At 43.9% G+C, this 72089-nt stretch overlaps 3 protein-coding genes across 4 annotated transcripts; all 3 read right to left on the bottom strand.

Moving 5' to 3' along the window:
* Positions 1-24801: 24801 nt before the first annotated feature.
* Positions 24802-33088, bottom strand: LOC142184289 (ficolin-2-like). Its single transcript, XM_075259071.1, has 8 exons — positions 32984-33088; positions 32609-32722; positions 31554-31607; positions 31227-31265; positions 30554-30681; positions 30146-30275; positions 28208-28342; positions 24802-26942 (listed from the first exon to the last, which is right to left on the bottom strand). The coding sequence occupies exons 1-8, from the start codon at positions 33051-33053 to the stop codon at positions 26695-26697; spliced, it is 918 nt and encodes a 305-aa protein (XP_075115172.1). The 5' UTR covers positions 33054-33088; the 3' UTR covers positions 24802-26694.
* Positions 33089-35263: 2175 nt separating this feature from the next.
* On the bottom strand, positions 35264-43990 carry LOC142184287 (ficolin-2-like). Of its 2 annotated transcripts, XM_075259068.1 has the most exons (8): positions 43269-43990; positions 42884-42997; positions 40132-40185; positions 39806-39844; positions 39043-39170; positions 38647-38776; positions 36439-36573; positions 35264-35551 (listed from the first exon to the last, which is right to left on the bottom strand). In XM_075259068.1, the coding sequence occupies exons 1-8, from the start codon at positions 43336-43338 to the stop codon at positions 35304-35306; spliced, it is 918 nt and encodes a 305-aa protein (XP_075115169.1). In that variant the 5' UTR covers positions 43339-43990; the 3' UTR covers positions 35264-35303. The 2 variants fall into 2 exon arrangements, with proteins under 2 accessions (XP_075115169.1, XP_075115170.1); XM_075259069.1 differs by lacking the exon at positions 39806-39844 and having other exon boundaries at positions 35299-35551.
* An 8856-nt stretch (positions 43991-52846) lies between these two features.
* On the bottom strand, positions 52847-61838 carry LOC142184288 (ficolin-1-like). The gene is made up of 8 exons (XM_075259070.1): positions 61746-61838; positions 60092-60205; positions 58702-58755; positions 57746-57784; positions 56056-56183; positions 55458-55587; positions 54682-54816; positions 52847-54500 (listed from the first exon to the last, which is right to left on the bottom strand). Exons 1-8 carry the CDS (start codon positions 61813-61815, stop codon positions 54253-54255), a joined length of 918 nt encoding a protein of 305 aa, XP_075115171.1. The 5' UTR covers positions 61816-61838; the 3' UTR covers positions 52847-54252.
* Between the last annotated feature and the right edge of the window lie 10251 nt (positions 61839-72089).

Genomic DNA, 72089 nt, shown 5'->3' on the forward strand with positions numbered 1-72089 from the left:
GGGAAAATATATATCGGAGGACACGTGTGCAGCTTCAGCATCAGCGATAATGGCTGCTCGTAATCCTCTCACTGACCTGCTGCAGCTATGTACAAGCGGTATCCGGCACCAACATGACGTTTTTCTTAAAACTTAGCTTTTATTTTCAATGGTTAAAACCATACATCATCATGACCTTCTATTAGCATAAATCATATCAGGAGTTGTTCACTGACGCGTTTCGAGGATATATGATCCTCTTAGTCGTAGCCTGACATAATACCACACAAAGCTCCAATATAAAGGTTTCAACTGATCTGAGTTAAGTCAGAACACCTGGAGCTCTGGATCAGTAGAACCAGAGCCACACACCAAACACAACTAAAAACATACTGAATTCAAACAAATAAAAACCACAACTTTAAAGCAATATTACACCTGAATGAAAAGATCTATAAGTTTTCAATTATGTATTTCATGTTTAAAGAAACCTTATTATAATACACTGAGTGCCTCCTTTAAAAGGAGAAGTAAGACGGCATAAATGGTATTAATTTAAGGAACATTGATTAAAGAAATTTTGTAAATATAGGCTGCTGCTGCAGCTATGGCTGCTTTCCTGTGAGGACCTGCTGTGCTGCCCAGACTTCCTCCCTCCCCCTCCTCCTCCTCCTCACAGTGAGTCATCTCTCACATCGGAGCGTGTGGGGAAGACTGGAAGCAGTCTGCTGTGATGGGTCACTGCTGCAAAATGTGAGTATATTCTTTTGGTAATATCTGTATATTTAATATGTATGTATGTGTATATTTGTTTAAAGTATATATCTTGTATATTGTGTGAGTACTGTATGTTTGTATACAGGTATGTATATACAGTATACTATAATGTGTAGGAGTGAGTGTATGTGTATATATGTGAGTATATATACAGTGGCATAACTAGGAATGGCGGGGCCCGAAGACCTCGACCGACCCCCCCTCCTACGCATTTCTGCACGTTCTATTATGCCCCATAGTGGCCCCTGCACACAGTATTTTGTCCCTTAGTGGCCCCTACACACAGTATTATCCCTCATAGTGGCCCCTGCACACAGTATTATCCCTCATAGTGGCCCCTGCACACAGTATTATCCCTCATAGTGGCCCCTGCACACAGTATTATCCCTCATAGTGGCCCCTGCACACAGTATTATCCCTCATAGTGGCTCCTGAACACAGTATTATCCCTCATAGTGGCCCCTGCACACAGTATTATCCCACATAGCGGCCCTTGCACACAGTATTATCCCCCATAGTGGCCCCTGCACACAGTATTATCCCCCATAGTGGCCCCTGCACACAGTATTATGTCCCATAGTGGCTCCTGCACCCAGTATTATGCCCCACTGTGGACACCCATAAACAATTAATATACTCTGGGATCTTTTCAGACCCAAGAGTATAATAATCGGAGACCCGGGGGAATAAAAACATAAAAAACTACTGTTACTTACCTGTCCCCCGGCATCTATGCGGTCTTCTCCGCTGCCTTCTGCGCTGCTGTCCTTGTTCAATGACGTCGGACGTCACATGACCTAGGACGCAGACCGGGTTCATGTGATGTCAGAGACGTCAGGAAGGAGGCCTGGCAGGATCGTGGAGAGGTAAATAACATGTTTTTTATGTTTCTTACCTCTCCCGGTCCGCCAATCATTATACTCGGGGGTCCGAAAAGACCCCCGAGTATAATGATAGCAGCGGTAGCTGCTGTCACCGGGCCCCCAATGTCCCGGGCCCTGTGGCAGCTGCCTCTGCTGCTATGGCGGTAGTTACGCCACTGTATATATAGTATTCATAAATTCATATAAGTATATATAGGACATATATGGTATATGAATGTATATAAATGTATATGTGTGAGTATATATGCTATAATAATGTAGATATGGTATATGTATAAGGCCTGGTTCACATCTGCATCTGGTAATCCGTTTGGGGAGTCCCGAATGAACTACGAAAGCATTAGCAAATGGTGTGCAGTGAAAGCACATGGACCCCATAGACTATAATGGAGTCCGTGTGCTTTCCGCGCAGTCTCTGTATGTAACATGCGGACAGGAAAGTAGATCATGAAGTACTTTTCTGTCCGCATGTTCCGTGTGGACACCGCACGGAAAGCACAAGGACTCCATTATAATTTATGGGGTCCATGTGCTTTCACTGCACACAACTTGCTAATGGGTTCAGTAGTCTGTTCGGGGGGTCACCATGCGGACTCCCCAAATGGATTACCGAATGCAGATGTGAACCAGGCCTGAATGTGTAGGTATATAGTGTGTGCAGTCCCATCCACACATTGCAGAAAAATACACTGGTGGTTTCCCTATAGGTATAAAGGAAGCAGAAAATCCTCAGAGGAAACCTCTGCGGAGTTTCTGCAATAAGTGCTGTGGGAAAAACTGATGCGTTGCCGCCGGGATTTTTTCACAGCATTTTTTTCTACGGGATGCTACATGGGACCTTAGCGTTATAGTGTAGTACACAGTGTGTGTATATATATATATATATATATATATATATTTTAACGTAATGTACATTTTTTTCCCCTATCAGTACGTCTTTTTGGAATATGGGAGGAAATCCACGCAAACACGGGGAAAACATACAAATTCCTTGCAGATGTTGTTCCTGGCAGGATTCGAAACCAGGACTCCAGCGCTGCAAGGCTGCAGTGCTAACCACTGAGCCAACGTGCTGCCCCTAGGACACAGTATATTGAGATGATCAGGATGAGGCCCAACACAGCTATTTATGTGCGCGCCTATTTATGTGCGCGCATATATATGGTAGTTATATATATGGTAGTTATGTGCGCACATATTTATGGTAGCTATGTGCCCGCATATTTATGTGCCCGCATATTTATGTGCCCGCATATATATGGTAGTTATATATATGGTAGTTATGTGCGCGCATATTTATGTGCGCGCATATTTCTGGTAGTTATGTGCGTGCATATATATGTGCGCGCATATATATGGTAGCTATATATATGTTATGTGCGCGCATATTTATGTGCACGCATATTTATGTGCGCGCATATTTATGGTAGTTATATATAGGGTAGTTATATGCGTGCATATATATGGTAGTTATCTGCGTGCATATTTATGTGCGCGCATATTTATGTGCGTGCATATATATGGTAGTTATATATATGGCAGTTATGTGCGCGCATATTTGTGTGCGCGCATATGGTACTTATCTGCGTGCATATTTATGTGCGCGCATATATATGGCAGTTATATATATGGTAGTTATCTGCGTGCATATTTATGTGCGTGCATATTTATGTGCGCGCATATATATGGTAGTTATATATATGGTAGTTATGTGCGCGCATATTTGTGTGCGCGCATATGGTACTTATCTGCGTGCATATTTATGTGCGCGCATATATATGGCAGTTATATATATGGTAGTTATATGCGCGCATATATATGGTAGTTATCTATATGGTAGTTATCTGCGTGCATATTTATGTGCGCGCATATTTATGTGCGCGCATATTTATGAGCGTACATATATATGGTAGTTATATATATGGTAGTTATATGCGCGCATATATATGGTAGTTATCTATATGGTAGTTATCTGCGTGCATATTTATGTGCGCGCATATTTATGAGCGTGCATATATATGGTAGTTATATATGGTAGTTATATGCGCGCATATATATGGTAGTTATCTATATGGTAGTTATCTGCGTGCATATTTATGTGCGCGCATATTTATGTGCGCGCATATTTATGAGCGTGCATATATATGGTAGTTATGTGCGCGCATATTTATGTGAGCGCATATTTATGTGCACGCATATTTATGGTAGTTATGTGCGCGCATATATATGTGCGTGAATATATATGTGCGCGCATATTTATGTGCGTGCATATATATGGTAGTTATATATATGGTAGTTATATATTCGCGCACATATATATGCGCGCATATATGTGCACGCATATTTATGTGCGCGCATATTTATGGTAGTTATATATATGGTAGTTATATGCGCGCATATATATGTGCGCGCATATATATGTGCGCGTATAAATATGTGCGCGCATATTTATGTGCGCGCATATATATGGTAGTTATATATATGGTAGTTATCTGCGTGCATATTTATGTGCGTGCATATTTATGTGCGCGCACATATATGGTAGCTATATATATGGTAGTTATGTGCCCGCATATTTATGTGCGCGCATATTTATGGTAGTTATATATATGGTAGTTATGTGCCCGCATATTTATGTGCGCGCATATTTATGGTAGTTATATATATGGTAGTTATGTGCGCGCATATTTATGTGCGCGCATATTTATGTGCGCGCATATTTATGTGCGCGCATATTTATGTGCGTGCATATTTATGTGCGTGCATATATATGTGCGCGCATATATATGGTAGCTATATATGGTAGTTATGTGCGCGCATATTTATGTGCGCGCATATGGTAGTTTTCTGCGTGCATATTTATGTGCGCGCATATATATGGTAGTTATATATATGGTAGTTATATGCGCGCATATATATGGTAGTTATCTATATGGTAGTTATCTGCATGCATATTTATGTGCGCGCATATTTATGTGCGCGCATATTTATGAGCGTGCATATATATGGTAGTTATATATATGGTAGTTATATGCGCGCATATATATGGTAGTTATCTATATGGTAGTTATCTTCGTGCATATTTATGTGCGCGCATATTTATGTGCGCGCATATTTATGAGCGTGCATATATATGGTAGTTATATATATGGTAGTTATATGCGCGCATATATATGGTAGTTATCTATATGGTAGTTATCTGCGTGCATATTTATGTGCGCGCATATTTATGTGCGCGCATATTTATGAGCGTGCATATATATGGTAGTTATATATATGGTAGTTATATGCGCGCATATATATGGTAGTTATCTATATGGTAGTTATCTTCGTGCATATTTATGTGCGCGCATATTTATGTGCGCGCATATTTATGAGCGTGCATATATATGGTAGTTATATATATGGTAGTTATATGCGCGCATATATATGGTAGTTATCTATATGGTAGTTATCTGCGTGCATATTTATGTGCGCGCATATTTATGTGCGCGCATATTTATGAGCGTGCATATATATGGTAGTTATGTGCGCGCATATTTATGTGCGTGCATATTTATGGTAGTTATATATATGGTAGTTATATGCGCGCATATATATGGTAGTTATCTATATGGTAGTTATCTGCGTGCATATTTATGTGCGCGCATATTTATGTGCGCGCATATTTATGAGCGTGCATATATATGGTAGTTATGTGCGCGCATATTTATGTGCGCGCATATTTATGGTAGTTATGTGCGCGCATATATATGTGCGCGAATATATATGTGCGCGCATATTTATGTGCGTGCATATATATGGTAGTTATATATATGGTAGTTATATGCGCGCATATATATGTGCGCGAATATATATGTGCACGCATATTTATGTGCGCGCATATTTATGGTAGTTATATATATGGTAGTTATATGCGCGCATATATATGTGCGCGCATATATATGTGCGCGTATAAATATGTGCGCGCATATTTATGTGCGCGCATATATATGGTAGTTATCTATATGGTTATCTGCGTGCATATTTATGTGCGCGCATATTTATGTGCGCGCATATTTATGAGCGTGCATATATATGGTAGTTATGTGCGCGCATATTTATGTGCGCGCATATTTGTGCGCACATATATATGGTAGTTATATATATGGTAGTTATCTGCGTGCATATTTATGTGCGCGCATATTTATGCGCACATATATATGGTAGTTATATATATGGTAGTTATCTGCGTGCATATTTATGTGCGTGCATATTTATGGTAGTTATATATATGGTAGTTATGTGCGTGCATATTTATGTGCGCGCATATTTATGGTAGTTATATATATGGTAGTTATGTGCGCGCATATTTATGTGCGCGCACATATATGGTAGTTATATGCGTGCATATTTATGTGCGCGCATATTTATGTGCGCGCATATGGTAGTTATCTGCATGCATATTTATGTGCGCGCATATTTATGTGCCGCGCATATATATGGTAGTTATATATATGGTAGTTATATGCGCGCATATATATGGTAGTTATCTATATGGTAGTTATCTGCGTGCATATTTGTGCGCACATATATATGGTAGTTATATATATGGTAGTTATGTGCGCGCATATTTATGTGCGCGCATATTTATGGTAGTTATATATATGGTAGTTATGTGCTCGCATATTTATGTGCGCGCATATTTATGTGCGCGCATATTTATGGTAGTTATATATATGGTAGTTATGTGCGCGCATATTTATTTGCGCGCATATTTATGGTAGCTACAGTCCTATGAAAAAGTTTGGGCACCCCTATTAATCTTAATCATTTTTAGTTCTAAATATTTTGGTGTTTGCAACAGCCATTTCAGTTTGATATATCTAATAACTGATGGACACAGTAATATTTCAGGATTGAAATGAGGTTTATTGTACTAACAGAAAATGCGCAATATGCATTAAACCAAAATTTGACCGGTGCAAAAATATGGGCACCTCAACAGAAAAGTGACATTAATATTTAGTACATCCTCCTTTTGCAAAGATAACAGCCTCTAGTCGCTTCCTGTAGCTTTTAATCAGTTCCTGGATCCTGGATAAAGGTATTTTGGACCATTTCTTTCTACAAAACAATTCAAGTTTAGTTAAGTTTGATGGTCGCCGAACATGGACAGCCCGCTCTCAAATGATCTGAAAACAAAGATTGTTCAACATAGTTGTTCAGGGGAAGGATAAAAACGTTGTCTCAGAGATTTAACCTGTCAGTTTCCACTGTGAGGAACATAGTAAGGAAATGGAAGACCACAGGGACAGTTCTTGTTAAGCCCAGAAGTGGCAGGCCAAGAAAAATATCAGAAAGGCAGAGAAGAAGAATGGTGAGAACAGTCAAGGACAATCCACAGACCACCTCCAAAGAGCTGCAGCATCATCTTGCTGCAGATGGTGTCACTGTGCATCGGTCAACTATACAGCGCACTTTGCACAAATAGAAGCTGTATGGGAGAGTGATGAGAAAGAAGCCGTTTCTGCACGTACGCCACAAATAGAGTTGCCTGAGGTATGAAAAAGCACATTTGGACAAGGCAGCTTCATTTTGGAAACAAAAATTGAGTTGTTTGGTTATAAAAAAAAAAAGGCGTTATCCATGGCATCCAAAAAGAAACAGCATTCCAAGAAAAACACATGCTACCCACTGTAAAATTTGGTGGAGGTTCCATCATGCTTTGGGGCTGTGTGGCCAATGCCGGCATCGGGAATCTTGTTAAAGTTGAGAGTCGCATGGATTCCACTCAGTATCAGCAGATTCTTGAGAATAATGTTCAAGAATCAGTGACGAAGTTGAAGTTACGCCGGGGATGGATATTTCAGCAAGACAATGATCCAAAACACTGCTCCAAATCAACTCAGGCATTCATGCAGAGGAACAATTACAATGTTCTGGAATGGCCATCCCAGTCCCCAGACCTGAATATCATTGAACATCTGTGGGATGATTTGAAGCGGGCTGTCCATGCTCGGCGACCATCTAACTTAACTGAACTTGAATTGTTTGTCCAAAATACCTTTATCCAGGATCCAGGAACTGATTAAAAGCTACAGGAAGCGACTAGAGGCTGTTATCTTTGCAAAAGGAGGATCTACTAAATATTAATGTCACTTTTCTGTTGAGGTGCCCATACTTTTGCACCGGTCAAATTTTGGTTTAATGCATATTGCACATTTTCTGTTAGTACAATAAACCTCATTTCAATCCTGAAATATTACTGTGTCCATCAGTTATTAGATATATCAAACTGAAATGGCTGTTATAAACACCAAAATATTTAGAACTAAAAATGATTAAGATTAATAGGGGTGCCCAAACTTTTTCATAGGACTGTATATATAGGGTAGTTATATGCGCGCATACAGTCCTATGAAAAAGTTTGGGCACCCCTATTAATCTTAATCATTTTTAGTTCTAAATATTTTGGTATTTGCAACAGCCATTTCAGTTTGATATATCTAATAACTGATGGACACAGTAATATTTCAGGATTGAAATGAGGTTTATTGTACTAACAGAAAATGTGCAATATGCATTAAACCAAAATTTGACCGGTGCAAAAGTATGGGCACCTCAACAGAAAAGTGACATTAATATTTAGTAGATCCTCCTTTTGCAAAGATAACAGCCTCTAGTCGCTTCCTGTAGCTTTTAATCAGTTCCTGGATCCTGGATAAAGGTATTTTGGACAAACAATTCAAGTTCAGTTAAGTTAGATGGTCGCCGAGCATGGACAGCCCGCTTCAAATCATCCCACAGATGTTCAATGATATTCAGGTCTGGGGACTGGGATGGCCATTCCAGAACATTGTAATTGTTCCTCTGCATGAATGCCTGAGGATTTGGAGCGGTGTTTTGGATCATTGTCTTGCTGAAATATCCATCCCCGGCGTAACTTCAACTTCGTTACTGATTCTTGAACATTATTCTCAAGAATCTGCTGATACTGAGTGGAATCCATGCGACTCTCAACTTTAACAAGATTCCCGATGCCGGCATTGGCCACACAGCCCCAAAGCATGATGGAACCTCCACCAAATTTTACAGTGGGTAGCATGTGTTTTTCTTGGAATGCTGTTTCTTTTTGGACGCCATGCATAACGCCTTTTTTTATAACCAAACAACTCAATTTTTGTTTCCAAAATGAAGCTGCCTTGTCCAAATGTGCTTTTTCATACCTCAGGCAACTCTATTTGTGGCGTACGTGCAGAAACGGCTTCTTTCTCATCACTCTCCCATACAGCTCCTCCTTGTGCAAAGTGCGCTGTATTGTTACCAATGCACAGTGACACCATCTGCAGCAAGATGATGCTGCAGCTCTTTGGAGGTGGTCTGTGGATTGTCCTTGACTGTTCTCACCATTCTTCTTCTCTGCCTTTCTGATATTTTTCTTGGCCTGCCACTTCTGGGCTTAACAAGAACTGTCCCTGTGGTCTTCCATTTCCTTACTATGTTCCTCACAGTGGAAACTGACAGGTTAAATCTCTGAGACAACGTTTTGTATCCTTCCCCTGAACAACTATGTTGAACAATCTTTGTTTTCAGATCATTTGAGAGCGGGCTGTCCATGTTCGGCGACCATCAAACTTAACTGAACTTGAATTGTTTTGTAGAAAGAAATGGTCCAAAATACCTTCATCCAGGATCCAGGAACTGATTAAAAGCTACAGGAAGCGACTAGAGGCTGTTATCTTTGCAAAAGGAGGATGTACTAAATATTAATGTCACTTTTCTGTTGAGGTGCCCATATTTTTGCACCGGTCAAATTTTGGTTTAATGCATATTGCGCATTTTCTGTTAGTACAATAAACCTCATTTCAATCCTGAAATATTACTGTGTCCATCAGTTATTAGATATATCAAACTGAAATGGCTGTTGCAAACACCAAAATATTTAGAACTAAAAATGATTAAGATTAATAGGGGTGCCCAAACTTTTTCATAGGACTGTATATATGGTAGTTATCTGCGTGCATATTTATGTGCGCGCATATTTATGTGCGCGCATATATATGTGCACGCATATTTATGTGCGTGCATATATATGGTAGTTATATATATGGTAGTTATCTGCGTGCATATTTATGTGCGCGCATATTTATGTGCGCGCATATTTATGTGCGCGCATATTTATGTGTGCGCATATTTATGTGCGCGCATATTTATGGTAGTTATGTGCGTGCATATTTCTGCGCGCGCATATTTATGTGCGCGCACAAATATGGTAGCTATATATATGGTAGTTTTGTGCGCGCATATGGTAGTTATCTGCGTGCATATTTATGTGGGCGCATATTTATGTGCCACGCATATATATGGTAGTTATATATATGGTAGTTATCTGCGTGCATATTTATGTGCGTGCATATTTATGTGCGAGCACATATATGGTAGCTATATATATGGTAGTTATGTGCGCGCATATTTATGTGCGCGCATATTTATGGTAGTTATATATATGGTAGTTATGTGCGCGCATATTTATGTGCGCGCATATTTATGTGCGCGTATATTTATGGTAGTTATATATATCGTAGTTATGTGCGCGCATATTCATGTGCGCGCATATTTATGGTAGCTATATATATGGTAGTTATGTGCGCGCATATTTATATGCGCGCATATGGTAGTTATCTGCGTGCATATTTATGTGGGCGCATATTTATGTGCCACGCATATTTATGGTAGTTATATATATGGTAGTTATATGCGCGCATATATATGGTAGTTATCTATATGGTAGTTATCTGCGTGCATATTTATGTGCGCGCATATTTATGTGCACGCATATTTATGTGCACGCATATTTATGTGCACGCATATATATGTGCGCGCATATATATGTGCGCATATATATATGTGCGCGCATATTTGTGCGCACATATATGTGGTAGTTATATATATATGGTTATCTGCGTGCATATTTATGTGCGCGCACATATATGGTAGCTATATAAATGGTAGTTATGTGCGCGCATATTTATGTGCGCGCATATTTATGTGCGCGCATATATATGGTAGTTATATATATGGTAGTTATGTGCGCGCATATTTATGTGCGCGCATATTTATGGTAGTTATATATATGGTAGTTATATGCGCGCATATTTATGTGCGCGCATATTTATGGTAGTTATATATATGGTAGTTATGTGCGCGCATATTTATGTGCGCGCATATTTATGTGCGCGCATATTTATGTGCGCGCATATTTATGGTAGTTATGTGCGCGCATATATATGTGCGCGCATATTTATGTGCGTGCATATATATGGTAGTTATATATATGGTAGTTATGTGCGCGCATATATTTATGTGCGCACATATATATGGTAGTTATATATATGGTAGTTATCTGCGTGCATATTTATGTGCATGCATATTTATGTGCGTGCATATTTATGTGCGCGCATATTTATGTGCGCGCATATATATGGTAGTTATATATATGGTAGTTATGTGTGCGCATATTTATGTGCGCGCATATTTATGGTAGTTATATATATGGTAGTTATGTGTGCGCATATTTATGTGTGCGCATATTTATGTGCGCGCATATTTATGGTAGTTATGTGCGTGCATATTTGTGTGCGCGCATATTTATGTGCGCGCACAAATATGGTAGCTATATATATGGTAGTTTTGTGCGCGCATATGGTAGTTATCTGCGTGCATATTTATGTGGGCGCATATTTATGTGCCACGCATATATATGGTAGTTATATATATGGTAGTTATGTGCGCGCATATTTATGTGCGCGCATATTTATGGTAGTTATATATATGGTAGTTATGTGCGCGCATATTTATGTGCGCGCATATTTATGGTAGTTATATATATGGTAGTTATGTGCGCGCATGTTCATGTGCGCGCATATTTATGGTAGCTATATATATGGTAGTTATGTGCGCGCATATTTATGTGCGCGCATATGGTAGTTATCTGCGTGCATATTTATGTGGGCGCATATTTATGTGCCACGCATATTTATGGTAGTTATATATATGGTAGTTATATGCGCGCATATATATGGTAGTTATCTATATGGTAGTTATCTGCATGCATATTTATGTGTGCGCATATTTATGTGCACGCATATTTATGTGCACGCATATATATGTGCGCGTATATATATATGTGCGCATATATATATGTGCGCGCATATTTATGTGCGTGCATATATATGGTAGTTATATATATATGGTAGTTATGTGCGCGCATATTTGTGCGCACATATATGTGGTAGTTATATATATATGGTTATCTGCGTGCATATTTATGTGCGCGCACATATATGGTAGCTATATAAATGGTAGTTATGTGCGCGCATAGTTATGTGCGCGCATAGTTATGTGCGTGCATAGTTATGTGCGCGCATATATATGGTAGTTATATATATGGTAGTTATAAATATGGTAGTTATGTGCGCGCATATTTATGTGCGCGCATATTTATGTGCGCGCATATTTATGTGCGCGCATATATATGGTAGTTATATATGGTAGTTATCTGCGTGCATATTTATGTGCGTGCATATTTATGTGCGAGCACATATATGGTAGCTATATATATGGTAGTTATGTGCGCGCATATTTATGTGCGCGCATATTTATGGTAGTTATATATATGGTAGTTATATGCGTGCATAAATATGGTAGTTATCTATATGGTAGTTATCTGCGTGCATATTTATGTGCGCGCATATTTATGTGCGCGCATATTTATGTGCGCGCATATATATGGTAGTTATATATATGGTAGTTATGTGCGCGCATATTTATGTGCGCGCATATTTATGGTAGTTATATATATGGTAGTTATGTGCGCGCATATTTATGGTAGTTATATATATGGTAGTTATGTGCGCGCATATTTATGAGCGTGCATATATATGGTAGTTATGTGCGCGCATATTTATGTGCACGCATATTTATGTGCGCGCATATTTATGGTAGTTATGTGCGCGCATATTTATGTGCGTGCATATATATGGTAGTTATATATATGGTAGTTATGTGCGCGCATATATTTTTGTGCGCGGACATATATGGTAGCTATATATATGGTAGTTATGTGCGTTCATATTTATGTGCGCGCATATTTATGTGCGCGCACATATATGGTAGCTATATATATGGTAGTTATGTGCGTGCATATTTATGTGCGTGCATATTTATGTGCGCGCATATTTATGGTAGTTATATATATGGTAGTTATGTGCGTGCATATTTATGTGCGCGCATATTTATGTGCGCGCACATATATGGTAGCTATATATATGGTAGTTATGTGCGTGCATATTTATGTGCGTGCATATTTATGTGCGCGCATATATATGTGCGCGCATATTTATGTGCGTGCATATATATGGTAGTTATATATATGAATAAATATACCAAAAGTATAGCACGTCTATTGGAGGAATAGGTATAACCCATCATAATTCAATCCTACCTCCCTCCCTCATTAAGCCCTTCAAACCTAGCATGTCTTAAACCACAAACATAGATATACAAACACAAAACTGGAACAGGCCAGATGGTTATCGACACTCAACTTCCCCGGAAGAAGGCTTAGCGTGCCGAAACGTACGTCGGGCTGACAAACAGACACTAGGTGTTCTTGCCTTACATCACAGTGATTCTATATGGGTAAGATGGCATATTTCCTCTTGATGTAGACCTATCCTTATTGTATTTTACATTATGTGTGCATTATACCTGCGGCTCTGCCTCCCTGATGACAATATGTTGTAAACATGGGTTTATCCCTGTTCCTGCTTCGGAAATACATATTATTGGTCATTTTCTGACTTTATGTGGAATTAAGGAGAGTGTTCTTTCTGCAATCAGGATATTATGACTATATACATGCTTAGTAGAGATGAGCGAACACTAAAATGTTCGAGGTTCGAAATTCGATTCGAACAGCCGCTCACTGTTCGAGTGTTCGAATGGGTTTCGAACCCCATTATAGTCTATGGGGAACATAAACTCGTTAAGGGGGAAACCCAAATTCGTGTCTGGAGGGTCACCAAGTCCACTATGACACCCCAGGAAATGATACCAACACCCTGGAATGACACTGGGACAGCAGGGGAAGCATGTCTGGGGGCATAAAAGTCACTTTATTTCATGGAAATCCCTGTCAGTTTGCGATTTTCGCAAGCTAACTTTTCCCCATAGAAATGCATTGGCCAGTGCTGATTGGCCAGAGTACGGAACTCGACCAATCAGCGCTGGCTCTGCTGGAGGAGGCGGAGTCTAAGATCGCTCCACACCAGTCTCCATTCAGGTCCGACCTTAGACTCCGCCTCCTCCGGCAGAGCCAGCGCTGATTGGCCGAAGGCTGGCCAATGCATTCCTATGCGAATGCAGACTTAGCAGTGCTGAGTCAGTTTTGCTCAACTACACATCTGATGCACACTCGGCACTGCTACATCAGATGTAGCAATCTGATGTAGCAGAGCCGAGGGTGCACTAGAACCCCTGTGCAAACTCAGTTCACGCTAATAGAATGCATTGGCCAGCGCTGATTGGCCAATGCATTCTATTAGCCCAATGAAGTAGAGCTGAATGTGTGTGCTAAGCACACACATTCAGCACTGCTTCATCAAGCCAATACAATGCATTAGCCAGTGCTGATTGGCCAGAGTACGGAATTCGGCCAATCAGCGCTGGCCAATGCATTCTATTAGCCCGATGAAGTAGAGCTGAATGTGTGTGCTAAGCACACACATTCAGCACTGCTTCATCAAGCCAATACAATGCATTAGCCAGTGCTGATTGGCCAGAGTACGGAATTCGGCCAATCAGCGCTGGCTCTGCTGGAGGAGGCGGAGTCTAAGGTCGGACCTGAATGGAGACTGGTGTGGAGCGATCTTAGACTCCGCCTCCTCCAGCAGAGCCAGCGCTGATTGGCCGAATTCCGTACTCTGGCCAATCAGCACTGGCTAATGCATTGTATTGGCGTGATGAAGCAGTGATGAATGTGTGTGCTTAGCACACACATTCAGCTCTACTTCATCGGGCTAATAGAATGCATTGGCCAATCAGCGCTGGCCAATGCATTCTATTAGCGTGAACTGAGTTTGCACAGGGGTTCTAGTGCACCCTCGGCTCTGCTACATCAGATTGCTACATCTGATGTAGCAGTGCCGAGTGTGCATCAGATGTGTAGTTGAGCAAAACTGACTCAGCACTGCTAAGTCTCTGCATTCGCATAGGAATGCATTGGCCAGCCTTCGGCCAATCAGCGCTGGCTCTGCCGGAGGAGGCGGAGTCTAAGGTCGGACCTGAATGGAGACTGGTGTGGAGCGATCTTAGACTCCGCCTCCTCCAGCAGAGCCAGCGCTGATTGGTCGAGTTCCGTACTCTGGCCAATCAGCGCTGGCCAATGCATTCTATTAGCCCGATGAAGTAGAGCTGAATGTGTGTGCTTAGCACACACATTCAGCTCTACTTCATCAGGCTAATAGAATACATTGGCCAATCAGCGCTGGCCAATGCATTCTATTAGCTTGATGAAGCAGAGTGTGCACAAGGGTTCAAGCGCACCCTCGGCTCTGATGTAGCAGAGCTGAGGGTGCACAAGGGTTCAAGTGCACCCTCGGCTCTCCTACATCAGAGCCGAGGGTGCGCTTGAACCCTTGTGCAGCCTCGGCTCTGCTACATCAGAGCCGAGGGTGCGCTTGAACCCTTGTGCACACTCTGCTTCATCAAGCTAATAGAATGCATTGGCCAGCACTGATTGGCCAGAGTACGGAATTCGGCCAATCAGCGCTGGCCAATGCATCCCTATGGGAAAAAGTTTATCTCACAAAAATCACAATTACACACCCGATAGAGCCACAAAAAGTTATTTTTAATAACATTCCCCCCTAAATAAAGGTTATCCCTAGCTATCCCTGCCTGTACAGCTATCCCTGTCTCATAGTCACAAAGTTCACATTCTCATATGACCCGGATTTGAAATCCACTATTCGTCTAAAATGGAGGTCACCTGATTTCGGCAGCCAATGACTTTTTCCAATTTTTTTCAATGCCCCCAGTGTCGTAGTTCCTGTCCCACCTCCCCTGCGCTGTTATTGGTGCAAAAAAGGCGCCAGGGAAGGTGGGAGGGGAATCGAATTTTGGCGCACTTTACCACGTGGTGTTCGATTCGATTCGAACATGGCGAACACCCTGATATCCGATCGAACATGTGTTCGATAGAACACTGTTCGCTCATCTCTAGTTATTAGTGTTAATGGGAATGGACTCAGAATCAGTCTCTGTCAATTTCTCTGCTCCAGTAAATGTTTGTTGCTGTCATCCATCAAGGACATTAACAAGGGTAGCCTGAACCCGCCATGGCGCTGCTATTACACCTGTATGTTTTTGATCAGAGTAGAAACAACAGCATGTATGTTAATGTGGATAAAGACCACATGTGTAATGGCAACCTAAGGCCAGCTTCACATGGACACATTTGTTTGTCAGCTGAGGTTCCCAGACCAGGACCCGGACTCCGAGCAGCATAGTTGTTTATGATGCTAGGAGTTCCTACTTCCTCACAGCTTCAGTGGCCCATACAGTGGCCCATACTGTAATGTCCGTGTTAATCTGGCCTAAGGATTACTAATATGTGAGGTGTCTGAGGCCGTAATCAAGTAGCTCCACTATGGGGGTCCTTAAAGGGGTATTCTATGAATATGCTATTGAGCTCCATTTCTACTCAGGCAGAGATATCACGTCATACATCAACTGTCCATGCTGCAGTTCAATCCAATTGAAATGAATGGGGATGAGCTGCAATACTAAGCACAGCCTCTGTACAGTGTATGGCACTGTGCTTGGTAAGTAGAGAAGAGACCGCAGCAATCAATATCGTAGTCCCAATAATCCCGTTTAATTAGTATCTTCATGTAATTCTAGGCTGAGGCCACACAAAATAGGACTGTGAAGGTAAACCATGTCCATTCTTATTTTTATACATGCTTTATACTGCTTAAGAAATTATATTTTTCTTTGTGCAACGTTTATTACACCTTATATACATTAAGATGGCGTCTGTATCCGGTACCGCACCCAGAGGCTGACGCACACGATCGTCATGTGGTTTACAAGAAAGACAGTATCATTTCTCTGGAAATCGAAACCTAAGAGATGTTGAAACTTAAGAGCCAATGACTGATCGCCAGTGTATTCGGATACAAGACGTATATGCTTACAGCCTGCCTACTACCTTATCTCTTGCATTCCTGTATAAAAACTGTAACTTCCTCAATAAACCTCAGTACTGTGTGAGCAGGCACAGCGCCTTGTTGCATGGACTGAGATGGAAACTGCATCCTGTGTCAGAATTTATCTTAGTCAGCGCGCACATGCATGATTGATTTGGAGCAGGTGACTGACCACTGAAAGTGACCCGTATTCTGGCGGAGGTCACTACCTCAGCAGGACTGATCTAGAATGTATCTTTTTCTTTATTGAAGTGTTCACTAACCCAATCTATTATTTCTTAGTGATCGGCCTTGATTTGCCTTATCCGCATATTGCGCTGTATATAGAATTATGATGACATAACAAACCAAGACTGACTTCTCCCTCTGAATATGCAAATTTGATGACCGTTTGGCTTTGTGACATCACAATAGCCAGTTACATCATGCAGTTCTTTTTCAGGTTCCGAGAGCCATGATGATCAGTCTTCCGAGATACGTTAAACTAGCGTGACACATTGTGTTATTTGCAAGTTTGGCAATATATTTCAGAATTTTTTTCTTTATTTTTTTTAACAACTCTTAAGTGCTATCATGATAGTACTCATTTGGACTCTTTACATAGTGAGATCCTGGATTAGAAACAGAGGGATGGAGAAGGTCTTCAAACCAGATCCACCTTGTGAGAAACTGAGGAGAGGACCTGATGCAGATGGCACTGATCAAGGGTACTCTAGATCTAAAGCCAGTGAAGAAGACCTCGCATCCAATAAAAAACTGGAAATGGAGAAACCTGTGACAGGTCTAAGACTGCCCTCCACCAGCCAAAGGAAAGATCCCATCCCTTTAACTGTAGACAGGTTTAAGTGCTACAGTGTACTTGGAAAGGGCACCTTTGGCACAGTCATGCTGGCAACAGATGTTTTACGTAAAGAGCAGGTGGCCTTAAAGGTCTCGTCCAATTCAATGCCACTAAGACACCTCTGTGCTGAAACGGAAATCCTAGCACTGTCCAATCAGTGCCCCTTCCTCATCCATGGGTATGGAGAGTTCCATACAAGCAGCAAGGTATTCCATGTGATGGAGCTGGCCAGAGGTGGAACCCTTGCTGAATACATTAGGAAGACCGCCAACTATAAGATCTCTGCTATGAAGTTCCTGGCTGCCCAAATAGTGTGCGCTCTCCAATTCTTACATTCAAAGAGGATTGTCCACCGTGATATAAAACCAAGCAACATCCTCCTGACCCAGGATGGGAATGTAAAAATTTCTGACTGCGGTCTCGCTCTTTGTAATGTATTTGTTGATGTGACCGAAGGCTATGGCACAGCAGGTTACATGGCCCCAGAAATATTACAATGCAGACCCTACAACACCGGTGCAGACTGATTTGTATTTGGCGTTACGCTGTATATTATGCTGACAAAAACTAGCCCATTAGAGAAATCTCGGTGGGCCCGTCCTTCTTGCCGATTGAGGAGATTGTCGCTTCCTTTTCGCCTAAAGGGGTCTCTTTCCTACACAAGCACCATCTATGCCACTTTCTCGACAGATTCACTGCCTCTAACACCCTGAGGAAGGACCTGACACAATTTGAAAAGACGCTACTGTCTGAAACGAAGCTCCTACGTAAAACCTCAGTCTTGTTGAGGAGATTTATAGCACCGCTAAAAGCATACAGACTGGCTTTCCTACATAGTTGGGAAAAAGAACTGGACTTTACATTGTCAGAGGAAGATGCCTCAAAAATCTTGAAATCTTCTCAGGGATTCTCGTGCTGTATAAGAATGAGAGAGTGCCATTACAAACTCTTATCCAGATGGTACAGGACCCCGGACTGGCTTCACCATAGAGGCCTCTCAGACAATGATGTCTGCTGGAGGTGTTCAGCACAATCAGGAACTTATCTCCACATATGGTGGATGTGCCCACTCATAGTTCCATTCTGGGAAGCAGTAAGAGACCGAATCCAGACAATCACTTCGAAACCTCTGACCCTTACCCCTGAAGTTGTGTTCCTAGCTCTACCAAACAACACGTTCTCCCCACGCAAAGATGAGTTAATCACTCAATTACTGGCGGCAGCCAAACTCCTCGTTCTGTTCTTCTGGCGTCAACAGATTGCCCCTCCGCTCTCACTTTGGGAATCGAAGGTACAGGAACTTGCACGCTTCGAAGAATTGGTTACCTGGTCAGACAGACGAATTGAGAAATTTAATAAAATCTGGGCGCCATGGCTGAAGACATGATCTACTCTCCCTCCTGACCTGTTACCTCTAGTGCAACCTCTACCTCACTCAGGATCACCCGGGTGACACAACACCCACTGTCTATACCGCTTAAGCCTTACCGACCTGTTGGAAAATGGCTACACCCTTCCCCTCTACCGACCCCCGCCTTCCTCCTCCCTCTCCCCCCTACCTCTCATGTACCTTACCTGCTCTAACATCACATATCTGCCCGACCTAATGAACACTATATTGCCACGGCAGCTGCAGACTTAGAGCCTGCTTACATACTGCACATTAGTTTGCTTGGTTGGGATGTTGTTATATTTGTTACTATGTTGTTATCTTTATGGCTATCCCTAACCCACAATGTTTTTCGACTTGATGTACCCCTACCCTTTTCTTTTCTGTACCCCCATAAACATGAACAATCAATAAAACTTGTTGAATTAAAAAAAAAAACTAGCCCATTTAAACGGAAAGTCCTCAAAAAAACCTACAGAGCCACCCTAGAAGAAGAGCCATCATACAAAGGTCTAGGCCCACGTAGCACAGACATTTTAACCACTTCCGGACTGCCCATAGACTATATACGTCGGGGAAGTGGTTGCCTAGTTCTGACAGGACGTACCTGTACTTCCAGTCAGAACACAGCAGCTGCACGGAGATCGTGCAGCTGCTTTCAATAGGAGCCAGCTGTAACTTCAGCCGGAGCTCCCAGAGAGAAGACAGGGCAGATTTATTACCTCCCCTGCCTTCTAGATCGCTGTGTATACAGCACTCAATGAGCGCTGTATACACGGCTATGGACGCTGCCATAATTCAGCTGCCCTCTGACCCGGCGGACACGTGATCCGCTGGGAGCAGAGTCTTACAAGAGCTGCTGGGTCCTACAGGACCCAGATCAGCTCAGTAAGCTGTATATACAGCGTGCAGGAGGCTGTATTTCTCCTGCAACTGGGGTTAAATGTAGCAGCCCCAGTTATAGGAGAAATCAGCCTCCAGTACAAAAATATACTGTAAGTGATCAGATGTCCCCAAAGGTCTCTTATCACCTTATGGGGACACAATCTGTAAAAAAAAATATATATATATAATAAAAAAGTTTTAAAAAAAATATAAATAAAAAAATAATATGCTAATAAAACGCTGTTATTAAAGGTTATAGCCCCACCCCGACGACACCATACAAAATAAAAATTACCGTAACGGAGAGGAAAAACTATATTATAAAGTTTTTCAGTGACACTTTGTGTTATTAAATAAAAAAAAAATAATAAATTGAAAACCAGACCCTCCTATTTTGTTTATATTTTCCTGGATATAAAAAAAATTAAAACACATTCGAAAATAAAGATAACATAAAAATAAAGCCCTATGTGTCCCCGAAAAAAGACGCAAAAATTAGTTGACTGAGACATACGGGAAAAATGTTACAGACCTCAAAACCGCACATACAAAATAAACCTAAAATGTGTCTGGTCCTGGCATGAACGACAATGTACGTCAGCACTGTTTTTTTTCTTCTATTATGTGGGCCGACCTCGAAGCTGGAAGATTAAAGTCCCCAGTGAAAGTGGCCTCCTAGCTAGAGACACCTAGGACACCTACTTGGCTATGTCAATAGCTGGATCACGTCTACCTTCAGGTAATGTAATACTATATGTATATCTGTAGTGATGGTCAGTCTGGATGCTTAACATTAAAGGGGTTTTCCAGGCAGAAAAATCTTATTTTAGTGCTACTGATGGGTTAATAAATACCACCATATACCTTTAGCAGTTATTGGAGTGATTTCTGGGTGTCTCTGGCAGCTGCTGCATTCTCTCCCTTTGTTTACTTGGTGTTAGCTTCCTGCTGTGCAACTTCCTGTGTAGCTGCTGCACTAACTCCCTCTCACTCAGCCCCCTCCTCCTCTCACTCCATTACAAAACCCTACGACTCACTAACCTAATCCCTCCCACCCTGCCTGTGTCACTAAGCATAGCCCCTCCCACTCTCACTAGTGATCCCACCCATTTACTAGTCCCTCCCACCCTCACTAGCTCACTAAATCTAATAATCCCACCCATTACTAGCTCCTCCCACTCTTCCTGTCTCCCATCACATGACTGCTCCAGGATAATGACTATAACTATGGCCATGACTAAGGTGCTATAGCACCGAAACGCGTTGGCGTAGCAGTAACCACCTCTGCATACGAAGTATATACATACCTGAGATGTCCACATTTTAAAAGAAATTCAATAAAAATGGAGTTTTAAATTTACCATCACATTGGAGTCTTGGGTGCTGGATTTCCTTTTCCTCCATTCGCACTAAACGGAACTGCCTTGTAGTCTTATTTAAGTTACATGGGCTGGCTTTTTGGGCTAGAGAACAGGTTGGTAGTGGGAGTCTTCCAGTTCCCACCCCTAGTCCACACCTCTAGTCCACCATGGGTTTTTCCCTAGTCCCAGGTGAAGTTTCCTAATGTTCATTACAGAGGAAGGAAGCCTGGTAAATGGAGGGATGGCAGCTTTGCAGTCTGAGAGAGACAAGAGCACCCCTGGGACGGTTTGTATAGTTTTGCTGCTCCTTTTGGTGACGTGTTTGTTTGACTTGTTCTAGGTTAGTAAGGTATGCTGATGTATAGTTTGAGTCGGACAGGCGTAGGTTTACTTTTATTTTGTTTCCACAGTTTTTTTGTGTGACCCCCCCCCCCCTCCCCCCCTGGAGTTTTCACCCTACTACCTGTGTGAACTGTGTCACTGCCGTTCCCCACTGTGGTAGCTGGAACCCTTATATGTTCTAACAAATTATAAAATGTTAAGTTTTAATTGTCTGCATCAGGGCTTTGCATTATATCATCAGGTAAACAAGACCCAATGAGTCACTGACATTACCCTACCATTGACCTCTACAGTTGATTCTGTACCATAAGCACTTAACATCTTCCAACATGGTAACAGGACATCAACATTCAGAGATTGGTTCCAGCGTGCAAACAATGTTTTTAGGCATGAACAATAAGGCATTTCTTAAAGGGATCCTATCATTAAAAGTCATTTTTTTGTCCTTAACACGTAGGAATAGCCTTAAGAAAGGCTATTAGTCTCCTACCTTTAGATGTCTTCTCCGGGCCGCCTTTCGATATATAATCTGGTTTTCGGCGGTAAGCAAATGAGTTCTCTCGCAGCACTGGGGGCAGGCCCCAGCGCTCAAACACCCAGTGCTGTTTGAGCGCTGGAGCCCGCCCCCAGTGCTGTGAGAGAACTCATTTGCATACCGACGGAAAAAGGATTATATATCGAACGGTGGCCCAGGGAAGACATCTAAAGGTTGGAGACGAATAGCCTTTCTTAAGGCTATTCCTACATGTTAGGGACAAAAAAATGACTTTTAATGATAGGATACCTTTAAGACCGCTAAACGTTAGGTGTTTGTCCACACACATTAACAACCCTATAAACACAATAAAGGCGCAGCCTTACACCTCCCTCCTCTGTAATGCCAAGAGTAATAGTTCTCTGTATCCTGGACAGGAACTATCATCAGAACAATGAAAGGGGTTTCCCATCTGAGGCTTTCACATGTTCTCCTGTCTCTTCTTCCCACAACTGCCTGGTGTTAGTAACAAGTTAGTGACTGGCCTTTACCTGTGTGATGTACAGGTCAGGTCGGTTCCAAACTGCAGACTGTCATCTCTGGATTTACATATACAGATCAAGCACTATTTTAGCCATCATCAAGGCTCAGCAGGTAAGTGCACTTTGCAGAACTCCATTATCGATCAATCATAGTGAAAATAGATGTGGTTGGGAACAGGGTTTGACTTCACCTGCCTAGCCACTAAGATAGCAGAAGTGGTCTGAAACCCCAGCAATGAGCTGTAAACAGTATCTGAAAAATGGAGCATGATAGATAAAGCAATGCGTTGGGTGAAGCGCTTCAGTTAGCCTTAGGTACAAGTTAAAAAGAAAAAAAAAAAAGTTTGTCTGCATGGGACCCAACAACCTGAGAGCTAATTTGGTTGGGATTCTATAAAAGTTGGTTTCATCCTGTATGATGAACGGGAAGTAGAGATCCATTAGATGTTAACCACCATCAAGTTCTCATACCCTGTCATGACATTTTTTTCACTGCCCCGTTTCCATACTGCACCCATCTGTTCCAGGTCCATCTCTCACCCTCAGGCAGTCTCAGCTGTGCTTTGATGCATCACTTCTGGCTCTAACCGTGCAGCCAAGGACAAAGGCGGGATGGGAATTGAACCCTGTTTTTCTGCTTCAGCAGAATAAAAGCAACGAGTGGTTCCATAATATTCTCCTTCAAGCATACTTCCAAACTTTTGAACCCTCCTGCACACACCCATAGTGGTTTTTACTGTCCACAAATACTGATCTGCAAAAAACATGTCCACATGCCATCCACAATCACTGAACCGCAAAAAGACTTGTATGACCTCTACACTTGTCTGTTCTGTAAATGCAGACAAGAAGAGGACATGCTTCATAATTTGCGGACTTTGATTGCAGCACCATCACTTGGCGGCAAAATATGGGGTCATGTGTATGGGGGCAATAAAAATGAGTAGAAATTGCAGAAAAAATTATGGCCATGTGCATGAGGCCTCACATGGCACACGTCCCCTCCTGTACTCACTCCAGTTCTCCAGTGAGATCCGTAACCTCCACCACACAAATAATTGGACCCCGATTCCATCCTTTGCCGTGAACCCAAATCTGTTCTTGACATGACACCAAACTGTTGTCCCGGTACTCCTCTTCATCTTCCTCTTCCATTTCTCTCCCTCCTCCTTAACAAGGGTCTGGTTCCTTATAAACTATAACAAGTGATCTGATTACTGTCCCATAATACAATAATCTCTGTCCCAGGCTCAATGGCATTTGGGGTCTTCCTACTACTCCTCACTGGACTACACACTACAATGTCACCTTGTTGTCGCAAACGGTAATCTTGTGGACTAGCCAGGATGCCCAAAAATGACTTTTATTGGATGTCCAAATTGAGGAACACTTGAGAGGGCATAGACTGGTATCTCTGTAAGATGGCAGCCAGAATTCTAAAGTCTCCTCAACTGAACCTATTGTAGTGTTCCACCTTCTATCGCTGCCTGACTTCAAGCCTATCTGCTTGACAATTTAGCCCCCGTCTTTGTCCAGACAGCTTAGAAGCAGGAAGGAGCAATATAGTGACATCACTACATTGTGCCTGTTGCTCCCAAGATGGCGGCAGCAGAGGAAGGATCGGACTGGGGGAAATAGGTGAAGTGACTTTTTTTGGTGAACTTCTCTGTGTGGGCCACAATTGAGGGGCATTATATAGTGGGGGGAACAATGAAGAGGGCATTATAGTGTTACACTATACTGTCTGGGAACCACAAGGGGGCATGATACCATGTCGTTGCCCATTAAAGGGACATCATATTGTGGGAGCACAAAGGAACTATGTTGGGAATGGATGGGGGGGCCAAAGAAGATATGGCTGATAACAGCTAAATGCGGTATTGTTCCTCTTTCAGTCTTTTGACTGTCCTATTGCAAACACCTAACAGAACAAGAATACAAAGCAGCACCAATAAGAAAACACATGAAACAAAACAATGCTATAAAACATTTTTATTAAGGGTAATATTAAAAAGCAGATTAACATCTGTGTACCGGGGGCACATCTGGGTGAGGACACTATCCACTTCAAGCTTGTAATATTTTCCCTACGTGAAGGAACTTCTAGCTATGCTTTATGCAGTATGAATAAGATAAGATAATCCTTTAATAGTCCCACAACGGGGAAATTTCAGTGATACAGTTTCATAGATGGTACAGTAGTATATAACAAGAGAGAAAACACATACAAGCTCATGGCAGATAGAGAAGTCCTAGGAATTATAGCAACTAAAAAGAAAGAAACACAGACACGCTGCAGGATCATTTAGTTCTGTGTGCGGGGTGATGTTGATAATACAGCAGAATGTGGTTGGAGGACACAAGGAAGGGGGCACAGCATGTAGATATAACAGGCAGAAATGTTTTTTGTAGCGGTGGGGGACATATACATGTGGTAGTTCCTTTCATAGGTAGTGAGATCTCCTGCTCACAGCTGATAGTTCGGTATATTGCATCAGCACTATTGTTCCTTAACCACAAAAAATGTCCCAATATCCTTCATCACAAATGCTCCTCTTTTCTTCTTACCACTGTGGTCTACTGCCCAAAGAAGTCTGAAGCCATCCAGGTACACAGGCTGCTGCTCTCTTGCCAGGCTTCCATAAACTCATGGGTTAGGTGGGTGATGGTAGGTTCCAAGGCTGTAACAGAGTTCCACGTGTCCACAGTATAGAAAGAAATACCAGTCAGCTGTAGCATCTTCACACATCAGCAATAGACACCAAAAATCATCTCCTTGAAAGAAGAAGTCCACAATTCCATGCACGTTTCTCCTCCAGCTTTGTCTGCCTCATGGTGACCATACTGTCCTTAGCTCGGACCAACAAGAGGAAAGGGCTCCACGTAACAAACAGCAAAGTGCATACAGTAATATAACATTAAAGGGCATTCTGTATCATCCACCATCATCATACGGCAAAAAAGGGGAGTCATTCTGTGTGTGGGCCAAAATAAAAAGATGGTTGTGTATCGTTCGGGGGCCAAACAAAAGGAGTCGTATACAGTTTGTGGGCCAAATATTTTAATCTGCAAATGGGATACACTCACCCAGTAGCTGTACTCACAGTGGCTGTAGTCCTAGTGTCTGCGCTGATCCAGGCCTGCGCTATATTGTTCCCAGAGACTAATATTTTTAATATGACTCTCAGGTCTATTGCAGTCTGTCTTGTATAATTCACAAAGGGAAATGTTGGATTTGCATATTGAATAAGTTTAACAGGGCTATACATGATTGGAAAAACATGCACCATACTGTCCACAGGTTGAGTGTGGTAATGCAGTTCAGGTCTACTTACATCGACATAGAAGGCCTGCAATACAAAACACAACCCTATGGATAAGTGTGGTACTGTCTCTGAAGGAAAGTGACCATCTTTCTTTAAACATTAAAAGACTGAGGTCTAAGTCAACTTTAGATATGGTGGAATGTGGCGTCATTGGCTCTGAATTACTATTGTGGATACGACTAGACACTGGCATAAACATAGCACATTTTAGCGCATCCAGATTGGGTGAGAATCTTTCGATATTTGAGCGTGGAATTTCTTAAAGCGTGATTTACAGTAAATGCACCTAAAAAATTGTGTTGAAAAATTCAGGGTTTAATCCCAGGGGAATAGCTATAGGGGTTGCAGAGGTAACAGCCACTACCCCAAAGGTCCCTCTGCCACATAAAATATATATTCTAAATAGCACAAGGTCGGTAGAGACCCCAGTAGAGATTTTGCATTGGAGCCCAGGAGCTTGAAGCTTTTCCTCTGCCTATTATTGTCCATTTTGCAGCTCAATCTCATAGTTTCAAGTGATGGGGCCCATAAACAACACAGACATTTCAGAGACCCCATCTGTGTGCTGTCTGTTCCTTTTCATCAGCCCATACATGACAATTTGGGAATTCAGAAATGCACAATTCCTTTGTCTGAGTCTAAACCGGTCTGATCTTCATCTCTACATGTTTGTAGGAGTAGTTATACCCTCTTGCCTGGTGCCAGTTGATGCCATCTGCATTGGATGTGTGCGCTCCTAGGTGGTATAATCCATTAAGGTTTGCATAGTGACAATTGTTATACCACCAGCCACCCTTAAAGTGTTGAGAACAGTCACCCTCATAGATGTCGTTGTCTTCATCTTTAGTACTAAACTTCATGGTGCTTAGATCTCCCATGGAATCTCCTGCAAAATGACAGACATATGTCATACACCAAAGGTGACAAATTAAATAAAGGATTAGATTCCTCATAAATTCCTTTAATTCCTTAAAGGGATTCTCCAGTTTGGACACTCCCTACTGGAGAACCCCTGTCTATGTAATACAGGACATGTCGGATCCTCCTGAGTGAGAGATGCTCTTTGTCACACGTCTCCACTCTGGCCAAGAGACAAAGATCCTCAACAAGCCCCTATTAACAGCCCTGTTTAAACATGACAACTCAGGTTTCACTTACTGTAGATTAAAGGGGTTGTCCTATTTTCTAAATAACATAATTTATTAAAAATGTATAGTTACTCACATTTTCTGGTTATCTAGTGACAATCCGTTTCCCGAATTCTTGTAACGGAACGGAACTACTACTCCCCCTATCTACTCCATCACACTTGCCTCTCTTCCTTGCAGGCTTCTTCCTGCGGGACAGTTCCTCCCTGTTTTCTGATCTCCAGCGTGTTATAGTTCCACCACTGCTCTGTGCAGCCGATAATCCACTTCTTCTGCTCAGGCATGGGAGCAGCATCAGAGACCTGTGCAGTTACGATGGATTGTTGGCCACAGAGCAGTGATTGGTCTATAGTACGCGCCAGCAGTCAGAAAAGAAGAATGGGCCGTCCTGCAGGAGAAAAAAGGAAAGAAGAGAGGCAAGTATGATGACGTTGGGGGTGGGCTGAGTTAGTTGGGAAGAGCTAGTAGTGGTTGAGATAGCTAGAGAGACAGGGAGGGGTGTATGGGAGAGAGGGAGACCAGAAGTGGGGGGAGTGAGGTGAGAAGGTTTAGTGTGGAAGTCACATAGCAGGAGTCTGAACCTCATAAACAAATGCAGAAGATGCCAGGAGGAGAAGATGGGTGCATGTATTAACCCATTAATAGTACTAACAAGCCTTTTTTTAAAAACAAAAAAAACCCAACACATTTAAGAGCCCAAGTTTTAGTCATTGTCCCTTTTCCTACAGAAGGGTCTAAGAAGTTGAGATGGTAGGATTCTTAGCTGAGAAATGTGAGAAATTATTTAGCTTCCACATGCCTTAAATGGCAGAAATAGATTTTTGCTGGTGATTTCCATTCTCATTCTTACAAAATAATGGCTTGTTGTTGAGAAGATGCAAGGGGGAGGCATGCCCAGTTGTCACTTTTGCAAAATGGCAACGACAGTTTAAGAGTAAAATGTCAATATCACTAATAAAAGAAAACTTTAGGGACTGTCAAAAATAAAATTGACCTGACTTACCAGCAGTTCCTTCCTTAAAGGCTCCAAGTAATAATGTGTATTTATGAGATTCATCCAAGACTTTGAAGCTTTCGTACTTGGCAAACACTTTCTTACCTTCAAACTCTTGTAGATCGACACGTAATTCCCATGTTCCTTTGTAGAGAAAGAGAAGCACAAGAGCTTTAGAAAAAATTGACTCCTTCAGACATCAAAGAGGAAACCATACAACCCATTCTGTAGCATATTACCTACAGAATGGTGACTTCAGAGGTCTAGGTCCCTATATTCAGGCCTGAGTGAAGATAAGACTCCATTTAGTCTTACCTGGCCTAGAAACTGTGGTCTAGAAGATGTTGTGGAGGCATCTTCAGGAAAACAGCCAGTGCCAGATTGGGACTCTTTGGGCCCACAAGAGGAAATTATTCTGAGTGTTACTTTTTATTTATACAGACCATGCGCATATCCACCTTGTTGGACTTTGTGGCACACACAAGATATATCAATAAAATCTATTGCTTTATTTGTGATTCATCCTATTAGAAAAATGACAAGGTCTGGCTCCAAAGTTTCTTCCAATGGAGTTGTCTTCTTCTGGACTACAGAGCCTATGTACATATCATTACTGTACCTCTCAAGTGAGTCCAACTTTTGCTGGAGGTAGACTATTGCTCTACTCCAGAGGTAGACAACCTCTTTTGTTCGACGTGCCAATGTAAATTTAAAAAAATCAAGAATGAGGTCCTCTCATTGCTGTACTGCAATAATTGTAAGGGCTACTGTGGAGCATTTAATACTGTGTGGGGGAGGAGGACTACTGTGGAACATTTACTACTGTGCAGAGAGGGGGACTACTGCGGAACACTTACTACTGTGTGGGAAGGGGGGACTACTGTGGAACATTTACTGCTGTGTGGGGAGGGGGCTACTGTGGAACATTTACTGCTGTGTGGGGAGAGGGACTACTGTGGAACATTTACTGCTGTGTGGGGAGGGGGACTACTGTGGAACATTTAATACTGTGTGGGGAGGGGGGCTACTGTGGAACATTTACTACTGTGTGGGGAGGGGGACTACTGTGGAACATTTACTACTGTGTGGGGAGGGGGAACTACTGTGCAGCTTTTAATACTGTGTGTGGAAGGGGAACTACCGTGCAGCATTTAATACTGTTTGGGTAGGGGGGCTACTGTGGAGCATTTAATACTATGTGGGGAGGGGAGCTACTGTGGAATATATAATCCTTTGTGCGGGGCACTGCAGGGAAGATTGTACTGTGTGTGAGGGCCACTGTGGGGCAGATTGTACTGTGTGGGGTCCCTTCACTATTTATATCACACAGTATGTGTTTTATAGCAGACATGGTATTAGTACAGGCTGTAATAACATTTCACAGTCACTATAAAACAGGTCCTGTGCGATGTAAGTAGTGAATATTAATTCTTCACTACCAAATGCAGAGACCTTTACCTTTCAGTACAAGCTCTGTAAAGCTCCATTCAAACAACTGTAATTTGTGGGTCCACAATGGTGGATCCACAGAGTTTTAAGGTTAAATTGCTGTTTTGACACTCCGAGATAATTTATTGGGTTTTGGGTTTCAGTTTGGGCACTCGGTCTCAAAAAGGTTTGCCATCATTATCCTATATCATTGCAATAGCAGAGCACTAAAGGGCACTCCCTCTTCTCTTAATACCTGCAGGTCCCGTGCTGGCTGCTGTGGCAGTAAAATATGCCACACGTGCCACTCTGTTTTAGGCCATAGCTCCTCTAAACACAAAATATAACAAACAAAACAGACACAGTAGATACAGTATATCCGTATCCTAAAATAAAGGAACAAGAATTCAACTACTTCACAACAAGCCAACAACCACATATGGACCTTCGAGACACCGTACTGGGGCAAGTAATGTGCAGAACTGTCAATAAGGAGATGTTCCTCAGGTTTCTCATTACCTGTTGAAGTTATTTGATGAATATTCTCATTCCCCAACCAAAATTCATTCAGTCGACTTCCAAATCCTTTCTTATAATCATCCCAAGTGCGGAAGAAATCTACTGACCCATCCCAACGTCTCTGTATTACCTAGAGTAAGAGCAGATGGGGTTATGTTCAACCTTGGACCAGGTCTACTCATTATTGGCAACATATAGATAAGATCAGACCTGGTCTAGACAAAGCAGTCTACAGAAAGGCCTCCATTACCTAGAAACTATACAAAGTCCTGCCACAAAAAAATACTTTTCCCCACCTAAAGAAAAATATAAAATTTCTGCTCCCTCCTTCCCTTCTAGGAAAGGATATTATTACTATGGATCCATATTTCTCAGAAAAACCGGGCATTGCATATTTGACATACTTACAATCCATCCCCCTCCATCTGTATCCATATCACACAGGACCTTAAGGGGCTGGCTGCCATCGGGGTACATGGTGTACCAGTCACTCAACACTGCCCCCTGATTTTGGATTTCTTTACAGTTCCTGGCAGCTAGGAGACAGATATATAAGAAGAAAACTTTACTTAAAAGGTTATTTCATGTAGAAAAAATGGATTAAAGATCATCTATCACTCTGGAAGACTCTGCGAGTGACACAGACATTGAGTTCAATTGTAGCAGTGTAATACTTCAATGCTCCTGTGGTGGTGCTGTAGGGAAACTGACCACTTGCTGCCACATTCCCTCACAGATTACAACTGATCACCCTGATCCCCAGAAGCAGGGCACTTTATTGTGATTAATTTAGGTGGGGGGGGGGGCTTTTAATTAGAGTGTAGCGCTCCCTACCCCTCAACCTTCTAATTTCCTACTTTGAAATACAAACACCCCCCCTTCCCCCGATACAGACGTTTTATAAATCACATATTGGCAGATTGGGACACTCTGTGCGCTCAAAGCAGGAATTCTTGTCCATTTCAATAATTAGTGATTTTGTTTTTTAATATATGTATTTAGTACATTTTTGTGTTTTTAAGGAAAATTTTGCTTAAGCTGCATTTTGGACCATATGGAGAGATGTAGACGTGTAACTTACCGTACACTGGCTCAGCTACGGCACTTGCTCCTTTCTCTCCTATTAGAAAAAATTACAAAATTAAAAATACATATCTATAAAAAAAATACTAAAAGCAACCCAAAGTCACACTCATAGGGGTCCAGGAAGCTGAGATATGTAGAGCTGTTTGTTAGTGCTCATAGTTGGAGCACAATGTCCTGATGCTAAAGGAAATCCCCGCTGTATGTAAAATACGTCCCTAAAAGTGGGGAGAACTAGACAAATGGCCGTACAATCAGAATTTTGCATTCTGTCATAGTTATTACATACAGTATCTCATATAACATGTAGTAATTCTTCACTGACCTTTTCCACCTGGACGGCCGACCTCTCCTGGCATCCCAGTAAATCCCATTTGTCCTGGAAAATATAGCAATAGATTTATATATGGGATAGAAAATAGGACATATGGCGATATATGTGCCATAACATATTAGACATTTATCAGTGGATACAGTATAGGGACTACTAACAAGTAATCATGAGGCCCCATAGCAAAAGAACTTGAAAAGTGTACAATTATTTTCAGCATCTTTATACACAGAAATAACACACATAATGATAACACAAATACAGAAAATATACACAGTGATGTTGTCACAATACAGGGATAATACACACAGTGATGCCACAGTACAGGAATAATACACACAGTGATGTCACAGTACAGAGATAATACACACAGTGATGTCACAGTACAGAGAATACACACAGTGATGTCACAGTATGGATAAAGCACATAGATATGTCACAGTACATGGATAATACACACAGTGATGTCACAGTACAGAGATAATATACACAGTGATGTCACAGTACAGGGATAATACACACAGTGATGTCACAGTACAGGGATAATACACACTGTGATGTCACAGTACAGGGATAATACACACTGTGATGTCACAGTACAGAGATAATACACACAGTGATGTCACAGCACAGGGATAATACACACAGTGATGTCACAGTACAGAGATAATATACACAGTGATGTCACAGTACAGAGATAATACACACAGTGATGTCACAGCACAGGGATAATACACACAGTGATGTCACAGTACAGAGATAATACAAACAAACTCAGTGTACACGGTGACATCACAGCATATAAAGAAATTATACTGATGTCACATAGAGGTATTATGATGTCCCAGTAAAGTAACGGAGGTGCAGTCCGTTCTCCACTTTTTTTCATCATCCATAGTTATCACTAATTCCCCCCTATATCTCAGTGGTAATGGTTCCCTTTAATTGCTGGGCCCACTAGCAGCTGCTGTGTCTACTACATGGCTAGTTACACACATGGAGACTACCCTACCCAGCCAATAATCTGTAGGTATTAGTCTAGTACCCACCTTTTTCACCTTGAGCCCCAACATCTCCTTTCTGACCTGGAAGACCAGGATGACCAGGGCAGCCTCGAAGAATGGACAATTTGTCTGAATCTCCAATCCCTATAACCTTCACATCTGTCAGTAAAAAAAACACTGTTTACATGAGGGTGGAATAACATAAATCAAAGCTATGTATGATTATATATGGTAAGGGCTGTGTTCACATGATGCATCTGTATTGCCAGATTTATTTGATCTTTGCAAAGAGGAAGTGAAACTGGGCTGATTTTTCCATGTTTTTTTCTCAAAATCAGATCACAATCCAAGATACAATTGTAATGTGTGAACACAGCATAAAAAGTAATGACAAACATATATACTGTATGTAGTACTCACCCGGACATGACTGGTCACTGGTGCACAGTCTCAAAACCATTCCAAGCAAGAGTAGTATTGGCATGTACATGGTGGCCCCGAGATGTTTAGAGCCGTCCTCCAGACCTCACATGTTCTGTCTTATGTCTGTAGATGAGACCTTTTATACATACATTGTCTCAAGGGACCTGGACTTTTCCAGCCATGTCCGTGTGAAATATTTTTCCCCTAACATCAAAAATTTGTTTTGTTTCCTTACACAAGGGACTCAAATCACAACCTGGTAATTCTTGGTATGTAGAGCAAAAAGGTCACTGGCCGACATCTAGACATAAATCCCTCGACACTCACTATGGTCACATCCAATGGAAGCCCATTAATCTTCCAAGATCTGTAAGATGAAAAAACTTTGTTTCTATTATTAACTTTAATAATTTCCCACAAACCCTCCAGTGATCGGGTATGTAATGGAATTTCATAGTCATAGGATGGGAACAATGACCCATAATTGCATCCACCACTGACAATGACTAAAAAATGTTCCCATAGACAGAGATACATTCCCTTTAAGCATGTCCTCTTCTGTGACCACATATTCTCATTCCTGTGGTGGACTCAGAATTTTAGTGAAAATGTGTTTAACCTGCATCAATAGTACCTGACAGATGGCTATCAAATATCTCAGAAATATATCAGATTTGAGAGCTTTCCTGGCTGATTAAATAAGCAGCTGAGGAGGGATATTTAAACTCTGTTCCTGCGCCCCAGGTGCCTGCTATTAGTTTGTACTTTAGTGATGCTCCTGAACTCTGATCATTTGTGTTGAATTACTGAAATACTGACCATTAGCTTATTAATGGGTATTCACTTGTCTTCTGATTTTTGGCTCTGGCATTACCTCTTGATTTATACATGTTCACTCTTCAGATTCTTCCCTCTGGTTTTGATCTGCCAACATCTGGCTTCACAGCTGGTGTTGAAGATGTTTGTGTGTCCAGAATCCGTCTCTCAGTGCTATGTGAGATTTACATAGCTTATTCTACTACTCTCTGTTGTCAGACAGTTCCAGCAATTTTTGAAATTTGATCCAGTGGTAATATTGTATCAGTTACTATATAGTCATAGTAAAGTATGTAAAAGTGTAGAGAACCTTTAGGAACAAAGGGATGGGGGATTTGAGGTTTTGTGCACCCAACTTGATATCCTTTGTATCACCAGAGGATGCGCTTAATTTAAGAGGAGCACATCACTATAGTTGCAGAAATTCTCTAATCTAGTCTGTCCCCAGTTCTTTGGATATTGCTTTACTGTGGGCTCTAAGTATAGTGAGAACCAAGAATGTCGCTCACCACTAATGTAAGTGATTTCAATGAAGGGAAACGATAAGCAAGCAAATACAATCAAGAATAAACAAGGAGCAAGACTTACATTTAAGCTTGGAGAAACCCAATGTCATACTAGCTGAGACTCCACAATATACAGGCAAACCAAAGATGAAAGGAAACCAAGCAGACGTCTGGAGTCAATGGTTTATCTACCATAGAATATACTGAACACTTATAGCGTTCCAGTCCCCCTTGCATAACATATAGCTGTGTTGTACACACGTCTGATGGTCTCTGGATTGGGATCTAACCTTACACCTTTTGTATTAGACAGTATCAAGACATGCAACAGAACTTAAGGAAAACGTAGTATGAAAGTGGTAGAATCATCAAGAAGCAATATTAACCCTTTACAATACATTCCACCATTGTTCTACTTCAAGTTGCTCAAACCAATAGAAAATTTAACATCATGTTAACAATGTTGTGGTGTGTCATAATGCACAAAATAATTCAATATATAAAAACAATGATCATGAAACCTTCTAAAAGTAATGTCCCCTTACCACTTTATGGAAACCGGAACCATTCCAACCCAAACAGGTTTGGTGTCTAATAAGTCTCTATGTAGCATTCCAGATTAACAGAATTTTACACCATCTGCTCTATTTCAAGGACCCATATATAACAACGGTTATGTGAATCTAGTCTTAGATATAAGACTAGAACATTGACCGAATCTTTTCTACAGTTATAACCAGGCAGCCGATACAATACATTCAGCCTCCTCCCCCTCTCCAATCAAACATAACTCGTCATTCATCATGCCCAGGGATACTTGCAGTGTGTGATTTTGCATTCATCAAGAGACTTACAAAATCTCTCTTCCACCTTAACAAAGCGGGAAAAGGGGAGGGGTTATTGTGAAAAATTTCATAAACACAAACTCATTGCAAAAAAACTTTAACAAATATTTAGAAATCCATAAATGGCCAGGACTGCTCCTCCATCTTTATCTAAACCACCCTAATCTTCATCTCTGCATGCTTGTACGAGTAGTTATACCCTCTTGCAGTGTACCAGTTGATGCCGTCCGCATAAGAGGTGTGCGCCCCTAGGTAGTATAATCCATTAAGGTTTGCGTTATGACAAGTATTATACCACCAGCCGCCCCTAAAGCGTTGGGAACAGTCACCCTCAGAAATGTCATTGTCTTCATCTTTAGTACTAAACTTCATTTTGTTTAGATCTCCCATGGAATCTCCTGCAAAATGACAAAGAGATCAAGTATCAGATTGGTTTGTCACACGCTAAAGGTGACAATTTCTGTAAAGGACTGCAGAATATATTGGCATCTACAAGTGTCCTATTTGGACACTCCATACTGGTTGGAAAGGTTCCCTGACCATAAACAAATTGAATATTGTCCCCTGCTAGGTCTCACCAATACCTGACAGCTCTCAATTTCCCTGCAGCACCACCACAGGAAAAGGGAATTATTACACTCTGTCCATTCAAATCAATGGGCTGTCTATGTAATACAGGACATGTCAGGTCCTCCAGCGTCAGAGATGTTCTGTGTCACATGTTTCCACTCATGCCAAGAGACAAAGATCCTCAACAAAGGACGCCCCTATTAACTCAGGATTCCCAGACAACCCCGTTTACAACATGACAACCCAGGTTTTACTGTAGTAGACATAATGTCCTGCCGAGGGCTCTAAGGCCGGGTTCACACGGAGTATTTTGGCTCGTGATTTGGTACGTAGACGCCACAGGATCTTTTGCGGGCCGTACACGCTCCCATTGTTTTCAATACGGTATCGGCTCCCATTGAAAACAATGGGAGCGTATATGGCCCGCAAAAGATCCCGCGGCGTCTACGTACCAAATCACGAGCCAAAATACTCAGTGTGAACCCGGCCTAAGAAGCTGAGATAGTAGAGGTCTCCTAAACCTTAGACCTGATTTAGCTTTCACATGCCTTAAATGGAGAAAACAGATTTCCTTCTATTTCTTACAAAATAATGGCTTGTTATTGAGAAGAGGCTGCACTGAGTAGGCACGCCCACTTGTCACTTGTCAATGTCAATATCCCTAAGAAAAAAAACAGGGACTGTCAGGCTCCCTACAAAAATTGACCTGACTTACCTGCAGTTCCTTCCTGAAAGGCTCCAAGTAATAATGTGTATTTCTGAGATTCATCCAAGACTTTGAAGCTTGCATACTTGGCGAACACCTTTTTACCTTCAAAATCTTGCAGATCGACACGGAATTCCCATGTTCCTTTATAGATAAAGAGAAGCACAGGAGCTTTAGAAAAAGGAAACTTATTTAGACATGAAAGAGGAACCCATACAACCCAATTTGTGGCACATTACCTACAGACAGGGACGGGTTTTAGACATAGTGGGGTCCTAGACAAAATTAAAAGTTGGGCCCCAAATGCTGAAATATTGTGCCCACTACATAGTCCTATTCTGTTAATTCGCTCACTGTTATTTACTGGAGTGTTCTTAAGGTCTTTAAGGCCAGGGCCCCACATTTCGAAAACTAAGCATTTTGGCCAGAGCAGAAACACCGCGGCAATAAATGCTGCGTTTTACAGTCCCTGCAAAGTGGAGGAGATTCTGACTAATCCCATATACACACATTGCAGAAAAGATAATCTGCAGCGGAAAAGCTGCATTTTCACAGCATGTCAGTTATACTTGTAGAAGCACTGGTGTTTTCTATAGAAGTATAATAGGTGCAGAGGGTCTGCAGAGGAAAACTCTGAGATCACTATTAGAAATGCTGCAGAAAAATATTCTGTGTGTTTCTGCACCTCTGCAGGTTCCTGGCTGGACAATGGTCCTGGAATACCAGGAGATTGATCAGGTGAATTGCATTATATAGGATGTGGCGGTGGGTGCTGCAGCATTACATGACCCTTTGTTAGTGGCCATTTTCAGGCTACCAAGGCCTGGCGTTTCACAATGAGATTCAACAAGACAACTTATAGAGAATACATTAGTAAACTGCTGACATCCCTGTACCTAGTCTTATGTACAGATTTCAGATCCTTCCCCATAGGATAAGTGTCCACTGCTGATATCCTATTTCATGAGGCTGCTGCTGCAGCATAAGCGCACATGAGGCTGCTGCAGCATAAGCGGACATGAGGCTGCTGCAGCATAAGCGGACATGAGGCTGCTGCAGCATAAGCGCACATGAGGCTGCTGCAGCATAAGCGCACATGAGGCTGCTGCAGCATAAGCGCACATGAGGCTGCTGCTGCAGCATAAGCGCACATGAGGCTGCTGTTGCAGCAAAAGCGCACATGAGGCTGCTGTTGCAGCATAAGCGCGCACGAGGCTGCTGCTGCAGCATAAGCGCACATGAGGCTGCTGCTGCAGCATAAGCGCACATGAGGCTGCTGCTGCAGCATAAGCGCACATGAGGCTGCTGCAGCATAAGCGCACATGAGGCTGCTGCAGCATAAGCGCACATGAGGCTGCTGTTGCAGCAAAAGCGCACATGAGGCTGCTGTTGCAGCATAAGCGCACGAGGCTGCTGTTGCAGCATAAGCGCACGAGGCTGCTGCTGCAGCATAAGCGCACATGAGGCTGCTGCTGCAGTATAAGCGCACATGAGGCTGCTGCTGCAGCATAAGCGCACATGAGGCTGCTGCAGCATAAGCGCACATGAGGCTGCTGCAGCATAAGCGGATATGAGGCTGCTGCTGCAGTATAAGCGCACATGAGGCTGCTGCTGCAGTATAAGCGCACATGAGGCTGCTGCTGCAGCATAAGCGCACATGAGGCTGCTGCAGCATAAGCGGACACGAGGCTGCTGCAGCATAAGCGGACACGAGGCTGCTGGAGCATAAGCGCACATGAGGCTGCTGCAGCAGCATAAGCGGAGATGAGGCTGCTGCAGCATAAGTGGAAATGAGCTGCTGCAGCATAAGCGGACATGAGGCTGCTGCAGCATAAGCGGACATGAGGCTGCTGCAGCATAAGCGGACATGAGGCTGCTGCTGCAGCATAAACGCACATGAGGCTGCTGCTTGCTGCAATTGCCCAGTTTGCCCCATCCCTCCTTAACGCTGGCCCTGCCCAGAGATCTAGTGACTTCAGAGGTCTAGGTCCCTATATTCATTCCTGAGTTCAAGATGGGATTCCATTTAGACCAACATGGCCTAAAAGCTGTAGTCTAGAAGATGTTGTGGAGGCATCTTCAGGACAATGGCCAGTGTCAGACTGGGATTCTTTGGGCCTACAAGAGGAAATTATTCTCAGAGTCTCCCTTTACTGTACTGAGGCAAGCAATGAGCAGAACCGTCAATAAGGAGATGTTCTTCAGGTTTCTCATTACCTGTTGAAGTTATTTGATGAATATTTTCATTCCCCAACCAAAATTCATTCAGCCGACTGCCAAATCCTTTCTTATAATCATCCCAAGTGCGGAAGAAATCTACTGACCCGTCCCAACGTCTCTGTATTACCTACAGTAAGAGCAGAAGGTTATGTTAAGCCTTGGACCATGTCTAGGAACATCCCTGGTCTAAACAATATAGTCTACAGAAAGGCCACCATTATCCTAGAAACTATGCAAAGTCCTGTGACAAACTTCATTTCCCCCCCCCAAAAAAAAAATATAACATTTCCGCTCCCTCATTCCATCCTATAGAAAAGGATATTATTAATATGGATCCATATTTCTCAGGAAAATCTCCTCATTGTGACTTACCTACATATTTGATATACTTACAGTCCATCCCCCTCCATCTGTATCCATATCACACAGGACCTTAAGGGGCTGGTTGCCATCGGGGTATATGGTGTACCAGTCACTCAGTACTGCCCCCTGAGCCTGGATTTCTTTACAGTTCCTGGCAGCTAGGAGACAGATATTAGAAGGAAATTTCACTTAAAAGGTTATTTCATGTAGAAGAAAAAAAATCATATTCTCTTGTAGGGATTAATGAGTTAATAGGGAGATAGGGTATCCCCATTCAGGATCATCATCTAATCGCCACAATGGAGAGCAGCAATAAAGATCATCTATTACCCTGGAAGACTGTGAGTAACCCAGATATTGAGTTCAATTGTAGCAGTGTAATACTTCATTGCTCCTGTGGGGGTGCTATAGGGAAACTGAACACTTGCTGCCACATTCCATCAAATATTACAACTGATCACCATGATCCCCAGAAGCAGGACACTTTATTGTGATTAATTTAGTGTGTAGGGAAGGTGGGGGGGCGTTTTAATTAGAGTGTAGCGCCCTCTACCCCTCAACCCTCCAATTTCCTACCTTGAGAAACAAGATAAAAGCCCTGATATAGATGTTTTACAAATCAACATATTGGGATAAACTGTGTGTCCTAAAAGCAGGAATTCTTGTCCATTTCAATAATGATTTTGGTTTTTATATGTATTAATTTAGTACATTTTTATATTTGTGTTTTTAAGGTAAGTTTTGCTTAAGCTGCATTTTGGCCCATATGGAGAGATGTAGACAGGTAACTTACCGTACACTGGCTCAGCTACGGCACTTGCTCCTTTCTCTCCTATTAGAAAAAAATACAAAATCAAAAATACATATCTATTAAAAAATACTAAAAGCAACCCAAAGTCACACTCATATGGGTCCAGGAAGCTGAGATATGTAGAGCTGTTTGTTAGTGCTCATAGTTGGAGTACAATGTCCTGATGCTAAAGGAAATCCCCGCTGTATGTATAATACGTCCTTAAAAGTGGGGAGAACTAGACAAATGGCCGTACAATCAGAATTTTGCATTCTGTCATAGTTATTACATACAGTATCTCATATAACATGTAGTAATTCTTCACTGACCTTTTTCACCTGGACGGCCGACCTCTCCTGGCATCCCAGTAAATCCCATTTGTCCTGGAAAATATAGCAATAGATTTATATATGGGATAGTAAATAGGACATATGGTGATATGTATGTGCAGTGGTGAACCTAGCTTCTCTGCTGCCTAAGGCGGACAATCAAAAGACAACTTCCCCCCCTTCCCAGACTGAATAACAGGGGAAGGGGTGCTAGTGGTAAGATTACACTGAGTACAGTGCGGAAATATTTTGTTACTTACAGGGGATGTCACAGCATATAAAGATAATAATTATGATGTATTATTGTATTATGATTAGAGATGAGAGTGCAGTAAGGTTCAGCGCACACTCAGCCCTGCTACATCTCTGATGCAGCAGTGCTGAGTGTACAGCAGGGTTCAGCGCACACTCAGCACTGCAACATCTCTAATGCAGCAGAACTGAGTGTGCAGCAGGGTTCAGCACACACTCAGCTTTGCTACATCTCTGATACAGCAGAGCTGAGTGTGCAGCAGCGTTCAGCGCACACGCAGCTCTGCTTCATTTCCGGTGTAGCAGTGCTCGACGTGCGCTCAGCTCGGCTGCATCTCCTGTGTCGCCGAGCTGAGCGCACGGCCAGCTCTGCTTCATCTCCGGTGTAGCAGTGCTGGCCATGCGCGGAGCTTGTCTGCATCTCCGGTGTAGCCGTGCTGAGCGCACGGCCAGCTCTGCTTCATTTCCGGTGTAGCAGTGCTGGCCGTGCACTGAGCTCGTCTGCATCTCCGGTGTAGCCGAGCACAGCGCATGGCCAGTTCTGCTTCATCTCGGCATAGGAATGCATTGACCAGCGTTGATTGGCCGAATGCTGTACTCTGTATGGCATTCGGCCAATCAACGCTGGTCAATGCATTTCTATGGGAAAAAGTCAGCTTCCGCATATCGCAAGCTGACAGGGATCCCGACGTAATACAGTGACTTGGGCATGTTAGATGCCCCCAGGCATGTTTCTTCTGCTATCCCAGTTGCATTCCAGGGTGTTAGCATCATTTCCTGGGGTGTCATAGTGGGGTTCGATATTCGTTCGAATAGTCGAATATTGAACGGCTATTTGAAACAAATATAGAATATTTTACTGTTCGCTCATCTCTAATTATGATGTCAATAATAGAACACACTAATAGTCCCTATTGAAAAAAACAAAATAAATAAAACTTAACTTTTAATGTCTCAAAGTTAAAATTTAGTTATTGCAGTCACTGATAAATAATTGGATACTCCTAGTAACCACCTTCTGTGTTTCAATTAAAGTGGATACATAGAGCACAATACACACCATAAGAGTGGTTAGAGAACTTTCACTGGGTGAGTTGTTAGCAGTCTCCCTTTTTTTTGGCCACCTGCTATTCCTCCCCAACACTTCCTAGTCTCTATCCACCCCACAAATGAGTAAAACTGTTACTGGTCTGTTAGAAGCTGTCAGTGTATTCAAATCGGAGTTGTACACAAAATAATAGTAGACTAGTAGTGGTGCATACGCCTGGTAAGATATACAGAACGATTCCTGGTCAGTCATCCATTCCCCAGTCTACCACTACCAGCCCCTCCTTTTCCCTCAATGCTTGGGGTGCTACACTCCACACACCTGCAGCTCCTATACTTTTAATTGCCCCTACGCGTTTCCCTATAGAAAATATAGTTCATCAGGGGGATGTTTTTAGATCCAGTATGCGGTAAAAACCACAGTTCGCGGGACCACGGTGGTTGGCCCCGCTACTTTAATGACTGACACTGATCGCTGCATCTCCTCGGACTTAAATAGGGCCGTCCGGGAGCGATCCCCCTCCAGATCCCCGCCCTCTCTCACAGACCGCACCAATCAGGGCGCGTCTGAACACATTACATCAGGGATGGGCGGGCTCAGTACACTGGTCCGGGGTTTCGAGTGCTCGCGCATGCGCGAATTGTAAATAAAGCGCAAGTATTTCTTCCCCGCTGCTGTCTGTTTACATCGCTGTATCGGAGAGACCCACAATGTATCCCGTAGCTCTTACACCGACAGGGATATAGATTACAGGTTGGTAAAGAGACCCACAATGTATCCCGTAGCTCTTACACCAACATGGATATAGATTACAGGTTGTATATCTTACCAGGCGTATGCACCACTACTAGTCTACTATTATTTTGTGTACAACTCCGATTTGAATACACTGACAGCTTCTAACAGACCAGTAACAGTTTTACTCATTTGTGGGGTGGATAGAGACTAGGAAGTGTTGGGGAGGAATAGCAGGTGGCCAAAAAAAAGGGAGACTGCTAACAACTCACCCAGTGAAAGTTCTCTAACCACTCTTATGGTGTGTATTGTGCTCTATGTATCCACTTTAATTGAAACACAGAAGGTGGTTACTAGGAGTATCCAATTATTTATCAGTGACTGCAATAACTAAATTTTAACTTTGAGACATTAAAAGTTAAGTTTTATTTATTTTGTTTTTTTCAATAGGGACTATTAGTGTGTTCTATTATTGTTAGTTTCCCTATACCCTTAGATTTACTAATTATGATGTCCCAGTAAAGTAAAGTGCAGTCCGTTCTCCACTTTTTTTCATCATCCATAGTTATCACTAATTTCCCCCCTATATCTCAGTGGTAATAGTTCCCTTTAATTGTTGGGCCCACTAGCAACTGCTGTGTCTACTACATGGCTAGTTACACACATGGAGACTACCCTACCCAGCCAATACTCTGTAGGTATTAGTCTAGTACCCACCTTTTTCACCTTGAGCCCCAACATCTCCTTTTTGACCTGGAAGACCAGGATGACCAGGGCAGCCTCGAAGAATGGACAATTTGTCTGAATCTCCAATCCCTATAACCTTCACATCTGTCAGTAAAAAACACTGTTTACATGATGGTGGAATAACATAAATCAAAGCTATGTATGATTATATATGGTAAGGGCTGTGTTCACATGATGCATCTGTATTGCCAGATTTATTTGATCTTGCAAATTTGCAAGAGGAAGAGAAACTGGCCTGATTTTTCTATGTTTTTTTCACAAAATCACATCTCAATCCAAGATACAATTGTAACGTGTCAACACAGCATAAAGAGTAATGACAGACATTTATATTCAGTATATATGTAGTACTCACCTGGACATGACTGGTCACTACTGCACAGCCTCGAAACCATTCCAAGCAAGAGTACTATTGGCATGTACATGGTGGCCCCAAGATGTTTAGAACCGTCCTCCAGACCTCACATCTGCTGTCTTATAATGTCTGTAGATGAAACCTTGTCTTTTATACATACATAGGCTCACGGGACTTGGACTTTTCTAGCCTTGTCCATGTGAAATATTTCCCACCAACAGCAAAAATTTGTAATGTTTTTCTTTTCTTACACAAGGGACTCAAATCACAACCTGATAATTCTTGGTATGTGGAGCAGAAAATTTTCTGGCAGCCATCTAGAGATCAATTTGTCATCACCCACTATGGTCAAATCAATGGGAAGCCCATTAATCTTCCAAGATCTGTAAGATGTAAAAACTGACTTTCCATTATTTTTTTTACTAATTTCCCTCCAGGTATTTAGTGGGAATTCAGGATCATAGACTGGGATCAGTAAACCAAGTTTTATGCTTAAGAGACGGCATGTTCTCGTTCCTGAGCTTGTTCCTTGCTCCTCACATTTAGTTTCTTAGTCCACTTCTGCTTGAAGTCCCTGCCCAGACTTCAGTACTGATTCCAGTGGCCATATTTTGTACCCTGATTTTGGCCTGTTTTTGGATGAATCCACCTTCTCTTTATGAATTGGTTGTGAGGTTTGTGTTGTGTTGGACTAAACTGCCCAATAGTTTTAGTGCATCCATTTTCTGCCATTTATGTTGTTCTGGGAACTGTGCAGGTAAAGAGAAAGTTATACACCAAAAAACAGAGACACTACAAAAAATGTACTACTAAAAATAGAAATATTTATTAAATTACAATAAATAAAACACATATACATGACAAGGGGAAACAAAAAAAGACAGTTCACCACGCACCGGTAAACAAGTACCAGAATCCTCTCACAGATGAATGAGGGAAATGCTACAAATGCTCAAGAACATCCATCGAATCCGCTCCTTCCTCACCCCTGAAACTACCAAGATGCTCGTCCAGGCCCTCAATCTCCCGCCTAGACTACTGCAACACCCTTCTCCATGGACTCCCAGCAAACACCCTCGCCCCCCTCCAGTCCACCTTAAACTGTGCTGCTCGCTTAATCCACCTCACCCCCTCCCATCTTCATCGGCTGCTCCCCTCTGCCAGTCCCTCCACTGGCTACCTATAGCCCAGCGAATTAAGTTCAAGCTATTAACGTTAACATTCAAAGCGATCCACAACCTGTCCCCTCCATATATCTCTGACCTAATCTCCCGCTACTTGCCCACACGTAACCTCCAATCCTCCAATGACCTCCTACTCCGCTCTTCTCTCATCCGCTCCTCACACAACCACCTCCAAGATTTCTCCCGTGCATCCCCCATACTCTGGAACTCCTTACCAAGACACATAAGACTGATCCCCACAATCACAGGATTCAAGAAGGCCCTGAAGACTCACCTATTCAGGAAGGCCTACAACCTCCAATAACACTATCACCACACCGCCATCTGTACAGTCTCCCCCTCTCCTTCTGTCTCTACCCCCTTCCCTCATAGATTGTAAGCCCTCGTGGGCAGGGCCCTCTACCCCACTGTGCCAGTCGGTCACTGTTAGTATTATATCTACCTGTATGTTCTGTGTATTGTATGTAACCCCCAAATGTACAGCACCATGGAATTAATGGTGCTATATAAACAATAATAATAATAATAATAATAATTCTACTAGTATAGTAAATAGTAAATCAATAGCACATACCCAGAGACATATTTAAGACATAAGTGGTCATCAGTCAGGGGGAAGTTCTGCCCACCAAAGGCGCGTTTCGCCTGGATGGCTTCATCAAGAGGCGTGATCTCAGTTATAATAGCGCGACATATATATGGACTGGCAAAATACAAAAAATTACTAGAACTACTTACACCTGGTGCCAACCAGCGCCCCAAACACATACAAATCAACGGCAGTTTACTTCCTGGTGACGTCATCGCGCACTCGTTATGTGGCGACGTCACCATCCTACTATAATATTATAAATGTGAAAGTATGTGTGTTTGGATGTTTGGATGTTTAGATGTTTGGATGTTTGTTCCTCAATCACGCAAAAACCCCTCAACCGAACGATAGGCTACTTTTCGTCACAATTGCAGACATACATTTTTGCCAGGACCCCCACAAACCACAACTCATACCACCAGCTCTGCAATCCCACACACTTTTTAGCATAGCAAGCCACAAACTCCCTATTGCCCTCTCGGGCCTAGCTCCTAACCCCAGGCAGGGGAGGAGCCCGAGGGTTGCGGGGGTGGGTGCAAAGGGGTCGGGGGGGGGGAGGGAGTTGGAAAGGGGATGCAATGACACCTAGACGGGGGAACGGATTTGGCTGAAATTGCGCACATACATACCTTGGGTCACGGATTGAACGATAGGCTACATGGAATTCCCGTACACCACCGCAATTCACTCCCATGACCGCTGCTTTTCACTTTCGAATTTGCTGCAGGACCTGGGACGCTGTAGGACCTGGGATGACGTCATCCCAGCCCCATCAGCAGCTCACCTGGATGGGTGCCGCTTCTCTATGTGGGCGGAGCTATCGGCCGGCCGGCGTCCACAAGAACATGGAGGCTCTCAGAGGTCCAGAGCGTCCTGAACCAGCGCCCGTACTCTGGGGCAGCGAGTGTGACATAAAACATAGAACTTTAGATGTGTGGTCTGGATAATGTAGAGTGTGATTGACACATTTCCTGGACCAACCATGATCGTAAAACCCAAATGCAGATGTGAACCGAGCCTCAGCTGGGCAATATTTAATGAATCAGTTATTTATGCTATGATTTCCAGCTCGACCATGGGCCTATTGTTCAGCACTCACAACATTGTTGGAGTACAGAACAAAAGATACAAGGTCAGGCTAGTATTCACAGCCACAGGGGGAAGGGGGATCCTCTGGCACTCTGGTGGGCTTGTCTGATCCTGACTATGGCTCTAACTTTGTCTAAATGTAGACTTTACTCTAAGTCTTCAATAGTTCTTCTTAAAGAGGACCTTTCATCAGATTGGGCACAGGTAGTTCTACAGTCATGGCCAAAAGTTTTGAGAATGATACGTCTCTTAAAAGTGTTTCAGCTGTGGGATCGGGCTACCAGCAGTACAGAGCTTGCTCAGGAATGGCAGCAGGCAGGTGTGAGTGCATCTGCACGCACTGTGAGGCGGAGACTCTTGGAGCAAGGCCTGGTCTCAAGGAGGGCAGCAAAGAAGCCACTTCTCTCCAGAAAAAACATCAGGGACAGACTGATATTCTGCAAAAGGTACAGGGAGTGGACTGCTGAGGACTGGTGTAAAGTCATTTTCTCTGATGAATCCCCTTTTCGATTGTTTGGGACATCTGGAAAACAGCTTATTCGGAGAAGACGAGGTGAGCGCTACCACCAGTCTTGTCTCATGCCAACTGTAAAGCATCCTGAAACCATTCATGTGTGGGGTTGCTTCTCAGCCAAGGGAATCGGCTCTCTCTCAATCTTTCCTAAAAACACAGCCATGAATAAAGAATGGTACCAGAATGTCCTCCAAGGTCAACTTCTCCCAACCGTCCACGAGCAGTTTGGCGATCAACAATGCCTTTTCCAGCATGATGGAGCACCTTGCCATAAAGCAAAGGTGATAACTAAATGGCTCAGGGAACAAAACATAGAGATTTTGGGTCCATAGCATGGAAACTCCCCAGATCTTAATCCCATTGAGAACTTGTGGTCAATCATCAAGAGACGGGTGGACAAACAAAAACCTACAAATTCTGACAAAATGCAAGCATTGATTGTGCAAGAATGGACTGCTATCAGTCAGGATTTGGTCCAGAAGTTGATTGAGAGCATGCCAGGGAGAATTGCAGAGGTCCTGAAGAAGAAGGGTCAACACCGCAAATATTGTCTTGCTGCATTAACTCATTCTAACTGTCAATATAAGCTTTTGTTACTCATAATATGATTGCAATTCTATTTCTGTATGTGATAAAAACATCTGACAAACACACATAAAAACCAGAGGGCAGCAGAATCTTGTGAAAATATAATATTTGTGTCATTCTCAAAACTTTTGGCCATGACTGTATATACTGCTGGAAAGCCGACAGTGCGCTGAATTAAGCGCACTATCAGCTTTCCCGATCTGTGCCCCGGGTAAAGCGCTATCGGTCCCGGTACCGTAGTGCTTTACAGTCAGAAGAGCGTTTCTGACAGTCAGTCAGGTACGTCCTTCTCCACAGCAGCACCTATTGCTGTAGCGTGTGAGCGGGAAGGAACATAAAAGAGTATTATCAGGAGGGGAGGGGGCATTCCTCCCCGCTCACACTGTACAGCGATAGGTGCTGCTGTGGAGAAGGACGTACCTGACAGACTGTAAAGAGCTACGGTACCGGGACTGATAGCACTTTACCTGGGGCACAGATCGGGAAAGCTGACAGTGCGCTGAATTCAGCACTGTCGGCTTTCCAGCAGTATATAGAACTGCCTGTGCCCAATCTGATGAAAGGTCCTCTTTAATAACAAGGACAGAATATAGATCATTATGCTCAAACAATAAGCACCAGATCAACTAGTCCATGACAAGCCAGCAACAACCGATTATGGACCCATCAACCATGGATAGACAGTACTGGGGCAAGCAATGAGAATAATGCTGCATCCCAGAGAGCTACTGCTTTAAGGTTTTGTCTATTTTGCCTCTGGGTTGTGTTGGTATGTCTCGTCCTTTATGTTCTGTGTTCTCTTTCATTGTTTTGCAGCTTTCAATTGTTATTTTCCCCCTTTTTGTTCGAACCTTTGCCTTGGTTCAGTCCTAGCCAATCACAGGCCAATGAGCTGGGTTGTAGGAGACTTAGGTGTTCAGGGTATCGGTTGAGGTCTCAGTCTAGTGGTATCAATGGTCCTGTGCAGTCTATGCTGGACTGTACAGAGAGGACACCAACTTTGGACCTCAACAGCTAACCATACAGCCCCTAGGAAGAGAGAACATTGCCCCAGGCTCAACTACAGACAGCCCTGAGATAGGGCGTATCGCTGTCTGTATTATTGTACATTTTATGTTCCGTGCTAAGAGGAGTAGGAGAGGACACTGATAGGAGGAACATGTTTGGGCCATAGAGCCTGTAACATCCCTGGGCACTCTCCTATAACCAAGGCTGAGGGATTGGACACTGTGCTACTACTATCCCCATTTGGAAGCTGCCGTTTACATCTGTGCCAGTTGCTGAATAAAGTTTTTCCTTTTTCAACTGCACTTCTGACATCTTGAGTCGTGCCAGCCTTACCATCAGGGCCCTTCTGACCAACATCACACCAGCTGAGAGAGGAGAGGTTCCCTCTCTAATTGGAACTTGGGGTAAACTACTACCCCCTCCATTAGGTAGTTCTGCAGGACCCCCCTCAGCGGTGTCCGGCCCAGGAGCGGGACTGGAGTGCTTGGTGGAGTGTACTTGGCCTAGCAGGCGGCACATCATCCACCACTACAACTCCTGTCCTCCAGTCTCCTCCATCTAGATTGTGGCAATAACCATCAGAGGAGATGTTTCTCAGGTTTCTCATTACCTGTTGAAGTTATTTGATGAATATTTTCATTCCCCAGCCAAAATTCATTCAGCTGATTTCCAAATCCTTTCTTATAAGCATGCCAAGTGCAGAAGAAATCTACTGACCCGTCCCAACGTCTCTGTATTACCTAGAGTAAAACCAGATGGGTTATGTTAAACATTGGGCCAAGGTCTCTCATTGCAGATAAGACTAAGATAGGTAAAAAACTATAATAGTTTATGAAAAGGTCAGCAGTATCCTAGAAGCTACATTATATACAAACTCGTATATCAAAAACAATCTGAAAATCCCCCAAAAATGGCGTGACTGTTCCTTATAATCAGACTTTATAATATTCTGCTCAATAGAACAGGTCAGTATTACTTGGAAGAATCTTCTTCTAGTAACTTATTGACATATTTGATATACTTACAATCCATCCCCCTCCATCTGCATCCATATCACACAGGACCTTAAGGGGCTGGCTGCCATCGGGGTATATGGTGTACCAGTCACTCAGTACTGCCCCCTGATCCTGGATTTCTTTACAGTTCCTGGCAGCTAGGAGACAGATATTAGAAGGAAAATTTCCTCATAGGGTTGTCTGGATAAAAAAATAACAATATTGAAATTCTCTTTTAGTGAATTATCAGTTACTAGAGAGTTGCGGTTCCCAATTCAGGATTGCCATCCATCTATGAGCCAAAGCAGAGTACAGCAATAAAGAATCTTTCACTCCAGAGGACCCTGCACATCCGAGCACATGGCCAGATCATTGACTTAAATGTTTCCTGTGTAATACCTTATTTCTCCTGTTCTGGTTCTAATCGCAGTGTATTCTACTAGCAGAACTGAATGATGTGTTGTCAGGAGACCCAATGAGAGGATTTCCTAAAGCAAACAATCCCTTTATTTTTATCAAAAGCGGTCATTACAGTTAGGTTAGTCATTATAGGGGTATCCATACTGTTGGTAAAGTTTACTACAACTCTCCACAGGCTATAATGGAGAGTACTGAAGTGTAGAAGAAGGATTCCCTTTTGATCAGTTTAGCCTCCAGTCCAAGTTTGGCACCTCCAGTCCAGGTCGGTTTCATGGGGTAAGAAACAGTCTCAAACCCCTCTTTTTTTTACTTTCAAATTCTAAATTTGGAGATTCCAGAAATTAGTTTCTCTAATGTAGGTGTGATATGTCTCTCAATTTTATATTGTTTTGGGGGATGTGCAGTAAAATTTCAGTCCTCACTTCTAGAAATGTAACTTACCATGTAGTGGCTTAGCGTCTCCACTGTCTCCTTTCTCTCCTGTAAGAGGAAGATATTTAAGTGTTTAAGCTCGTCTTATACGAGCAATTCTCATTCCATTCCTTCCCATAGCACACAACTATACTAAACCTAAACCATGCCTATGGTGTGGTAGATTTAACACACCAGCTAGCAGTTGGCATCTATGGGGTCATAATTTTGTTGTTTTGTATGTTATTCCATACAGTCTAATATTCCATTTAAAAGTTCTTCACTGACCTTTTTCACCTGGATGTCCAACCTCTCCTGGCCCCCCTAGATCCCTTTTGTCCTGGAAAATACAGCAATAGATTTATATACAGTGTTGTACACAGTGAATGGTGGCCCCATAGCAAGGATAGACATTAGACCACATTCAGATCCCATCATGACTCCACCACATCCTTTACCATTTTCTCAATACCCCTAAAAATGAGAAAAGACCATCCTGGGGCCACAGAGCAGCTACGTGGACTGCTCTTAAGTTATCTTTCTCCATTTCGTTATAATTTACAGTTGTTATTATTATTATTATTATTAATAATAATAATAATAAAAAATAATACATTTTATTTATATAGCGCCAACATATTCCGCAGCGCTGTACAATTTGTAGGTTTCAAATACAGACAGAAAGATACATTACAAAGAAAGGTATTTCACACAATGGGACTGAGGGCCCTGCTCGCAAGAGCTTACAATCTATGAGGTAGAGGGGGTGACACAAGAGGTAGCAGGGGCGGCATTGCTTATACAGAGGTCAGACACTTTTGTAATAGAGGTGACTGTCATTACACAAACATAAAACTTTATGAGCCGTCAACAGTCGTGTCCTTTAACATGTGGATGGAGCTTGGACAGATAAAGTTATCCAGAGATGACATCATATCGTGGGGAAATGTGGGAGCAGGGACAGTGGAAGGTTAAGGGTTTACGTTAGAAATTGTGATAGGCTTGTCTGAAAAGATGCGTCTTTAGTTTGCGTTTGAAACTGTAGAAATTGGGAGTTAATCTGATTGTCCGGGGTAGAGCATTCCAGAGAAGTGGTGCAGCTTGGGAGAAGTCTTGTATACGAGCGTGGGAGGTTCTGATAATAGAGGATGTAAGTGTTAGGTCATTGAGTGAACGGAGAGCACGGGTTGGGCGGTAGACAGAGATGAGGGAGGAAATGTATGGAGGTGCGGCATTATGGAGAGCCTTGTGGATGAGGGTGATAACTTTATTTTATTCTATAATGAATAGGCAGCCAATGTGGTGACTGGCACAGACCAGAGGCATCACTGTAGCGTCTAGACTGATAGATGAGCCTGGCCGCTGCATTCAGAATAGATTGTAGAGGGGAGAGTTTAGTGAGGGGAAGACCGAATAGTAAGGAGTTACAGTAATCAAGGCGAGAATGAATAAGAGAGATAATAAGTGTCTTTAGTATATCTCTGGTAAGAAAAGGGCGTATTCTGGAGATAATTTTGAGGTGGAGGTGACATGAACATGCGAGTGATTCAACATGAGGGGTGAAGGAAAGGTCTGCATCATACATGACCCCGAGGCAGCGGGCATACTGCCTAGGAGTTATAGTAAGGCCTGAGACTACAATGGATATATCAGGGACAGATCTGTTAGATGGTGGAAACAGTAGTAGTTCAGTTTTCTGAAGCAAAGTGACAGTGTAGAAGAGATGAGATCAAACCTATACCAATATTCTATAGATCTTTACTGGTCACCATCTTGGGATTACGTAACATTATATTCAGTAAACTTCATTTTGTACCCACCTATTCTCCTGGTGTCCTGACATCTCCTTTTTGTCCTGGAAGTTCAGGATGACCAAGGCAGCCTCAAAGAATGGACAATTTGTCTGACTCCCCAATTCCTATAACTTTCACATCTATCAGTAAAATACAAGTTCCATTAGGGGTGGAATAACATACATTAGTGATAAATTGTCCATGATCACATACTGTCTGATGAAACTATATACACATATATGTATACATAAAGTACTCACCTGGACATGACTGGTCACTGCTACACAGCCTTGAAACCATTCCAAGCCAGAGTAGTATCGGCACGTACACGATGACTACAAGATGTTTGGAGCCGTCCTCCAGATCCCACACATTTACCTTCTGAATAATTTTGTAGACAAGGTCTTCACGTTTATATATAAGCCTTGTGACCCAATACTACTTGTCCCAAGGGAACTGTCCTTTCTAAATTTGTGAAATATTTCCCAACAGACTGATTGGCGTAATTTAGCTCATATTCCCCAATGATCGGATATTTGAGTAGTTGCATGGTTACACAGCACGGTTGAGAAAAGACATTTCTATGTTTGGATGGATTTTCTCCCAAACACAATTATATTTAAATTTGTGTAGACTTGAAGAATTGAAATTTTAATTATTTTTGTAAATTTAAGTAATTTGTAAATTTTACAGAATTTAAAAAATTTCATGCAACCATGAAAGTATAAAGTTTTTATAGTCTAGAACCTGTCAGAAACCCAGCCAGGATTTCATTACGGTGGCCATGTTATCTTCTAATTTCTGGTCTGATCTGCAGGCAATGTTGTGGTAGAATTTGGTTATGATCCCTGAACTAAGGAGCTCACCTTATTGTGTGAGCTCCCAATTCTAAAGGACTCTTCTGGGGAAAGAGAATACTGTGACCAAAAAGACAATAAACACAAGACTCTCCAGCATGTCTGAAGTCTTCCAATCGACCACTCAACAGTCTGTTTATTTTATAGTAACAGTTTTTACAATTTAAGGCTGTTTCATATAATGGGAAGGATGCCATTAGGACATTGCTTCCAATTCTAATTACCATAATATATTTTGCTTGCATACATTAAATGAATAGTGAAGAACATTTTGGATCCTATACAAAGGGACCTTAGACAAAGACATGTGCAAACAGGACCACATAAGCAAATACATCTGGAACCTCTTATACCTCGATCAGTATTTACTAAAGAAGTGTAATTATGTTTACCTTTATAAAAGCAGGTTACAGAGTAGGAGAAGCTTAGAAGATTCTGTGGGAAAACATTAAGTATAACTTGTCATGTCTGTCTACATCCTGAAGTGCAGAAACTCAACTTCTGGAAACTGTCCTTCTTAAAAAGGGATGTTGCTTCTGCTACCAAACTCAAGTTGGATGGGCAACATTACATTATTATTACATTGTTGTTATTGAAACAGAGATTTTTCATGAACTGCAAAATCCTTGCATTTTTAGATCTCGACCAGTGGCTACTGATATCAGGTGGCCAATGAGCACATCCAAAAGATCTCCAACTCTAGTTGGATCCTTTATAAACTGACCAATAATATTACCCTGTAATAAATTGAGAAATATTCACCCATTTGCAGAAGAAGCAGAGTTGTGACCCCAGTCAATAAAATCCCCCATCATCACCACTTTACCAGTCCGAGTAGCCCACACCATTCATATTTATAGTTGACCTTTTATTTTCCTTCTACTGGCGATGGAGGAACGGGGTAATAAATGAACTGTTTAGCACTCTTTGTAATTTATAGGACCTGATAGTTGTCGGGTTATCAAATATTCTGGATTACTATACAGTCATTGTAAAGTATGTAAAAGTGTAGAGCACCTTTAGGAACATATGGGGAGATTTATCAAGGCCAGCGTTTCCTCCTGCGCCACCAGAGGATGACTGAATTTGTGATGAGGAGAACCTCGTCAAATTATTGGTAGTCTGTCAGAAGAACACGACATATTAACCCAGTCCTGCAGATAGATAGGCTAAGGGTCTCTGAATCAAACAGTGTTTTCACCTTGTGAATCGCTGCCTGTGTCGCTGAGATATCGCCGTTTTTCTCAATATCCAAATGAGCTCCTTGGAGCTATAAGAGTGTTGCTGCCTAGCTCTATGGAGCAATGACAACACCCCCGTTGCTCCAAAGAGCTCATTTCATGTAGAAAAAAATTGCAACATCACAGCAATGGGGCCGGCAAGACACTTATTTTCCCCAGGTGAAGGAAGCATCTACAAGTAGGCAGCCTACACATTGACTTAGCCTACCCCAGGCACCCTAATTATGTGGTTTGGTAAGAAACTTTCAACAAATATTTGGAAATTCACAAATTGCCCATGCTGCGTCTCAGTCTAAACCGCTCTAATCTTCATCTCTGAATGTTTGAATGAGTATGTATGCCCTCTTGCAGTGTACCAGTTGATGCCGTCTGCATGGGATGTGTGCTCTCCTAGGTGGTATAATCCATTAAGGTTTGCTGAGTGACAATTGGTATACCACCAGCCGCCTTTAAACAGGAGGGAACAGCTGCCATCCCTGTTGTCATTGTCTTCGTCTTTGGTACTAAACTTGGTTTTGCTTAGACCTCCCAAAGAATCCCCTGCAAAATGACAAAATAATGAAATATTGTTCAGAGTATTCATAAGCAATCTTGGAGGCCTCCTCCCCATGCTACAAGTTCCGTAAGGCCTACTGCTTTCTTCTAGCAAGTATACCAAAGGTTTTAGATATGGAGTCTAACCAACCTCTACGAAGGACACTCCGCCCAAACTGATGCTCACCTGCAGTTCCTTCCAGAAAAGCTCCAATTAATAATTCATACTTCTGAGATTCATCCAAGACTTGGAAGCTTGCGTACTTTGCAAACACCTTTTTGCCCTCAAAATCTTGTAGATCAACACGTAATTCCCATGTTCCTTTATAGAGAGAGATATGAAGGATATTTCGGAGATTTAGAAACTGGAAACTAAAATATCTTTGTTGGTAAAGTTTTCTGACCCCCTAGTGCAAAAAATTGGTCAAATCAGATGGATATATGTGATCTGGATAACGTGGTGGGGTGATGGACACATTTCCTGGACCAGGCAGTATTTACTGCATCATAGTGATGGTCTATGCGGTGTCTTCCAGCCTGACCAGGAGCCTCCTGTCCAGCACTCACAGTATCATTGGGGTACGGAAAAAGAGATGCAAAGTTAGCTGCATGCACACGGAGTTACGCCGGGCTTGTAAAAATAGAGTATTTTTACAAGCCCGGCGTAACTCCGTGTGCATGCAGCCATTTTATGCTACAACTCACAGCCCACAGGAACATATTGTCTGATCCTGACTGTGGCTTCACTAGACTCTACACTAAATGTTTCCCATAGTTACTCTTAGTAAAAAAAAAACAAGGACGAATGATAGATTATTACTATAAAATAATAAGCACCAGGTCAACTAGTCATGACAAGCCAGCAATACCAGATTATAGAACTATGATCCCTTCATATACAACACTTGGGCAAGCAATGAGCTGAATGGTCAATAGGGAGATGATCCTTAGATATATCATTACCTATTGAAGTTATTTGATGAATATTCTCATTCCCCAACCAAAATTCATTCAGCCGACTTCCAAATCCTTTCTTATAATCAGCCCAAGTGCGGAAGAAATCTACTGACCCGTCCCAACGTCTCTGTATTACCTAGAGTAAGAGCAGATGGGGTTATGTTAAATATTTGGCCATGACCATACATTGTAGGAAAGATAGACGTAGGAATAGACCAGATGTAGACTACAAAATCTACTAAAAAGCCACCACTATCCTAGAAGTGACAGTATACAGAGTCCCAGAGGCATAAACTGAAGCTCCCAGACCTCAATGCAAAGTATGTAACGGGGCCCCACTTACCATGTGCTGCCAATAATACTGGTGTCTTCTTATACAGGGCCCCCTGTGGCTACAGGGTCTGGTAGTAAATGCTACCTCTACGCTCCCTATATCTCCACCCCTGCAAAGTTCTATAACAAAAACATTATCTCTTACTCAAAGAACAATATGGAGTTATTGTTCCTTTATATAGAGACTATCATATTCTGTAGAATAGAACAGACCAGTATTAATCAGAAGAATCTTCTCCTAGTGACTTATTGACATGTTGTATATACTTACAATCCATCCCCCTCCATCTGTATCCATATCACACAGGACCTTAAGGGGCTGGTTGCCATCGGGGTATATGGTGTACCAGTCACTCAGTACTGCCCCCTGGTCCTGCACTTCTTCACAGTTCCTGGCAACTAGGAGACAGATTAGAAGACAGATATCTTAGGGTTGTCTAGTTAAAAAAATAACTGAAAACAATGGTGAAGAAGAGTTCTGTCCGCTCCCTGCTTCACCATTGATGCCGTCTTCACCGGGAACTGCAGGTGCAATGTGATGATGTCATTTACATTGCGCCTGCAATTCCCAGAATATTCCGGACCGGAGACAGAAGGGGGACGTGGAAAGGGGAATATTGGGGCTTTGTAAAGCTTGGTAGGAGAGGGACATAATATTGTTGGGACAACTGCAAGGTTACTTTAAACTATGGGGGCATATGGAGAGGGATATTATGATATGGGGACAGTTGACCGGGAACATTATAATTTGTGCAAGTCAGGTATTTCCAACAATGAAGACTGTCAGGGATCCGTTCTTTTCAACTGAAAGGTCTGGATAGTTCTGAAAGCCGTACATGTAGTATATTTTCATCTGGTGATTTTAGGCAGACGCTGCTATATAGTCTCCAGACGCAGTTGAGAATGTGGCCTTCGTCAGATATTTCTGTTGTGTACTGATATACACCAGGATTTGACTCCAGTACTTAGTTATTGCAGATATTCAATGTATTTGTCAAAATAAGTGTAACAACTAGGGTTGAGCCGATCTTGACTTTTCAGGATCGATTTTAAAATCCGATTTCCGATCATTTTTCATTCGAACCCGATCTCGATCCCAATTCCGATCCCAATGCAAGTCAATGGGATTTTTTCATTAATCGGAGATCGGATTTTAAAAGCAATCCTATTCACTATACAGCATGGAATCTAACAATTGTTAGAATCCACGCTGTGTAGTGAATCACTAAAGTAGCCAGAGGATTTTTTTTTAATCCTCTGGCTACTTAGTCCCCCCTGGTGTCCACTTACCTCCAGAGATGGCTGGTCCGGTGCCCGGTGCCTTCCTTCTTCTTTGCCTCGCTGCCGCTCCACGCTGCTCTTCTCCCTTCGCTGCTCCCTCCCTGCCAGGTTAGGAGAGTGTGGGCGGGTACTGGGAGGGGAGACATCACGTCTCCACCCTGTACCCGCCCACACTCTCCTAAGCCACAAGCCCCGCCTACCTAGCGCTTTAAACACTAACCTGGGAGGCGGGGCAGCGAGACAAGAAGGAGGGCACCGGAGCAACCATCTCTAGAGGTAAGTAGCTGCTAGAGATGTTTAGTTTAGCGTCCCATTCGAATGAATGGAGGCAGCTGGTGCGCAGAGGGTTAAGGCTGTGTGCCGGCTGCTTCCATTCATTCCTATGGAACTGCAGCGGAGCCTTCACACTGAGTATACAGCGTATACTCAGTGTGAAGGCTAAGCAAAGCATTGTGGGAAAAGATCACCGATCTCGATCCCACATAAAAAGAACGTGTTCGGAATTCCGATGGCGATCGTGAAATTTTCTCGATCACCGATCGGAATCCGATCTTTTCCAAACATGATCGCTCAACCCTAGTAACAACTGATGAAATGTTTGTAATTGAATAATCATATAAACAGCTGGCTGAAGAGGGATGGGAGTAAATGTCAGTCTCACATACAGAAATGTAACCTACCATATAGCGGCTTAGCTTCTCCCCTGTCTCCTTTCTCTCCTGTAAGATAGATATTATAGATTATATACCGCTAGAAAGCTGACACTGTGCTGAATTCAGCGCACTTTCAACTTTGGCGATATACACCGAGGTGCCAGAGATATCGGCAACAATATCCCTCCACTGTCAGAGAGGCCGGCCTTACAGCCTAGTGTCATCGCTGACAGAGCAATGTTATGGAAGAGTACTGTCTTGTCCGGGGGTCCTCACCCAAAACTAACATCACTGATATCTCCAACATCCGTGCACATACAGTCAAAGCTGACAATGCTTTGAATTCAGTTAGCACTTACCAGATATGGGGTCATGATTTTGTCACCCTATCATCAGACTTGATAGTATTTCAGATTCCCTGCTCTTTCATCCCCCAGTGTTTTTTAGGGTGGCTCATTCTATTGGGCCTCATAAGGATAATATGCTATTGTATTACATACTGAATAATAATAATAATAATAATAATAATAAGGGGGCATTCACACTACGTAACGCCAGCGTGTATCACAGCCGTACACGCCGGCGTTACAGCAGGGCTGCCGAACACTTCCCATTCATTTCTATGGGAGCTGGCATGCGAGCGCTCCCCATAGAAATGAATGGGCTGCTTCTTTCACTGCGAGCAGTCCCATTGAAGTGAACGGGAAGTGCCGGCGTGTACGGCTCGGCATGAGCAGAGCTTGCCGTATACGCCGGCACTTCCCATTCACTTCAATGGGACTGCTCGCAGTGAAAGAAGCAGCCCATTCATTTCTATGGGGAGCGCTCGCATGCCAGCTCCCATAGAAATGAATGGGAAGTGTTCGGCAGCCCTGCTGTAACGCCGGCGTGTACGGCTGTGATACACGCTGGCGTTACGTAGTGTGAATGCCCCATAATAATAATAATAATAATAATAATATATGTAATAATTCTTCACTGACCTTTTTCACCTGAAGGTCCAACCTTTCCTGGATCCCCCACAGATCCCCTTTGCCCTGGAAAATATGGCAATATATTTATATACTATACAATGTTATACATAGAGAATAGCAGATATTAAAGAGGACCTGTCACCAGTGACATACATCTGTTAGACATTGTCACCTTCAGCATTTTGGTGTTTTGCCAAATCCGTTCAGCCATTCCAAAGACATAAGCCCTGTTAGTGTTGTTGCAAGATAAGGTATACTAGCCAAGTGGGCGGTAACACTACATGACAGCACACAGAGAGGCACATTGAGAAAGCAGTGTTACTGCCCACTTAGTTAGTATACACTAATTTGTAGTAAAACTAAAAGGGCTTATATCTTTAGAATGGCTGAATAGATTTGGATCACCAAAGTTCCCACCAAATTATGTACCAGTATGTCATTGAGCTTTTAACACCTGATAACAGGTCATCTTTAGTATTCAACCCCTTCAGGTTCTATTTGGCAGCATATACAACCCTTAAAATTGTGACCAAATTGTGTACAGCCTTGGACTACATATCAGCAGCCTGTTACGGTCAGCAGGGTTTATTTAAAAAAACCTAAATAAACGAAAACCCTACGGAGCCCACTGGACTCTGACTGCTCCACAACCTGGTGTGAACACTGTATGACAGTTAGTGCCACTGCCAGTTAAACTAAACAACCAGGTGTGCTCTGTTATAGATCACAGAGACCTGTCTAGCCAGAACTCCTGGTCTAGACAGAGACCGATTAAACCCAGTGTGCAACAGTTCCACCCAACCACCAAGGCAGCTTACTGCCAAACCCACTTTCAGTAACCCCGACTGAGAAGTACAGCTAGCTAAAGCCTACTGAGTACTTCACCACACAACAGAGGCATTGCTATCTCAGAGGGATATTGCTAGCTATGGCAACTAATAGTTGGTAAAGGCTGGAACGCACGCACACTCTTGAAGTTTGATCTTAGAGCACTGGGCATCCAGACCAGCCCCCTTAAATAGGCAAGGGGCAGTCACAAGAAAATAGCCCAGCTGCCCACACCGAGCGCAGATTGGCCGGCACGCCAGTTAGTCAAAGAGCCGACCATGCCCGGCTGCTGCAAGGGAAGTTAACCCTTGCAGTGCTGGACTGTGCAGTGGAACAGGCTGTGACTTCCATATCATGGCCGCACCTGCTCCACAATCCTAACACAGCCACATGGACCTTCTATGTTATCTATGACTATTTTTTTGTAAATTCCCAATTTTGTAAAGCTGATGGACACTGTAGAAGAGATAAGCTCAAACATATACCAATATTCTAAAGATCTTTATTCGTCACCATATTGGATTACTTAACATAAGCCATACATTTCAATAGCTCTTCACATTCTACCCACCTTTTTCTCCCGGTGTCCCAACATCTCCTTTTTGTCCTGGAAGACCAGGGTGACCAGGGCAGCCTTGAAGAATTGATAATTTGTCCGACTCCCCAATCCCTATAACTTTCACTTCTGTAAGGAAAAAAAAATAAATCATATATATATATATAGTCATATATGTTATGTCAGTCCAGGTAGCTGCAACGGGGCTAAGGGATAGCAGTAGGGAATCTCGCCCTGCACTACTCCCACTAGCTATCCCAGTCCCTGCCTCACGGGTGTGGGTCGGCTGTACTCAGGCTAAGCCTGACCCCGACAGCTCCTCTCTCACTGATTCCGTAGGCCTAGAGGGAAGTGGGAGAAGGAATGCCCTATAAGACCTCTAGGGACTGGAGACTAAAGGGGGTCACCCCTAACGAACAAGTGAAGCTGCTACTGACAGGGACTGACAAGGGTGTGCGCTGACTAACAAAACCAAGCAGCACACAGGAAACATGTGGTAAAGGATTCCCCCAAACCAATATGGGAAGGAACCATACACTAGGAAACAAACACAGGGAAACTGAGTAGAAATCAAAGGATAAGGCAATTCACACACACAGTCAATTTTACACAGAGGGAGGATTGGTGAACACAGAAGGGAAAACACACAAACCAACTCGTTCACCCAAACCTCCCAAAAATCAACCACGGAACTTCCTCTATCCCAGAACACCACCTACTCCTCCTGCTAAGGCCTAGCTCTGTAAAAGCGACACTCAGCACAGAACCATGGGAGGCATGGGTTTAAATACAGAGTAGAGACCACTCCTCCCAGGTGCAAATGGGAGGACAGACTAATCAACCAGGAGATAAAGCTGCCTACCATCAGTGCGCACGTGCAAGTCAGAAGGTGTGCACCAATACTCACGACAGGACAACCCCGCAGCGCCAGGATGCCACCCCAGACACTGTGCAGCCAAAAAATCCCCAGGTAAGAAAAATAGAAATTAAAGAACCTAAATACTCCTAACAATATATATATATGTATAAGTCAAGGTCTGGGGTTGCTAGGTGTAGTGGCATAGACACAAAAGTCCAGTTTCTTTAGTCTAAAACAATCTCAAAAAGGTAGTGCAGCAACAAAAGGAAACAATACAAAAATAAATACCTGCCCGGCTAGGCTCTAACTAAACATAGAATAGGTTACACCACCTAGAATAACAGAAATCAAAAGCCAGTTGAGTCATTCAGGACACAGCTCCAAAAATATGACCTCTCTTTCGCTCTCCAGCCAAGCTCAGCCCCCAGTTTGCTGCTGGAGTTGACTTCTTAAACCTCCTTGACGTAGAGATTTTCAACAGCTGAGTCGCTGCCGGAACATCCCCAAAGTGTGGACTGGAGGGGGGTGGAATGACAGGTCCCACTACCAACCTACCTGTCATTCCTAAAAATCCAGCCCAATACTGAGCATTTACCAAAATGCTCAGCATACGAAAGTTGTCTGCTGAGAACAAACATTCCTGGAGTTTTCTCATCTCACCCGCCTTAGTAGTCTGAGTGAGATGTACACCCCCCCCCCCCCCATTACTTGACCAGCCATCAGCTTACAATCAATATATATATATATATATATATATATATATATATATATATATATATATATATATATATATATATCTGCAGTACTCACCTGGACATGACTGGTCACTACTACACAGTCTTGAAACCATTCCAAGCAACAGTAGTATCGGCACATACATGATGACACCGAGGTGTATAGAGCCGTTCTCCAGACCCCACACACGTACCTTCTGAATTAATTTGTATACAAGGTCTTCACGTCTATATATAAGCCATGTGACCCAATACTACTTGTCCCAAGGGAACTGTACTTTCTGAGCTTGTGAAATATTTCCCAACAGACTGAATATAATTTGTTGTCCACAATTGTTTACTTTGCAGATTTATCATACATCCTCCAATGATGGGGTATTTTAACATTCGCATGGTAATATAGCAGAATTTTGAAAAGACAAATTTCCTGATCGTCCATCTGCAGTACACAAATGGGATAATTTCCCCTAGATACAATCAAAAGAGATCGGTTAACAAGCAGTTAAATCCTCAATTGGACAATCAGGACCTGCTTATAAGCGCCCCACTGAGTCCTTGTATTTTCCTTTTCTCTCTTCAGTTACATAGAAGAGTACAGGTTTGACTCTTCTGAGTCCTGTTGTTTAGTTTACTGGTGTCGCTTGGCCACTTTTGTGGTGTTATCTCTGACTCCCTGATTGGGAGAGATGCCACGTTGTATGTTCCGGTGGTTACTATAGACGCCACTTTGCGTCTTTGTTGTATTAAGGGAACACCAGGTGGGCATTCCTGGGCTTTTCTCTATGCCCGTGTCATCGGAGGTATGGGGCCCAGTGATTGGGCATGCCTCAGTGTCACATGGTGTGTTGGGGGCACTACTAAGTCTATTTAAACCTAGACAGCCGGCTCCGGCGCCGTGGCTTCTCATTACAGCCGGCCGGGTGGTACACATCAAACGCTAATTAATCTAACAGCCAGCGGTGTACACTCGAGTGCAGTGGCGTAACTAGGAATGGCGGGGCCCCGTGGTGAACTTTTGACATGGCCCCCCCCCAACCGACACCGAAGACCTCGACCAACCCCCTCCTCCGCACTCTATTATGTCCCTTAGTAAGCCCTGCACACAGTATTATGTCCATTAGTGGCTCCTGCACACAGTATTATGTCCATTAGTGGCCCCTGCACACAGTATTATGTCCCATAGTGGCCCCTGCACACAGTATTATATCCAGGATCGGCAAGTAAATAGGGCCCATAACGGCTAATTTAAAAAAAAAAAAAAACCGCAGCGGTAGTGGCTGTCATCGGGCCCCCTAATGGCCTGGGCCCTGTGGCAGCCGCCTCCGCTGCCTCTATGGTAGTTAGGCCCCTGCTCGAGTGCTCCCTGGCTTTATTCCACTGTATAGCCTATGATGAGCTGGTGCCTGCCAGCAGAAACGCGTCAGATGGGGCATGTGGAGCGTGCTTTTGTACCTAGTGTCTCTGCGTGCAATGTGTGTATGTTGGCAACTCTAGATAGAAATGGGGGTGTAATGTAGGCCCTCCAGTTAGTGGCTAGTCAGTTAGGTGAGTCGGTCCTTTACTGACTGTACTAGTTATGAAGACTGTGTTTATGTTTGTGCCACACGTATGCAAATGAGGGCAATCCTGTGATGGCCACAATAGATCCAAATCTGGACTCGCATGAATCCTGCGCATGGCTAGCGCTTAGTGCACAGATTATTGTGGTCACATTAATGAAACATTAGCCACCTGAACCCGACACCTTAGGAGGACTCGGCTCTCAAAAAGTAAACTTTACTTTTTATTTCTTTTTTTTGCCATATTAACTAGTGAGGGGGCCCGGGCCTCCTAAGGTGTTGGGCCCTGTGGCAGCTGCTATCTCTGCTACCATTGTACTTGCCCAGAATTAATTTCTTCTACTTACAACATCAATCCGGAAATAACCTTACCTGTGTCCTGGAGTCATCTTGAAAATGAACAAAAGAGCCACCCTGCCTTATTTACAAGCCTCTTTTTGGGTAGAGCTAAAGGCTGCAAAACCATCCAATCAGCACCAGCAAGATGGATCCCACTCCACAAAGATCTGCTATGACATCTCAGAACAACCCTCACCAGAATCTGTGAGGGCGCACTCTACCTGAGACATTTCAATATTAGGGCAGAATTGTCAGGGTACCATTGCACCAAAATATGCATGGTGCCAATATGGTTATCCATTAACATGTCTATTAAACACTACCAGTTGGACATAATGGTCTCAGAAGATTTGGCCTTTTGCAAAGTGGTACTTAAGGAGACAACAGAATTCCCACCCAGATATTGCTTTGTAAATTCCATTTGTGCACTGCCGACGGACGATCAGGAAAGCTGAAAATTAACTTATGAAATTTGCATTTCCTGGAGTCTGGAGGCAGTACAGCTTACCCTACCTATTTTTATTGCTTTTATACTATACAAGGACTCAGTGGGTCAGTGGGCCTCTTATAGGTGGGTCCTGATTATCTAATTGATGATTTAATTGCTTGTTATCCGGTCTCTTCTGATTGTATCTAGGGGAAAATATCCCATTTGTGTACTGCCTCCGGACTCCAGGAGATGCAAATTTCATAAGGTAAATTTCAGCTGTCCATTTAAGTGGCTTTTCCCATGAACATAACTGTGTGGAGGGATTCTTTCTCAATGACCACATGAATCAACGGAGCGAGGACAGGTGGAGCAGCCCACGATTTTATGCCAAAAACGATAACACACAAGGTAGCCTGCCACCTAGGAACAAAACACAGTCCATAGCCAGAGCACAGTCTATATCCAAAATCAGTCAACTAGGAGGACAAACGGGATGAATCACAGTCCACATACTCTCCAGATCACTCTCTGTTTTGTAGGATGCAACAACTACTCCCCAGAAATAAACAGGCACAAATCCTTCTCCAGGCTCCATCAGGACGGGATCTTCTGTCTACCTGCCTTCACGTTCTGGTCTGATCCCACCTAGCAGCGGATAACTCCAGAAGTATCTAACACTCCAACTCTCTCCCCTAGCCCTTCTTATATCCCTAAATTGCGTGACTGGACAGGCAGGTTACAGTCTCCCCAGGGCCAGAGATAATAGTGTGTCCTGCAGGGTATGTCATGGCATAAAAGGTGGATCACCATTGGTGGACCTCACAAGGGGACGAAACACTACTCAGCTAAGGCTAAACAATACTGATTCGATTATCTCCCCCTTTGTGCTCAGTTCCTGATGTGGCAGACAAGACATGGGACAATGCCCAATCACAAAAAGAGTAGGGATATGACATCACACTATGACATATGACACTACACCAACGCACCATCACAATAACCATATTTAAGTGCAGAAAATTGAAGGTTAATTTTTTTTGCAAATGTTAAATAATTCACAATTTTACAGAGTTTGAAGATTTTCTCCAACCAGCTTAGTGATAACAGTATTTTGTCTTGATAGGTTTCAATGGATCCGACCATCAATGCAGGAAATTTTTATAGTCTGGGACTTTCCAGAAACTATGATATACTTATGGGAAGAATATGCAAATCTGCCTTCCATGATGTAATTAGGAAGACAGTTGCTGCCTCAGTATTGCAAACCAATAGAGGGCGCTCACTGGAATGTGCAAGCCTGTGTTATGACAGGATTCCAGTGAAATAACCCAATAATGGCTGTTCCCTTTAGCATCATGCCCGACCTTCCAAGAGGCCTTTGTTTTGCAATGACGCTGGGATTATTACCAGGTATAGTCTCTCAATCGAGGACAGCTGTTTCGATCTACTTGGATCTCTTCAGCCCGATGTAGAGAGGACTATACCTTGGTAGAGGTGAGAGGCTTAGACAGGGTTTAGGGGATATTGTCACTCCTTAGGGAGAGACCACCATATAGGTGTGTGGAGACTTGTTAAGCCTTTAGCACTCCACTTTGCAAGGAACTATGGGAAGAATATGCAAATCTGCCTTCCATGATGTAATTAGGAAGACAGGGGAGATACCATGATCACGGTTCTCTCCTCGGGTAAAGATACTTACCTGGCAGGGGAGATACCATGATCCCGAAGGTGTGAACCAGGGTGAACCACCTTCGAGAGAGGCTGAGCAGCTGAAGACTGCATAGCGATAACCAGAGTCGGAGACTACAGGAGGAGAAGACGGAGAAGATGGCGACTACTCAGGAGGAGATCATCATCGTCGAAGCTACTGCCCCGGCCCCAGCTGAGACGACGACTCCCGGAGAAGACGCCAGGAAGACAGCAACCGGGGCAGCCATCCCTGAAGCCTCCCCCAAGCCTGTGGGGCCCGGCAAGCCAAAACAGGGACCTCCAGCCCTGGAGCCCTGGATGCGGCAAACCGTGGTCCTCAAGCTGAGGGAGGTGGACGGGAGGCGCCCGGACCCGACAGAGGAGACCTTCTGCCAGAAGATGCTGGCAGAGCAGGGCTTTTCACCAGCTGAGACGCTCAGCGTCCAGGCCTTCGTGACGGGCCTTTTCTATGTCACCATCGTGAGCACGGAGGTCTGCCGCAGGTACTGAAACGCGGTGAAATCTGCTGTGCCGGGATCCCCCTTCGCGGGCAACTGCCCAATCCAGAGGGACGAGAGGAGGATCACCATCACAATGAGGAACCCGCACACTCCAGCCGCAGATATCTTCACCTTCCTCAACCGCTTCTGCACGGTGATCTGGGAACCCTCCCCCATCACCAACAAGGCGGGATACTGGACGGGGAAGTGGTCAGCGATCGTCAAGCTCGGGAGAGACAGCTCCAGAGACGACGGGGTAAGGCACTTACCACCTGTTTTTTCCCTAGGTAACAGCCAGGGCCTCATCTTCTACCCAGACATGCCACACACCTGCAGGAAGTGCGGCGCGGAAGGGCATGAAGTGAAAGACTGCACAGCTGGAGCCTGTCGGAATTGCAGGGTGGCGGGCCACGAGACGAAAGACTGCCCGAAGGCAAAGACCTGCAACCTGTGTGGACTGGCCAGCCACGTCTACAAGGACTGCGACCGTCGATCCACATCCTACGCAGGAGCAGCGAAAAGGCTTTTCACCACCGTGAGTTCTGCTGGGGCGACGGCGGGACCGGCAAAGGCCCCCAAGGCCAAAGCCGGGCCCGCCAAAACCCCAGAGGTTCGGGCCAGGCCCTCAAAGCCCCAGGCTAGAACCCAGGCGACCACGAAGAAGAAGCCGGGACAGGACAAGAGCAAGGGCCCCAAGGGCCAAGGTAAGAGATCGTCTCCCCCCCTACCTCCACCCCCACCGAGGTTTCCCTCCCCGTAGCCTCCACAACCTCGGTGGACACCCCTGTTAGCACCCAGACCCCCACCCTTCCTTCCACTGAGGTAGCACTAACCGTCACTCCTCCAGCTACCTCAGTACTGTCTATGGAGGAATTCCCCCCCCTCCCCTCTCGATCTCTTGTCGCCCCAGAGCCGCCCAAGCAACCCAAAAAGAGGAAGGAGAGGGAGGACCACAGTGACGATCCTTCTAAGAAGATCGCCATTGAGGCCCCAGAGGACGCCATTGAGGTGGACGACCACAGGGACCCCATCCCTGCGGACACCGAGCTGGAGAGGAGGGTCAGCCAGATCGTGGATGACCCTAACCAGGAGGACACCGCGGAGTTGGACACCAACATCGCGGCCGTCCTGGAGGGGGAAGGACCAGCGAGCCAGGTGGCCCTCATCGTCCAGGAGATGGAGGAGATCTGCGGCCTGTGCCTCGGGACACCGGAGCTGGGCCCGGACATCTGCGATGGGAGCGGTAACTAGCCTGTATCGTTCTGACTGTTGTCTTAACCCTTTTACCTTTTCACTATGGCAGGAATTAACCTTCTTTCCATTAACGTGTGAAGTGTGAGAGAGAAGAGGAGACGGCAGACGACGCTTGCTTTTTTCGCTTCCATCCCCAGTATTAATGTCTTTATGTTGCAGGAGTGTTCCCTTCCTTCTTCCAGGTCATACCACCACCTGTGCAGGGAGTGGAGCCACGGTCCATCCTACTGGTTTGGTGGGGGCAACTTTAAGTCCGCAGGTATTGCTGTCCTCATTAGGGGGAACGCCTTCACTGTTGAATCCGTCCAGGAGCTCGTCGGTGGCCGTCTTGCGGTTATCAATGGCACCTGGGTGGACGAGCCTCTCAGGCTCATCAACGTGTACGCTTCCCCCAGGAAGGCCGAGCGTCTGGAGCTTTTTCAGATCCTGCGCACACAGCTCGTCACCACCAGGGCAGTGGTATTGGCCAGGGATTTCAACTGCCCTGTGGAAGCGGACGGACGAAGCTCCTCGACATCTTCGAAGCTGGACGTGACGTCAAAGCTACTGATCGAGATGGTGTCCGCAGCCTCTCTTCGGGACGCTGTGGGTTCCATGGGGCCGGCATCAGTTAATTATACCTGGTGCTGCCCGGATGGCTCGCAGCGCTCCAGGATTGACTTTGTGTTCACCTCTTGATCGGTCACCCAGGTAAGGCACTCTATGATCCCCTGCTTCTTCTCTGACCACAGGGGCATTCTCTTCAAGGGTACTCTGGGCCACGGTTTCCCTCCTGGCCCACGGTTTCCCTCCTGGCCCAGGTTCCTGGAAGTTGAATTGCGCTCTGCTGGAAAATGAGGGGTCGCTGGAGGAGCTTAGAGATGCGTACTTGTGTTGGCGTAACGGCCGCTTCTTTTTCAGGACTGTTTCAGAGTGGTGGGAATATGTTAAAGTTCAAATCCGTCATTTCTTCCAGGCCAAGGGACGCCAGCAGGCGTCACAGCGCAAGAGGGACCTCAAGGGGATGCAGCGCCAGCTCAACTCACTGATGGACCTTGAACGCTGCGGCTGGGACGTCAGGGACATGCTCGCCGAGGCCAAGAGGGGCCTGAAAAGGCACTTTGAGGAGGAGGCTCAGCACGTCATCTTCTGTTCCAAGGTGGAGACACTGGAGAAGGGTGAGAAGTGTAACTCGTTCTTTTTCAGGAAACTCCACGCCGGCCACACGCCTGTGACAGAGATGAAGGACGCGGACGGCAACATCAGACGGGGGAAGCAGGAAGTGATGGGAGTCGTCCACGACTACTACCGCGACCTCTACTCCCTGAGGCCCACAGATGACGACGCAGCCGAGGAGTTCCTATCGGGTATCACTAACATTCTTGATCCTGCAGGTGCCGAGGCTCTTGAGGCCCCTCTGACGGCGGATGAGGTGCTCTCTGCCGCTAAATCCTTTAGGACCGGAAGGACCCCGGGCAGTGACGGCCTCCCAGCGGAGCTCTATGTAGCAGTGGGCGACCTCATTTGCCCGGACCTGAAGGACCTGTACGAGGAGATGGTGGTGGGGGGTACTATGCCGCCGTCGCTGAGGGAAGGTTTGGTCACGATCCTGTACAAACGGAAGGGGGAAAGGTGCGAGCTGAAGAATTGGCGACCCATCTCTCTCAACGTGGACTACAAGATCTTGGCGAAGGTGTTGGCGACTCGACTGAAGGCTGTCATCGGCAGGATCATCCACCCCGACCAAACCTGCGGCATTCCTGGCCGTAGGATTGCGGATAGCCTGGCCATGGTGAGAGATACATTGCACTATATCGGAAACCGCTGTGCACATGCGGCCCTGGTCAGCCTTGACCAGGAGAAGGCCTTCGATCGTGTCTCTCACGCCTTCATGGCTAAGGCTCTCCGCAGATTCGGTCTGGGTGCGGGGTTCTGTAAGTACGTCAGCCTAATGTATTTTGATATCCACAGCTTGGTGTTGGTGAACGGCTGGAAGACTGACCCCTTCCAGTTCTCTCTGGGGTCAGACAAGGCTGTCCTCTTTCACCAATTCTTTTTGTTTGTGTTATAGAACTCTTCGCGGAGTCTATCCGGCAGAATGCAGGGATCAGAGCGATCACCACACCGGGACCTGGAAACCACGTGGTCAAGTGCTCGCTGTACATGGACGACGTCACCGTCTTCTGTTCCGACAGATCATCGGTCTCCACGCTCGCCCAGACCTGCGAGAAGTTCGGCCGGGCTTCGGGGGCAAAAGTTAACTGCGGGAAGTCAGAGGTCATGCTCTTTGGAGATTGGCAGCTGGCTTCCTCCTCTCCCCTTCCTTTCACAGTGCAACCGGATTTCATCAAGATCCTGGGAGTCTGGTTCGGAAAGGAGGGAGCGGCTCTGAGGTCCTGGAACAAGCGTTTGGCGAAGTGCAATCAGCGGATTGGATTGTGGAGCCTCAGACAGCTTTCGCTGGAAGGGAAGACACTGGTCCTGCGGAATGAGATCCTGCCTGTGCTCCAGTACACCACGCAGGTCTGGCCACCTCTCAACACCGTGGTCAAAGCCATCTACAGGATCGTCTTCCACTTCATCTGGGGCTCGAAGATGGACAGGGTGAAGGGGGTTGTCATGTACAAAGGACCCGTCCAAAGGAGGTAAGGGTGTCCCCAACATCCCCACTCTGTTGAGACTAACCTTTGTTTGTGATTGTGTCCGCAGAACCCTGATGACCGGAAAGGAGTCGGCAGGCCGAGCCATGTCCTGTTTGTTCCTGTTACCCCTGTGGCGTCGCCTAGAATGGGACAAGTGGAACAGCTCCGTCCCTTACAACTGGACCGTCCCCTGGCACTACGGAGACGTCATTCGGTTCGTGAGGGAGCACCAGCTGGAGGGGCTCAAGCCTGACCTTTGGAAACCCAAGACGGTCCACAAGCTCATCCGAGCTAAGGACACCATGGAGGAGATCCCAGGGCTGCCAGCTGGAACCGTGGAGGTCGTTTGGAAGAACATCTCTTCGGCCCAGCTGACCAATGGGCACAAGGACATGTCGTGGATGGCCGTGCAGAGAGGATTGGCGGTGAGGTCGTTCATGCATGCCCGCAACCTGTGCAAGACGCGCTACTGTCCCAGATGTCCCTTCATGGAGGAGACCACCCACCATCTTTTCTGGGCCTGTCCGTTTGCTCAGGGTCTGTTGGATGCCCTGGAGGACGATCTGCAGGACTCTGTCCCCAGGAGCAACCTTTCTTACCATTCGGTTTTTTATGGACTGTTCCCGGGGATCCACAGAGAGACTGACTGTGAGAAGGCCTGGCGCATCTTGAACTGCTTCAAGGACACTATCTGGTTCGCCAGAAACAGGCTTGTTCTCAGGAGGGAACAAGTCACCTTTCAGGACTGCCGCAGGCTCATCCATAGCCTGCTCCGGAACTACTCCATCTTGGACAGCCTGAGAGGTGAAGACGAAGAAGAAGACTGAGGCCTTTTTCTTCGATTGTTTCCTCCATTTTGCGCTTTTGTTTTTGCAGGACTGTGTATTTGGTATGTTTGCCCTGTCAAAGCCCTAAGCCAGTCTCCCTCTCCCCCTCCCTCCCCTTCCTCCCCCACGCTGGCTTGGGTGCTCTGGCAGAGCTATTGTTCTAGTTAGAATAGGAATTGTCTGTGTGTTCTTCAATAAAGCTTCGGGCCTGTGTTTACTCCCTCCCCCCCCCCCTCCTCCACATGTCAGATAGCTAGTTGTTGAATGCATGCATGCTGTGGGGCTAGGAAGTACTGGTATGGGGTGGGGTAAAATGGAGCACTCAGGGAGATTTCTTCGTGGAGCTCTGCCTTGCCCTGCTCCATGAGGTATGGGATCGTATTTATTTATTATGCAAGTATTGTATGTGGTGTATCATATGCGCTGTGTCGCAGTACTTTGTAATACTTTGGATTGACGACCGATAGTGAATAAAGCTATTTCAATACCGAAACAGCTGTCCTCGATTGAGAGACTATACCTGGTAATAATCCCAGCGTCATTGCAAAACAAAGGCCTCTTGGAAGGTCGGGCATGATGCTAAAGGGAGCAGCCATTATTGGGTTATTTCACTGGAATCCTGTCATAACACAGGCTTGCACATTCCAGTGAGCGCCCTCTATTGGTTTGCAATACTGAGGCAGCAACTGTCTTCCTAATTACATCATGGAAGGCAGATTTGCATATTCTTCCCATAGTTCCTTGCAAAGTGGAGTGCTAAAGGCTTAACAAGTCTCCACACACCTATATGGTGGTCTCTCCCTAAGGAGTGACAATATCCCCTAAACTATGATATACTTATTGTGGCTGGGTTATCTTGTCGTGCAGGAGCACGGCCACAGGTAGGGACAGTGCAAGTGAACCTGTGACATGAAAATGTAGTTTGTGGATAGTGTGTTATAGAGCAGGAGGAGAAGAGCAGACTGATGTATACTATAGTATTACCTGTCATTTAGTCGTCCAGGACATAGACTAGGAGCAGCTGTTATCAAAGTGTAGCCCTTTGGGCCCATACATGAGTGTACATCTGAGTTGGGGGCCGACCCGAGTTTATCACAGAATACAGTCAGATGACATTCTGCGTGACATCTGAGTACATTCCGTGATGCATTCATGTCTATGGGGTTTTTGGATCCATTGTGTTCCGATGACACAGAGCAGA

Source organism: Leptodactylus fuscus, chromosome 11 (genome assembly GCF_031893055.1).
Source record: "Leptodactylus fuscus isolate aLepFus1 chromosome 11, aLepFus1.hap2, whole genome shotgun sequence".
NCBI classification, from domain to species: domain Eukaryota; kingdom Metazoa; phylum Chordata; class Amphibia; order Anura; family Leptodactylidae; genus Leptodactylus; species Leptodactylus fuscus.

Coding starts and splice junctions, on each gene's coding strand:
- LOC142184289 (XM_075259071.1), bottom strand. CDS start 33,053: ATGTACATGCCAATACTACTCTTGCTTGGAATGGTTTTGAGACTGTGC. Junction 32,723..32,983: donor CAGTGACCAGTCATGTCCGG/GTGAGTACTACA, acceptor TTTTACTGACAG/ATGTGAAGGTTATAGGGATT. Junction 28,343..30,145: donor TCATCAAATAACTTCAACAG/GTAATGAGAAAC, acceptor TTCTCTACAAAG/GAACATGGGAATTACGTGTC.
- LOC142184288 (XM_075259070.1), bottom strand. CDS start 61,815: ATGTATGTGCCGATACTACTGTTGCTTGGAATGGTTTCAAGACTGTGT. Junction 60,206..61,745: donor TAGTGACCAGTCATGTCCAG/GTGAGTACTGCA, acceptor TTTTCCTTACAG/AAGTGAAAGTTATAGGGATT. Junction 57,785..58,701: donor TGGACCTTCAGGTGAAAAAG/GTCAGTGAAGAA, acceptor TCTATCTTACAG/GAGAGAAAGGAGACAGGGGA.
- LOC142184287 (XM_075259068.1), bottom strand. CDS start 43,338: ATGTACATGCCAATAGTACTCTTGCTTGGAATGGTTTCGAGGCTGTGC. Junction 42,998..43,268: donor TAGTGACCAGTCATGTCCAG/GTGAGTACTACA, acceptor TTTTACTGACAG/ATGTGAAGGTTATAGGGATT. Junction 39,171..39,805: donor CGTAGCTGAGCCAGTGTACG/GTAAGTTACCTG, acceptor TCTGTCTCCTAG/CTGCCAGGAACTGTAAAGAA.